Raw genomic sequence first — 71,273 nt, forward strand, 5'->3', positions numbered from 1 at the left:
TGTCATTGTGTGACAAATAGTTGGCTGGCTCTAATAGTCTTAGTCTTCTTAAGTGACTTGGTTCAATAAAGCAATAAACCTCATTTTCCATAAGTGGGATGTATAAATAGCTTGATTTGATGTTATTTTGCCCTTGACTAACCAGTCATGAGGGCATACAGTGATGATGCTGTGATGTGGCAATTTGTATTGATCAATTGATTTATTGAAGGCCCCAGGGAGGACGAGAACTAGAATAAGAGCCTTGCTAATCCAGCTTGGTTTAAGGCTGCTCCTGGCTAATGTCTGGTAGCAGGAAAAGGAAATGGACAAATGGGACACATGAAGTCAGAGACTGTTGTGCCCACAGAGACCTGTCTCCACCACTACTCTCGGATCAAGCTGTTGCACTCGACCGTGTTCCCAGCCAACGTGCAGGACTACAGCGGGACGAGGAGAGTTGGACTCGGTGTTTATAACATTGATGCAAACTTGATGGACAGTGTTTCCCTGATGTCAAACTTTTGATATGAAGATGTCGACCATGTCATCATCGCCATCATTTGGCTGCTGATTACAACTACCCAAAGGCAAAATCAAAAAAATTTAGTAAAAGTAGTGTTTAAGTATATTTGTATATGAATGACTGTATATATGTTCTGTAATGTATACAGCATGAAGGGGTTTATAAACTTCAATTTTGTTATGCAACCCTGTGTTGTATTAAATCACGATGAAATTACCTTGTTCCTTGATTATCATTACATTTCAATGTGTATTTAGGACATGCTGCTGATGCTGCTTTACACATTTTGCACTTGACAAGTAGCCTAAACATGAAGCACATTCCACTACATTAGATATGTTTTGCATTTCAAAATGTCACACATAATAAAAAGCAAGCAGGTACTTCTGGATTTGAAGATTTTTGCAGCCATAACACTTTTTAGATTGCAGTATTGTAACCAAACATTTGACTTCATGCTATAATGAAGATATAATCTAAACCATTTATGGTGAAATGATCACATACCACGTACACACTGCTGTATGGCTGGATTTAAAGGGAAATGAGCTGTAAATATATTGAATATACAGGGGGTCAAACACAATGGCTACACATACATAGACCGTCTGCTCTCAACCGCACGCACACAGGGTTGCACACACATACATATGCTTACCCCATGTGGAGCTATAAGGAGGTTTGTTGAATGGAAGTGTTGGGATTAACATGTCAACAATAGTGTGGAAAAGGACACACGCGCACACTCCCTGGCAGACGCACTGAAACCAATCTGTGTGTGTGTGTGCATGTGTGTGTTTTTTCAGTGGGAACAATGCAGTGGTCTTCTCATTTTCATGTAGATGATGAAAGAACCCCCATCACACACACACCCTCACACACACATTTGCAGCCCATTAATGCACAGCAAAGAGGAGAGTGTGATACTGTGTGTTAATTAAGGTCAAGTTCAGCATGTTTAAGTACTTGTTACTTGTGTTTCTCATTCATCCACACATGGTAAAATGCAATTAGGACTCAATAAATGTGCATTTGTATCCATTCAGTAATTCAATCCATGCAGAATTCTGTGTTTCTTTGCCTTCTGTGGCTGCATTCATACTCTGAACATGGATGTGTAATTGACTGGCCTCCTGCACGTGTCAGGCTCTCATCACAGTCGTCATCATTTTGAAGCATCTTCACACTTCACAACATGTACAGTAGAGGCATCTGTTTCTTGTCCCAGTGCAACTCATCTCTGGTCTAGGGAGGTTATTTCCTGTATTGATTTTAAGAGGAAACGTCCCAGCTGCAGCTCTCTCTTTGAAACTCTTCCTGAACAAGTCTCTGGGTTGTAGTAATGACATTACTGAGTGTGTTCTCACAGAATAGTGAACAAGGGAAGCCCTGCCTTTGGGCTGCGAGTGGTGCATCCTTCCTGTGTTTCTCTCTGTGTGTCCTCAAAGATGTTCTTTCAAACATAAATCACACTTCCAAGCGGTGATGAATTCTGAAGAGTTCCCATGATCAAGGTTATTGTCCTCGAGTGTGTTCTGCTGCCTCAGACTGCGTCGTTCTATAAGCTAAGCCCTCTCTTGCCTTGGAGACTTCGCTAAATTAAAGGCATGCTGGCATCTCTTTCAAGACCTCAGATCTCTGTGAGGAGCGCTGAGCAAACTTTCAGTGTCTGTACAGCTCTTCTGAATCTCAAATTTTTTCATGCTCCTGCACACACTGCCATACAGTCTGTAACTTTATGTTTGTCTTTGAAGATACTGTTGTCAGAGGGTTTCCAAATGCCAATCAGAACAATTGAATCTATGATTTGACTGATAGAAGATGTTGCATGTTGTACAGATTATGAAGCCCTTTGAGGCAAAATTTGTGATTTCCAGCCATATGAATAAAATTGACCTGACTCGACTTGAACTCATGAAGCTGATTGATTTATTTTCGGGCTTTACATTGGTCTGCTTTTAACTATGTAGTAACCATAGTTTACATCAAACAACCAAAACACTAACGTGGAATGGGAGATGTAATAAAGGGCTGCTGAGCAGTGCAGTCAAGGTTCAGAGTAAATTAAGCACATTTATTGTAGTTTGAAAAAAAGACAATTTAAACAGATTGTTTTTATCCTGGGATTCCTCCATGCGTGGCTCGTCTGAGCCGGCCAAAGCTGACCGAGTCTACTGCAAAACTTGTCCGTCATAGATCTGCTAAAGAAAGCTGCTGTGTGCCAATTAATTTGCCTACTATTTTAACAATGTTGGGCAAACAATTTTTGTTTCTCGCTGTGAAGTTCCAGTTTCAACAAATCAAACAAAAGGTTACAGGTGAACGGTCCTTCATGCAGAATGCAGATGTGTTGAGGTTGAGCACCTGTAGCACTCAACTGTCTTAAAAAGTGAGCAGTTAATTATAGTTCAGGAGGTTGATTTGGAGGTTTTGCTGAAGTAGACGGAGATATCTTTAGTTTTCTGAACATTTAACTTCAAGAAATAGTTTTCACTCCACTCTACGAAGTTTTCCGCAATCGGCTTTGTTAAGTTTAAGTTGTCTACCTGAATCCAAACCACCACAGACGTCACAGATCAAAAATCAGAAAAAAAAAGGAAGGCACTGACAAACCATATCGTCCTGTCAGTAGGGGCATAAGATTGGAAATCACTAAGAGACTAACAGAATTGGTCTTTCCAGGAAGTGCCTCAGGATCTGACAAACCCGCTGGTGCAAAGGAGGAAGTCAGTGTAGCAAGATGGTTGGTGTGAATGGAGGGTCCACAAAACAACTGGCTTAACACACGAGAAACAGCTGTTCTTTTCTGGTTATCAAACTGACAGTCAACATTTATTTTTTTAAGCATAACCACAATCATTTGCTAACTCAACTATGTGTTTATTATGGCGACCATGGTATCAGTGATGGATCTATGAAAACAACAATTTCAAGTTCATCAGCCAGATGCAGTCTGGCAAGTTTCCCCTCCAGTTTCTAGAGTTTAGATGTTCAGTGGTTAAAGATGCTTCAAGACTTTAAGTAATGTCACTGTGAACCAATCTTTGATATTCTAAATTAAATACAACTTATTTCTTACGCTGCTGACATTTGCCTCCCGTGATGACAGACACTTAAATCTACTGTATGTATTTACAGGACCTTTCAATTGGCAAGCTTCCACATCCTAATTGGACTCTTAATTAGTGCCTTAATAAAGGCAGGTGCACTGAAAAGGTCAACCAATTACTGGCTAGCATTAGTGACATGAAAATGTACAGTAGTGTGTTACCTGTTACAGGTGCCTAATTAGTGATCAAGATGTGGGCCATTGAAATTGAAAGTCACGCCTTTCTAAACCCTCTTATTCGTCTCTTTACAGATATTCTCTACTCCATAGCTTACATGAACACCTGCACTCTGAGCTACAAATATCATATGTTTTAATCTGTTTACTGAAAAGAGATGTGAGTCAATGGGTGAGCATCTCAAGTGGCTGAAAAACACATTTTCAGTTGCAACTGTAGTTGTTTAGTTGACTCACCATTACATATCTCTTCAAACGCACTAATGCATGCAATATTTGCATTACAAGGCAAACAGATTCAGTCTGTGGCAAATGTGCCACAGCTGTAGTAAAGTTCTTGTTCTTGCAGGAATAAATGTGAGATAAACTTAACACCAAGTGGTGTCAAATTAATTTGGTCTTTGGTACTGAAATTTCAATGCCATAAAATCAAGAGTACAGAGTGTAAAAATGAGAAAGTGATGTGGATAAAGGAGAAGAATAGATTTAACAAAAGCTGAGAGAGGAGACGAAAATCAAAGAGCATTAGCATAGCTGCTCTTTGTCCCCAGTCTGTCTCTGTGTCTAATGAGTAACCAATGGTCTGCCAGAGAGAGCTGAAGTGTGTGTGTGTGTGTGTATGTATGTCTCCCTGTGGACTTTAGTGTGACAGTTAGATGGATGTCGCCCGCAAACAGCAGCTGATTACTACACACGCAGTCAAAACATATGATGACTGAGCAGAGCTGAATCACCATGTGTCGTGTGGCACGAGGTGCAGATTCATTGTTATGTTTGCTGCCATGTAAACAAACAAACATCTAAAGATGATGACGATGCAGAGCTGTCTGCTTCGAACCTGGTCTGGTCTGACATTTGTCAAGGTCTACAAATCATTAAGATCTAGGGAACAGGGACATTTTTATTTCTAGAAAGCAGGAGACAGGCAGCTGGGGAACTGTATTTTTTGGACCATATCAGCACACTATTTCCTCTTCAAACGATGAGCTTTAAAGCTTCAGGAAATCCTGACTCACCCTCAGTACTGAAAACTCTGACCTTTCTGGACTGTTAGAGCAATGAAGAAATGAAGATTGGTGGAGAGGAAAAAGAAGGAAGGTGTATTCCTTTCAATGTAAAGGCAGAAATGAGGAGATTCTCACATTGAAGGTTGATGTCTGGACACAAAATATGTATCATAACAAAAACAAAAAATCAAAGTCTAAATGAGTCGATCCAGAGTCATCTATACATTTTGTCATGCAGGAAGATGTCACCTCACATGCCTTGCATTAGTTTTGAAAGTTTTTTTTTCCTTTTTCAAGTTATTGTGACGTCTAAATTTACCCGGTGATCGATCTGAACAGTTGGCCAGTTAGCTGTGAAAATCTGTGACTGATCTCGAGGTAAACAGTTTATCTAAAATCGACGACCTTTCATGTGGCAAAAGACTGGTTTCAAGGAAAAGACACAAGAGATTATGTCATGAACTGCCCCTTTACTGTTAGTCACTGAATGTTTTGAATGGACATATATCATAATTACGAAGAAGAAATCCTTCCTCTACATATGGTGTCTCCATCTGGAGAATTTGATATGTGAGACATCTAGTTATAGCTATCCAAACTCTACAGTTGCAACCTGACAAAGATTATACAGCAGTTCTCTTATATCACCATATACAGTGTGCATACCTCAACACTTTCAGTGCATATGTGTATCCTTCTGGAGACCTGTTAATGTAAATATTGTCACATCTTTTCACCATATGAATACTTACTCATTCTGCGTGTGTTACTATTGCAAAATATTTTTCTGCAAAACCACAGATAAGTTCAAACTAGTTATATTTCTTCATGTTGAAACTTTACATTTCCTAGGTTCAATTTTCAGTTTCTCTCATGTGCTAATGCTTTGGTTAGGGTAAGGAAACCATCATGTGTTGGCTTAAAATACCGGCTGGAGATGTCCAGAGGTCTTGTTAAAAAACTTCTGGTCTTGTTGCCAAAACACGCCTGCAGACGTCCGGTCAAAAATATAATTTTTGTTTTCACAAATAAGACTGGAAAGTGTCCTGAGGTGTCCTCAAAATTATCGAGTGGTTTGACATTTACAAATGTTAAAATGCTGACTCAGATTACTGTCACCAGCTTGGCAGCCTTCTCACCTGTAACTCTGCCGTCATCCCCTAACCCTAACCCTGACGTGATATGACATGTTTTGTGGAAATGCCAATACGAAGCCTTTCACATGTACAAATACAAACATAGCTGTGGTTTGCAGAAAATTTACCTGACAAGTGTATATATATATTTTCTGGTTGTTTTGTGCCTCAAAGCCACAATTATTCTAATCATAATCGTCTTTGATTATATTCTATTAATCATCTCAATATAATGACATTGTGTTTTATGGGTATTAAAACATTAAACATTACACTTTAAAGTTTTTTTTAAATTTCATCTCCCTGGCTGTGCTATCTACTGTAGATAAGAACCCTTTCTTCTTGGAGTCGCATGGCAGGAAGCCAGATGCAACAAAGATGACCTTTAAGTTAAACTTCAATGTAACTTTAAACTTTCGGCAATAATTGGTGTCATACTTGGTCACTTTGGACACCAACCTATTTATGGAAAGGCACCGATATCATATTTACAGCGATCAGCCACAACATTAAAAGGACTAACTGGTGAGGAGAATAACATCAACCATCTCCTTAAGATTTAATGTTCTGCTGTTGAACCACAGGTCCTGGTATTCATGTGGATGCCACTGGACATGCACCACCCACCCAAACACTGTAGCTTACCAAGGACTCCCTGATGGCAGTGACACAACCCCACAAAAACTACTCAGGAATAGCCCAGTTTACATGACTAAGGCCTCTTCTGGACCAAATCAGGAATTGCAACAAAAAGTTCGCCACACACAGTTTTCGTCACACAAACAGGGCATGGAAAGACACTCCCTCAATGCTGCACAGCCCTGCAGCTAATTACTGCAAGACCTTATTTGGTCTGAATGAGGCCTTAGTGTTCAAGGCGTCAACATGGCCTCCAAATTCCCCGGATCCCCACTTTGGGTCTGACTTGACTCCGCTGACATGTAGAGGCATGGACACAGGACCTCTGGTTGTGTCCTGTGGCACCAGGACTTTGGCGATAGATCATTTGAATCCTGTGGGTTGAGAGGTGTGGCCCAAACTGGAAAAGCCCCTGAAATATCTCAGAGTGCTGCACATACCAGTTTTCAAAGCTCTTCAAGTTCAGTTTTCAAGTCTCTTTTTCCATAATGACATACTGTAATTAGTTAAGGTGTTGACTCAAATGTTGTCTAATTCTGGAGTAAAATATTTTCAGATGTCTTGTACAAAGATGGTTGCCGCAATATGTGCAGTCTTTTTTCTTAAACAGGACTTGTGTGTGAAGATTAAATTCAAGCAAAACTCTACAGTAGTTCAGATTAATAGCCATGTGCCGCAGAGCAGGCGGCGCGGCTTTGAGCCAGCGGCCCCTTCTGCTCATACGGACAGGGCCAACAGCCAATTAATGCCCTTGTTCAGGTTTTGGGCCAATTAGAGCCACCGGTCAGAGCTGAACCAATATGAAGTATTGGTCGGTGCTTTTACCCAAAACTGGATTGAATGTGGTCAGTCTGCTTTGCGTCTCATATCCAGAACATTCATCTGCTTTGGCAGTTATTTACATGATGTCATACTGTATACTATAGAGTGACACAAGGTCAAATATGCTGAGTAAGTGACTGACAATTGAACTTTAAGAAAAATAAACATCACCAGCAAATTAGCTGCATATCACAGCAGTATCTGTACATGATGGTCACGTTGAGCTGCCCCTGTTGGCCCGTCCTGCTCTGTCCTGTTGTGGGTCGAGGCCCATGGCCAAGAGAGGAGAGGAGGGCCATCAGTCAGCAGCTTGAGCCAATAAGACCCTCTGCTCTGAGGTCGGAGCCAGACAGAGAGGTCAGGCCGGGGTCAGGTGGTCAAGACTGGGTTCAACAGTCTCCCTCAGTGACCAGCAGTAATATATTTCACACACACACACACACCCTCTAATGACTGGCAACCCTGTCCAACAGTGACCAGTGACTGTGACTGATTCTCTCAGCTGCCCAGACCTTCATTTATCACACGACCTGCGCCGATTTGAATGAGCTAGCGAGAAAAGCTGTTTGGAAAGAGCTCCGAACATCTCAATAATGCGCTCAGCACAGAGGTCTTTGCGAGTGTATAAACCCCGCAGTATGAGATCTATGTGCGATTACTCGCATGAACTAAGTACATGCTCCCAGAAATCAGAACAAGATAAAAAAAAATGATAAATGGCGATGTACCGTGAAGACGAGGGGAGAGGGTTTGGTTTGATGCTAATCTTTTTCTCCCTCCTCTCAGGTGGCCTCTCTCAATAACACATCACCGATTCAAGCAGCATAAAAGAGCAATCACAGAACAATTTAACCTCTCCTGCTTCTGTGCTCACACTCTCGGCGCGTGTGACGCCACAGTAGAAGTGGCAGTAACTGCCAATTCACAAAGCTCCCACTCGACGAATTCCTCGCAAATGATAACTTTCGGGCCCCCTAGCGATAAAGTAATTTCTCCATCTCTCCTGTCGGGGGCTTGGGGGACGGCAGAGGGCTGTGATAATCTCATAAACAGAAGCTGTGTAGATATGGGCCATCTATTATGGCCGGGAACAGTAGCGCAGATAGCAGCATTTATTATCTGAGACAGCAGACAATACATTCTCATTCTGTGATACTACTGCTGACAGACACAGAGTGATCCATCTTCACCGACCGAGCGCAGAGAGAGGAGGGAAGAGAGAGGGAGCGACAGATGGGGGGTGAGAGAGGTACAGAGAGAGTGAGAGGGGAAGGACAGCGAAGACACTGAGAGAGAGAGAGGCGGAAAGTTAGTGTGCATGGAGAGAGGGAGAGTACGTAGAGGAGAATTATTAATGCTCTACTCTGCCTCAGCTCTGCTTCTGTCCATTGTGGTTATTAACAATCAGACACACTATCTGTACGTATACTTACATACTGACACAGACACACACACACAACACAGGCCCTTTTCCACTGGTTGTTGTAGCTGCCAGGGCACCGGTTTGCTGTTGCCTGAGGCTACAGCTAAATAAATAAATAGGTAGATATAGTGGTTTTATTGCCAGAGAGTTATTTTACTGCTAATACTAATATTATAGTATAAACCAAGTGCCCACCCAGCCTCTGTCTGACATTCATTCCTACTGTGTTCCTCTACTGCAGCTGCTGTACTTGAAGTGGTACTCATAAAGCTCTACAGGGATCATAAGCACATTATGAACACATAATTATTATATATAATGTAATCAGAGTGTACTACAACAAACAGAACGTGTGAATGGAATAACTGAATACTTGCAGGGTGACCATACAACAAATCTTGTAGATTTCCAGCACTTTAACTTCACTTTTAAAGGTGTAATTTATAAGGAATGGCCAGATTTAAAAGGTATAGCTCCAAAACTATAGGGGGCAGCATAACTGCTGACCAGTGCTCACTTTACAGGACCTTCCACTCCTTGTTGGAGCGAGCTTTGGCTGTAGCGACTAGCTACTGTTAGCAAGTACCACAGTCAACTGTGGTGAGGAGTCACCGCGGGCAATGGGGCTCAACCGGCCTCCCAGTGAACACAGCTTGACACCAGACTGGGACTAATCACAGCCTCTGAGAATGAATGATGCCATGTTGAAACTAGCGGATACAGTAAGGAGGTGATTTACAGCAGCTCTGACCAGGACTATGACTCTGGATATCAGAAGACAAGGCAGGTTGGGACAGGAGAGAGTGAGAGAGTCAGGCCTCAGGTAAACACAGCGTGTAAAGCCAGAATATTTACACTTCTTTCTCTGTGAACTAAGGATTTATTTCAACAAAATAAGAGGTGATTGTGGAAAGACAAACCAAGACTGTTTTGGTGTTTATTTTGTTTATATCAAGTTTGAATGAAGTATGTTTTATGATGAGTTAACGATGCAATTAAGCTCATCTTAGTTCAGTAAAAGAGGGAAACTTGAAAGCAGCAGGTGAACGGTTGTATTTTCCTGTTTAGTAAGTAAAAGTGGCGAACTGTGTGCTTCCATGCTTTCATTCATGTTTATTTGCTTTGTTTCAAAGAGTTAGATGAGAGGATTTATATCACTCCCTTGTCTGCGCCGGGAGGTGATGAGCTTAGCTTAGCATAAAGACTGGAAACAGAGGGAAACAGCTAGCCTTGCTCTGTCCAGAGGTAACCAAATGCACCTAGCAGAACCTCTGAAGCTCGCTAATTATCGCATTGTATCTCCTGTTCAATCTGTCCACAAACAAATATGTAAAAACAAAAAAATTTGGATTGGCGGTTGGAGGAGTTACCTGCTTTAACAGTTAATCCATCCACTGAGAACTTCAATGCAGAGTCCAGGAAGTGACTGCACCCGGCTGTTCACTACAAAATAATAACAGCACCATAAACCACACGTCATAAACCACAAAGGGTTGTTTTTGCATCTCTGTTTGTGCACCTATTAAACAAAGGAGAACAACTGAGGTGCTGAGAGATGTATTTTTATACTTTGGCTAAGTGGCTCAAATTCCAGTCTTTAGGCTGAGCTAAGCTAATGGCCTTTAGTCCTCAGCTCTGTTCTTCCTACTCTCTAATAGAAAGCGAATAAGCACATTTCCAAAAATGTCAAAGTGTTATTTTAAAACAAATTGGACCAGGTTTTTTTTTTCTTTTCTTTTTTTTTAGCCCTGACACCCTGGCTACTAGTAAATAACACACTTTTAATTTATCTCTGCAGGTTTCTGGCATAAGTGCGTGGTGATGTTATGGAGGATAGGGATGTCTTGGCAGGAAACCTGCATCTTCAGAGAGAAGGAGCAGGAAGAAAGAAATAAGTAAACAAACAAACACGCATAAACAGAAAGATAATAATAGAGTAGTTGGCAAATAGATGATAAGGAGTGAGACAGAGTGGCGAAGATGGAACGAGTCCAGGTGATATTTTTATTTGTTTCTCAGATTCCTCCATTAACTCAGCGGTTAGAGCGCAGAGACGGTGGACTGGAAGAGAACAGGTATAAACACAGAGAAAGCTGTGGCTTATTATCAGTGTGTAATGACAGATGAGAGGAGATGCAATTAGAATGAGCCATATGGATGATCATATGGTCATTTTATAATTAGCACTATTTAAAATAGAACACAGACTCGCATGAAACAAGAGAGCGTGGTGGTTGATTTACAAATAACTTTTTCAAGAGAGTGATTTGATTCAATTAACAGACAATGCAGGAGAGGGATCTCTGTATAAATCTTCTTCTTGTCTAGGACTTGGTGCTAATCACTCATTATCATTCACAAAGTTCTCACACATCTTTTTAAATTGGTTCATTTGTCATGTTATGAGTAGTCCAACCCACCACCTAGTCCTGCATTTGTATTAAAGTGTGACTGACCTCATAGATCAGCCACCGTTTCATCACTTGCATCTAAATCACTTTTACTGAATTGAATTTCTTTAGTACACATTCCTACCAATGTATATTTATTGTATGTACTCCATTAACAACTACTGTTGAGTTTATGTTAATGGGGAAAAAGCTACATTAACCACCACTGAGACGGAGCTGTTTTATGTCTTTATTTAGTATTAAAATGTAATGAACATCTCAAGTATTATAGATTTTGCAATATGATACCAATTACGATCCCCATCGTTTGGGGTATGGTTAATAATTTCTTCCCGTTATTATCAAACGTTGCTCCGGCTGTCTGTTCCATAAATGACTAACAAGGAAGCTGGTCGTTCCAGTTTTGAGGGAAAGCTGTAAAGGAAGTTGTAAGGATAGTACAGAAGAAAGGAGATGGGGCACTCAAGATGGTGATGGTGGTGTAACATGCCTCTCAGTGATACTAAAATCTCCACCAACCTTCCAATGGAAAATGTAAAACAACCATTTACTGTATAAAATCTCGACTTAGCTTTAATTGCCAGCAGGAGGTGACTCCACTTGCTTCAAAAAGAACTTAGATTGTATTTAAGCTACTATGCTACTTTTCTCTTGATTTACTATGGTTGCATTTAGAGTAAAAGAGACGATAAAACAGGTTATCCTTTAGGGCCTGGCTACCTTATATGAGAAATTTTCTGCTGGATAACCTTTTGGAAAGGTTGGCCTTTAAGTGATAGTGTAGAGATGTTCACAGCAAATTGTGCTAGATGAACAGATTTTGCACAAGACATTTATTGTTTGCAGGTTTTAAAAAGAATATTTTTCAGTTTTCAGACAGTTCGGTTAGGTTGAGGCAATAAAACTTCTTGGTTAGGTTTCGTTCATAGTTTGGATTAAAATAATTAAAATGTAATGCTTCAAGTGATAGTCCACAAACGAATGGGTGATGTCACAGTGGTAACAACATGTGTACAATATAGTTTGCATTTTTCAACGCTTACACCTAAACAACATTTAACATTCAACAGTTTTGTTCCTTTGCCCAGTGGAGCTCTTGCATCCTTGTGATCCACAAAAGGTCACTGCCACACAAAATACACAATAGCGGCGACATTTTCACATAACACTCTGCAAACAGTGGGGGAAACCCTGGAGACAAACCTCACTGCCTGTGTACCAGAATTAGAAACATTCAAGTCCTCACTCAACACTCACCTTTACAGCTCACCTTCTTGTAGCTTTCCCCACCTCCTTTATGTAAATGTATTTTACGTTTTACCTTCACACATTTCCTGTCAGAAATTTTTCTTATATCAATCCCGAGGCTGTACACACTTTGTACGAACATATTTTATGTTTTTGTGTCGTGAAAATCAAATCTGAAATCAAGTTCAATATGGTGACACAGAGAGTTGTGGTGCCTCTGAGGGCTCATGCACAAGCTATTCTGTCTTTACTGTTTCATAAAGCAGAAACAACATGAACATAGTCTCAGAAAATGCGTATAAGGCCTAACGCTTATTCTAAAAAACACATTATATGAGCATAAAAAATATGATCATGTAATGGGTTCACTCAAAGGTCATTTCATTTCTTCATAACACAAGTGTGTTTGTAAACTGTTTGCCCTCTGGAGGCATATAAAGTTGATTTAGCAGTATTGACAGAAACATTATAACATTTGAACAGCAGAGTGTTAGAATAGTAATGTGTTGTCCTGCTGATGAAACATCAGGCGGCTGCTGATGCTGTAGCACCGCCTCAGGGATACATTCATACAAGACTGTGTGTGACTCTGAACATGAGTTTGTGTCCTGCATCGTGGTCGTGTACAGTATCTGTAATCGTGTGTGTGTGTGTGTGTGTGTGTGTGTGTGTGAACATGTGTGTATGAGTAACTGCGTGTCTGAGAGACGGATTAGACACAATAGTGGTGTGGATGGAATAAAAGAATGAAACCTCTGATAATATTGGAAACACTCGGCGAGAAGAGGAGGAGGAGGAAGGAGGGGAGGAAGAGCACCGAGCCTCTGAATCCACTCAGGAACAATGCTGGTTATATTTATATAAAAATATATCTGATCTGTGTTACCAACAGCGCTAAAGGCTGTGAATAGTTTATTGTTTAGAGCACTGAATGGAAGAAGTTTAACAATTTTTAACAAACAAATTGCAAGATTCATGTTTTTCAGTAGATCTTTGTTAGTTAAACATGCAATAACCAATTTTCTTTGCCACTAGGGGGCAGTGAAAACAGCCGGCGCTGCTCGGTTCAGCGTGAACAAACAAAGGCGGCGTAAGGGCGAGCCTTCGTTGTGGCAATAATGCAGAGTCTCTGTGTGAAAAGGGCTTGTGTTTATGCCCAATGTTTTGTTTAGCCATCCATCCATAAAGTGAATCCAAATAATGAAGTAGCGGGACAAAACAACAAGACCAAAACAATAAGCTGAAAGATGCTAAAAATACATAAGTGAACTTGAGAGTCAGGTGCTAATTCTCTCAGTACTCAAACCTCCCCCGATTTAATGTGAATTTATGGATGCAGCGCAAACTCAATCTTGCCTTGTCGTCATGTGATCCAGTCCTGGAACAAACAAAACCTGACAACATCAACCTGATGCTGCCGTGACTGCCTTTGTACTGTACGTTAATGCGGGCTAAATAAGTAATGTCAGTTTCAAAGCCAAAGCTTGCATTTGCAAACACTGCTGAGACCTTTTGTGTGAGTGTGTACAGATATTTAATTATTTGCTTGATATGCTTGATCTTGCCATTTAAAAGGTATACAGAGCGTCAGAATGGACAGAAAACAAAGAGAATATGAATTGAATTTTATGTCCTTTAAAAACTCATGGATAAAACAGAGTGTGTTCTGACCCTTCTCAACCGTTCGGCCTCCTAAATCACGGCTGAAATGTTCACTTTGCTGATAGTATTTCAATTTATCGTTTCTTCTGACTTTATCTCCCATCGTTCTGCTCTATGCTCCAGAATAACCGAATAAACGGCCCATTCTGTAACACAAATAAAAATGTTACCTGGATCGTTTCCACAACCCTTCCTGTGTCTCATCCCTTCTTTCATTTTCCCCACCTTCCTTCCGTCCCACCCCTTCCTCTCTCCGTGTTTCCGAAATATGTCTCTCTTTATCACATGCGACATAGCAGGATAGGCCTGTCTGAAGCAGGTAATGATTTTTTTGTTCTTATTTCTGCGTTGAGAGGGATCAGAGTAGTGCTGGTTATCAGGCCATTTATTACCCTGCCAACTCGCCACTCAGCTGTCTGGCTAAATGCAATCTCTCCTGATTCACACAATTACCCCAAGATAGAGAGGGGAAGAGAAATATCCCTCACAACGGCATTGTGGGTCAGAGAGAGTTTAGGGAAATACACAGGAAGGGAGAAAGGCCAATTCAGTGCTTTTGCAACCAGACGAGCAGTTTGTATGTGCACAAGGGTTGTTTGTTTGGATGGTGTGAATCTGTGTGATGTTCATGTCCTACGGGAGAAATGAACGCCAGGTGAATTCATCTTCTGTTGCAGACTGTGAATCTTCTGAAATGGATCCATCATGAGCATTATCCAACTGTTAGATATTCTTAACCACTTCCTGAGGAGCACATTAATCCAATATTTATTCCAGATTCATCTAACTAATGAAGCATTTCTTGGTTTTCTAGATCAAGCTGTAAAGACCAAACGCTGAGAAAGACAATATGTGTGTGTGTTACACTGTGAGTAATGCAGCGTGTTCTCTGGGTCAACCAATGACAGCTGGTATTACAAATTATACATGTTGTGGTTGACAGAATTACTGCTCGGTCAGGCTGTCTCCAAAGAGAGAAATGCTCTTTGTGGTGCTTTATATAAATAAATACGTAAGGTCACAATAATCATGACAACAATAATCAACATTACACCATCAAATTTGGTTGTATTCTCCTCTTGTACTCCTGATCTACCAACCTGTCCTGATCAGAAAATACCTGACCACATAGATTGAAAATGAAAGCAGCTCATTACGACACATTTTTATGATTGTTGTTAAGCGGAGACCTCTAGTGATCACAGCTTCAAAGGAGGAAGTGAGGAGGAGTAGCGTAAAGAGTCAGGGATGGGCGGTCAAGTTCAACAAGCACAGGACTTTTATTCAGGAAGCCAGTGTGAAAACCATCGGTGAGTTTCTTTCAACTTACTAACGTAGTGAAGTTATGTCACGTACATAATATGTTTGTACAGAAATAACATAGCGATTTGAACCAAAAACCATGATTTTTTCCTAAACCTAACCAAGTAGTTTAAGTGCCGCCAGGAAGAGCGCCAGGCTTGGAAGCCAACTTTCGTAGTGATAGTAGTCCCATAAGCTTACATTGTGAAATAAGTGGCTGTAAAACGCTGGATACATTTTTTTTTTAAGCGAAATGACTCATAACTTGAGCCATTCTGTCCACTATGATTTGAAAAACTCTAGAAGAGCTGCAAAACTAAACCATTTTATTGCTATTTAAGTTAGCCGGGCGCTTAACCTTAGCCAGCTGTGTGAATAATAAGTGGATATTAACAACTGTTCCTGAGGATCAGATATGTTTTACTCTTGAAAACATCTATGACACCTGATATTAAAATATAACATTTTCCTGCTGTTAATGAAGCTGCTGTTTTGTATCTCCTCTCCTCTCCTCTCCTCTCCTCTCCTCTCCTCTCCTCTCCTCTCCTCCTCTGTTTTGGGACACTCTATCCTGCGTAATGTACGCTGCATTCTGTTTCACCAGTACAGCGGGAGTCATCAAAAACTGCAAAGAAACAGGCCACATTTCTCCCCTAGCCCAGCACTTCTGTGTGTGTCTGCAAGTGTGCATGCGTGTATGTGTGTGTGTGTGTGTGTGCATGTGCCTTTGTGTGTATGTGTGTGTGCGTGCCTGATGAGAAGAGCTGCTCAGCAATATTTAGCGTTACTGCGACAGAACAGCTTTAGGACAGAACAGAACGAGGCTCACCTTCAGAAAAGACGAAATGAGAGGCAAAGAGAGAGAGGGGAAGAGACAGAAATATATTTTGACTTTTGATGCTCCTTGATGAAACATTTTGCTTTAAGTGAGAGGAAAAATGTCAACGTTACATCACTAAAACCTGTTTTTCACCCCTGAGAGAAAAAGATGGGTGGGAAAAAAACTGTAATGACATTTTGTAGCAGAAATAAACAGGCATAATCAAATTAATTACAACATTCACAACGATTTGTCACTTATTTGTATTACATGCAAACTGGGACCTCAGTTTGTGCAACATGGATTTTTCTCACTATATCATGCTGCAGTTAGTGAGTCCTTTAAGTCAGTGCATGTATAGACAATTAGATCCACCAGGCAGTGTGTGTGTTGGTTAGGGTCAGGGGTGATGCGTGATAATGACTCGTAACTCTAAAACCACTGTTATGCCAATGAACTGTTTTTGTGTGTGCATGTGTTCGTATTGAGGTACAAGGCAGCAGCTGCCTGCCTGTCACACGCACCGTGCACTATATACACACCCACATCCACCTACACACTCACAAGCACACAGACCAGCTGGGTAGCGGCTCCGTGTTCGGCGTAAAACACATGTGTCGGCCTTCAACGTGGCACAGCATCAATTAAACCAAACAGGACATCTATCACAGCTATCACACACACACACACACACACACACACACACACACACACACACACGTGCACAAAGAGGACATCAACATATCCTCCCAGAGTAAAACATAACATTCAACAATTTCACTTAAAAAAGAACAAAATTCCCAAGTTTGCCTCAAAGTAATTCATGATCTGCACAGCATACAACACGCTACTCTTAGACACTTAGGTTTAAGTATGTAAAAACTCTGAAAAAAACATTTTAATCTGAAAAAATATGAAAGTATCCTCAAGAAGAGCAACAGAGGAGGAATACCCTCTTCAAATATAAGCCATATCTCGTCATGTGCTTCAATCTTTAGTTGAATAAAAGCATAATTTTCAATAGTTATGTGATTTATTTTGCATTTTGTTCACTGAATCATGCTTTAAATATTTTCAAGCACTGTGAAACATTCTGAGTCCTTGCAGGAAGGTGTCATGTCCTCAGTTCAATGCAACTTCATTAATCGCTGAATGGGCAGTTCTAGACAGCAGCCTGCCACCCCAAAAGTCCATGTAGTTATCTATAGATTAAATGCATAATATATCTGGCAACAATTTTAACAATCTCATAAATCAGACGTTGAAAATCTTTAGTTTTTAGAGCTGAAAGTCATAGATATACAGTTGTAGAGTCCAACTATGAAGTGTAGCTCAAAGAGCTGAGTTTGATGATGATGGACAAAGCAGACTTTTTCTTTAATCTTTAAAATATGGAGTAAAATTATAAAATACATATACAGTATATAATTACATATTATTTTGGCATAAACAGTTGCAGCAAAAAAACTAAATATCTGTATCAGAATATTTTATATATGTTGCCCGTATTTTTCTAATCATACATTAAAAAACTGACCAGATTAAATAATACTGCACCCATGGCAAACCTTATTTGAGTATTTATTTTCGGGGTGAGATTTGCTCACATGGCCTTCTGACGAAATCAAAAATCTCCTGTTTGCCCCCAAAAATAAAGTGAGGTGATGTTAGCGAAGTGCGAGGATGACACCAACAAGAGAACACCCAGAGCTTTCCACTTTCGCCTGCAAGTCACACTCATGTGTGCTGCAGTGAAACATTGCCCCTTTCCATCTTTAGAAATCACCCTCACATCCTCAACCTGAGAGAGTGACTTGCTGGCACCTGTTCTCTGCTGGGTTAAAACAAAACTGACAACGATTAAGAAACATTTAAAGTTTAATCATAGTCAGAATGCAACACGAATAATGCATGGGTGGAGATCTGTGTGGAGTACTTTAAGTACTTACATGTTATCATGTTGAGTCAATGTTTATGAATTAAATAAACAGATGTGTGATGTATGACAGAAGACAGAATAACCGATTTGAAATGACTTCTATGTATAATACTTGAATAATAAACACTTGAACAGTGGCAATTCTAGAGTCTGTTGGGGCACAGGGCAAAAATTTCCAGGGGGCCCTTCCGACCTTTGGATGTTTTAAAGCAGATCTATCATGCTTTTTATTTTTTTCCCCCTTTCCTTCAGTGTTTTAAATAGGTTCTTGTACATGTAAAAGATCTTGAAAGTTAAAAAAAGCCCAAAGTCTGCACCAACGGGAGCTCCTCTCTCCCACAGAAAACACCTCTCCTGAAACACCTCGTCAGTAGTCCTGCCTCTAATCCCGTGACTTCTTGATATCACACTATGTCACCATGTCACACATTTGCCTAATTTATGCCTATATTCACGGGAATAACGTTAACTGAAAGCTGGAAACACGACAGAGCCGACTGGTGACGCAATGAACGGTGCTCAGTCGTGTGTGAGCTGACCAATCAGAGCAGACTGGGTATTCAGGAGGGAGGGCCTTAAAGAGACAGGAGCTAAAATGCAGCGTTTCAGACAGAGAGGGAATACAGAGCTGCAAAACTGGAATGAATGAGAGAACTGGTGTGTTTTTTGAACATAAAGCATATAAACTTAATTGTAGTAGTAACCCAAAATAAAATTATGAACCTGAAAATGAGCAGAATATGTCTCCTTTAAATAATCTCACACAATGAAAAATGTACAAAATCCAAACCTTTTTTTTAAATTTCCCGTGTTCATACATTGGTAGAAATTTCAAATAAAACTACAATGTTGGCACATTGCAAATAACCGACATTATAAGGCCAGTGATCATCATCACATTAATTTTAAGGCAGCAGTGGTGCACAGTATAGGGGCTTTAGAGTTGTTATTGCAAAATGTAATAATATGAGTGGCCATCAGGGGCCCGTTTTCCCCAAAATCTTTGAGGGACCTGAAACATTTGTGTGGTTTCCTCTCCTGAGGGTATGCCTCTCAACCTCAAGGACACAATATGTTTATATTGGAGTTTCCCCACTTTATATGTCATAATTAAATAAACATATAACGTTTACGTATTAGTCTGCATTAATTCAGTGCAATCAGAGTAAGCTATTTAATGTATTCACCTTGACTCGACATGATTGATTTAAATGTGACACTTTATTGAAGTTATGTAATAGAATTAGATGGAAGACTGACATGTAATTAAAGTATTTAAAGTCAGTTTTAACCAAATTATATTTATATACCTATATATGTCAGTGTAAGCCTGTATGTGTGTACTGAGACCTGTCTGTGTGTATGCTGATTGCGTCAAGTGTGTGTGTGCATGTTTGTTTCTGTGAGGACCGTGTGTGTGTGTGTTCACACAGCCTCTAATGATGATGAAATATGTTGCTAATGTTGTAGGTTATTTCATTCGACTGACAGTTGTTGTAGTCGGGTGGTGGTTGAATGATGTGCGTGCGTGTTAAGCCAGTTGTGCGCGAGTGCATGTGTGTGTTTAATTGGACCTCCCTGAGCCAGTCTCCAGGTGACGGAACTCATCTGCTCTTCCCCTGATTAAGGACAACAGATGGACTGGTATCAAAACACTACACCACACACACACACACACACACACACACACACACACACACACAGAAAATACTTCTAGAGTCATGAGTCATCATCAAACACGTTGAACACAAACACACTGTACAAGTCATGTAATCAATACTTGACACACAGACTGGAGATATATCTGGAGCTACAGCAGAGATCCATGCATCAAGCTCTAATGACCCCGAGGCCTCAGTCTTCATCATCACCAGCCTTCTCATCATCACTGTCAGCTACCAACTCCTGTATCCTTCTTCGTGCTGCCTCTCTTACGCAACATCTCTTCTGCCCGGAGATCACAAGTTCATTTATTTAACCAGCAAAACTTAATTAGATTTTTTGAAAAAGTCTCATTTTGTTAAGTCGTGACCAAAAACTAAATGTTTCTGGCACGGAAATTCCCTTTCCTGTTGCAGAATGAGTCATATTTGACAATGACGTAACTTTCTAAATATTCAACATACGTGATATTTAATTCATGAATACTTTTACTCGTGCTCGTTGACTCACAGGCAGACTCCAACACACGCTGACAATCTGAATAAAATATCTTTGAAGCACACAACCTTTAATGTGATATTACTGTAAGCACAGATTTTTATAGAAAGACAGAACGACAAAGAGAAAGAAGGAAGAAAGATCTTTTCTTTGTTAACACTTTATAATAACCATCGTAATAGTTAAGTTACAGTTAACCAATAATTACATGCTTCATAAACTGTTTATTAACCATTTCAAAAAGTTTATAAACGTCAGTTGCAACTTGATAATGTTTATAGATGAACTACACATTATTTATTAACCATGTATTAAGTATTTTAAACATCAGTTGCAACTTTACAATAAACAACTGTTTAAGAAAACAGCCCAGTCGCCCAGATGTAATGTTAGCAGTTAATGTTCTGCAAACCACAGACATGGCATATCACACATTACACTCTTATTAGCTTACATTCAGACTGGGAGCTGGAGGGGATATTCCCGCTATTATAAGCCACGAGGCTGCAAAATTAGTGTCCAAAGCTCGACTCTCCGTTTTTGTGGCGACCAAAACAGGAAGGCAATTTTAAGCCAGACCGTGATGTGTTCCTAACCCTAACCTAGTGGTTTTAGTGCCGAAACCTAAATGGAGCATGAGCACGCTGTTGTGACGAGAGAGAAAAAGAAAATTTAACTGAAAGAAACAACAAGTAGCAACATAAATAAAGTTTCAGTTTTAGCCGTGGTTTGCAGAAACATACTTAGCTGGCATGTATTCTGCTGATTGGGTTCACTCCTGTCAACCATCGCTTATAATTGAATACATTGTGATCTCGTTGATCTGCTCTGTACATGCGACATCTATTGCACGTCTGTCCGTCCTGGGAGAGGGATCCCTCCTCTGTGGCTCTCCCTGAGGTTTCTTCCGCATTTTTTTTCCCTGTTAAAAGGGCCTTTTTTTGGGGCAAGTTTTTCCTCACTCGAATCGAGGGTCGAAGGACAGAGGGTGTCGTCTCTGTACAGATTGTAAAGCCCTCTGAGGCAAACTGTGATTTGTGAATTTGGGCTATACAAATAAAATTTGATTTGATTTGATTTGATTTTGAAAGTGGTTTATACAGCATTTCATTGTTTGTTAAGAGTGAAATAACTATTTACAAGTCTAATTCATAGATATAGCATGTATGGTTATTACAAAGTGTTATCTTTCCTGTTTCTGTCCTTGATAGTTAATATTGATATATCACATGTACTTATATGGTAGTTAACATGACACCTTCGAACTGTAGTTATTTTAAAAATAAATATATTTATTTGCATTGAGATTTCTCTAACGTTGATTACGATGACGTTCACCTAAGTTACGTCCCCACATCGGCCAACCATCTATCAAAGATCCCGAGTCATTATCTAAGCCCAGGTCTTGATTATCGATTTAAAGGATTGAAGATCACCCAAAAATGACAAAACATTTCTGGAGCTTCACAACAGCAGTCTCATAAACAACTGAAGGAGATGGGGACGCGTGTAAAAACTTAAAACAGCTGGAAAAAAAGCTCCTTACAGCACATTCGGCATAATTTACGGAAGCCTGGAGATCCCAAATTGATTTGAAAAGATAAAGCTGAAACCTTCAACTGAAACTGCTGAAAGTCTGACATGGGTGTAAAGTTTTATAGACAACAAAACTCCCCTCTCTTTCCATGCACGTGGGGGTGAGTAGATAACCGCTGAATTTTCATTTTTAGATTGAACTAACAAGTCTGCAACAACAGACCCTATTAGCTCCAATAAACTCTCTAACATCAGCGCTGATACGACAGACTCTCCCATTACTGTAAATACTTGATCTTCACTGGGTTTATCTCTGAGTCATCCGCTGAACTTCCTCTAACCTTTGACAGATGTTCAGCAACTTTCAGCCCAGAAACACGAGTCAGTGTGTCCAACACCTGCCTCATTAAAGCACAGCAACGTTTTCTACATCTTGTGAAGACACATTCTCAGTAATCTACACACCCTGGGACTAATTAAATCATATTTATACACTGTCATTATGGGTCTCAGACTGATAAAGTGTGCTCCCTCAGATTATAAACCACTTAAAACTTGCCAGTATTAATTTTTTAAAGTCTCAGGCTGTAGTTTATGTAAATGTCAAACTTGACAACAAGCTTTTAGACGGTTTAAGCTTTAAATTAAATCACTGGAATACTTTAATCAAACGTGCCATTCTTTCTGAATTATGGCTTCTTTTTAACATTTTTTATTAAAGTGACATTATTAAACTTACGCTCAGGGACTGGAAGGGAAAGTGAGGCTACATGAACAGAGATGATTCATTAATCTCTCAAATTATCTTTGTTGTTGTTACATAATACGGACACAGAGCAGAGATGATCCTCGATCTTGCAGTAAAACTTGTCAATGAACCCAGTGTGACCCTGGAGCAGATATTAACTCTGCTCTCATATTAATCCTGCAGTCACTGTAAAACACTCCATTTGGTCTACATCCATTTGCCTTCAGGGCCACATTAATGATAATTACGAGGCTCTCAGCATGCTAGTTAATATTCCCACATATAATCCATGTCATTGCAGAAAAAATGCTTAGCAGATGATAAAGGAAGAGGAACACCCCCCAAAAAAGTAGCATGAGGACTCCCCAAAAAGACGCACGCACAATCGGACAATATTTAAAATTCATAGCTGAATCAAATCGATGAGTGCTTTAAAAAAAAAAAAAAAAACATAACAATTTCCATTCTTATCTCCCCAAAACATGGCGACACACACACATTACACACACATGCTCAAAAAATGAAGAGGAAGGGGGGGAGGAGGGAGAGGGAGAATGAAAGACAGAGAAAGAAAGAGAGAGGGGGGGTGATAACAGCTTCAATAAATCATCCGGGCCAGTCGCCGCTCCCCCGGGATGTGGGATGGATTAAATTAAGCACTCCCTCTACCCCTCTGTCTATCCATCCCTCCATCCCCTCTCTCTATGCCTCCCCCTCCCTCTCTTTCCCTATCTCTCTCTATCTCTCTCTCCCCCTCCTTCTGTCTCCCTTTCTCTATCTCTCTTCTCCTTACCTCTCTATCTCTGCCTCCCCCTCCCTCTCTTTCTCTCTCTCTCCTTCCTCTCTCTCCCTCCTCTCTCTCTCTCTCTCTCTGCCCCCCTCTCCTCTCTCTCTCCTTCCTCTCTCTCCCTCCTCTCTCTCTCCCCTCTCTCTCTCCTTCCTCTCTGGCTCCTCTCTCTCTCCTCTCTCTCCCTCCTCTCTCCTCTCTTTCTCTCTCTCTCTCTCTCTCTCTCTGCCCCCCCCCCCCTCACTGCGCCGTATAAATGCCAACAGCTGATCGCGAGACGGCACACTCACGGGAACAGCTCGCGGAAGCTGCAGAAAGAGAGACCGAGGGGGAGAGCGAGAGAAGAGAGAGGGACAGAGAGAGAGAGAGAGAGAGAGAGAGAGAGAGAGAGAGAGAGAGAAGGAGGGGACGCTGTTGATCCTTCCGGCCGCAGGCAGGAGTCTTACTGTGATTTCTTTTTTATAACCGACCCGAGTAAGTCGTCATCACCGGGAATTAAGGACTATTTCTGCGGCAGAGGGAAGGACGAGGTGTCCGACGCTTCTTCTTCTTCTTCTTCCAAAAGCTTCCAAAAATCCGTTTTTGTTCCCTTCTTATTTTCTTCGCATCCCTCCTCTTCCTCTTCCTCTTCCTCCTCCATCTCTTCCTCCTCTTCTTTAAAGAGGCCCGAGAGCCGCGGCGCGCTGCAGGGTGCCCGCCACCTCCTCTCCTCCTGGCTGTACGGACAGAGACCCCGAGGCTGCCCCCGCGGAGGGAGCTGTCCGGTGCTGAAGTTGCATTTCTCACCTTCCCCTTCTTCTTCCTTCTTCTTCTTCTTTTTTGTTTGCACGAGGACTAAAGCGGTCAGAGAAATAATCAATAAGTCAACTATTTCACCGGATCGATTCCCAGCAGCTCGCGCTTCCTTACTTCCTTCCGTCCGTCCGTCCTTCCTTCCTTCCTTCCTTTCCTCCAACACCTTGAAGACAATCTTCCTCCTGCTTCGCCCGGACGAGTCACCACGCTGGCCAGGCCGTCGGCGCTCGGCTGTGTTTGTGAGTGTGTGTCGTTGTGTTTGTGACAGTGTGTGTGTGTGTGTGTCTGTGTCGCACCACCATGCCGAGGTCTTTCTTGGTAAAAAAGGTGAAATTGGATGATTTCGCCAACGGGGCGGACCTGGAGACCGCCTACCGGCACAGGACGGACCTCAGCCTGCGGCTCCATGACAAAGGTAGGTCAGGCTGCCCACACAGTCACACACAGCCGGCGAGCATTAACAGGTGTCTCAGATACAAGTCGCTCTGACTGAGGAGGAGGAGGAGGAGGATGACAGGCAGGCTTCCAAAATCAGGCTACATGTGTGTGATGAAGAGGTGGATTTACCAGGTGTGTCCTGGAGGGATTCCCTCACTCTGTCTTTAAAATCCACCTGCAACAAAAGACAACTAAATATCCCATAATATTTCTATGGGTTGGGTACCTGTAAGGCTGATGTGGCTGTCCTCCAGGCGGATAAGAAGCCTACAATCATTGATTACAGTGATCACACAGTTATTACCTTCCTGATGGGGAATAAAAGCATCAGAGAGTCCTCTGCACCGGATGAGATGGACACGGTGAAACACTGATGAACTGCCAATCTCCAGTAGCCACTACACACCCAGCTCAGACCAGGCAATCCAACAGCTCATTCACCGGGAGCACGGGAGCCGAAGCAGGCAGGGTTTTTATTCAAAGCGTTAGGAGTTGAGTTGTTACAGGAGCGGAAAGGTCACTTGAGAAATCAACTAAATCCAGCGCGTCCCATGTTTCATCGATTCTGGCTCAGAGTCAGCGGGGACTTTTCCCCCCTAGGCAGGCTAAGTAGGGTTAAAAGAGATAAAGAGAGGACGGTGCTTATTAATATCTGGTCCACTTTCACTGGGCTTGGTGGATAACAAAGATAAAGATCAGTCTCAATCTTTAAAGGAGCACTATGTAGTTTTAATCAGGAGAGAAAGATCTTCATTGACTGATTGTTTTAACGCCTAAACAAACAAAATAAACAAACTTGACCGAATAAACTGACCTTAAAGGACAACACAATATCATACAGTTTTACTTTGTTTATATTTGGCGGACCCTGCCACCTTTTCTAGCTTCAGACACTGTTCTGGGGACATTATCTCCCTCTGAGAACAGCTTGTTTGTGTTATGACCTCATTAATATTGCACATTTTTATAATTCTGAGTTTGAATTTCTTCTCCCAAACTACGCAGTGCCCCTTTAAGTAGCACATATACTTGCTTTATATTAAAAAAAAGACATGGAAATTTAACTTCCTAAAATATGGGACCTTTAAAACATCTAATATGTGAAATTCTGAGTTAATGACACCTAAAGTTGCCTTTTTAATACTCTCTAATTCTCCTAGAGTTGCAGGACAAATAAGCAGTATGAAGGATGATCCTTTATATAACGAATGATCTGACCAAAAAGTGTCAAGCCACATATCTTACATTCTGCATGGTTTTCCTTGTTTTTTTTTTTTTTATCTGTGCTCCCTCTCCAGGTACGCCTGTGCTGTTTTTGCAGTGTTGGCAGATTTTTGCAGGATGAAACAAATGCGTTAGTGCTCTTTGTGTGGCTGCAACAGCTGCCACACGCCTTCTTTGTCACAATGTCACAAAAAACTCAAAACACTGACACGCCTGACTGCTCTTATCTCACTCTACAGGCACAGATGAACTGTTGAATATGAGTTAATGCAACAGATTCTGAATCAAAGTCACATTTCTGCACCTGGGGATTCAATATGTTGGACTGTGTTGGTGAAATTATTGAATATAGAGACTACTTTATAGCATTATTTCTAAATTCACTCTTCAGGCCTGACAGTGCTTTGTGAGGCCCTGTTGCAGCTATCCCGAGGACAGTGTGATTCATGTCTTTGTGCTCGTCTGAAGCTGTGAACTTCCTCACACCCTCTGACTGTGTGCGTCACATTTTACACGAAACAACCCAGAGATGCCATTGCCATGTAAATGAAGCCACTGCACTGCTTCTTCCTTCCACCCCATTGTCATTGACACGTTGTTGCACATCAACATGTGTATCCCGTGCGCTGTCTCGACTGCTTTTCTCCGCTCGTAAAGCAAAAAGCTGTCAGGGGTGTATTTATAATGTCGAGGTTAACAAGCCCTGCTCGGCTTGACACGCGATCTGCCGCCTCAGCAGCAACGTGCGACGCTGCCTGTCCCGGCAACCTTTTGTCTCCATCCCTAACATCTGATGGTAACTGCTTGATGCGGCTTCCACGTACAGTGCAGCACATGCTCTACCCACAACAACTCTCCGCTTTTGGAATAATTCATATCCCACCCATGTCCCGTGCGTTGCGTGTGATGGGAGTGTGCGTTCAGATGGGACGCAGCTGCAGATATGTAGTTGCTGTTATCGTGTGTAGGCAGATATGTGGTGTCACATAGAGCTTGTTGAAATCCTCTGAGAGACTGGGTGAATAACAACATGTAGAAAACAGTTAAATCCTACATTTTTCCCAAAAATGCACCTCCACACTACATTATGTTGCATATTTTGATGATGAAATGTCTTTAATTATGTCCAATTTCCCAATTATGAACTTAGTCAACTGACATACTTGAAAATATCCAAGAAAGAAATGATCTATATCTTGATATGTTGTAGAATAGCTCTTTTCCCTTGAGTATCTGTGGACAGTATGTTGTTTTTGGTTGGCTCAGTGTAGGTGTAACTTCGAAACAAGTTAAATGAGGGGAAGGCATTGGGTATGCATTGGGTGTATATGTTTAATATAGAGAAAAGGTGGAGAAAATAGCCTACTTTGCTACTATTGTGATTGGTGTTGTGTTTAAGGTTGCCTGGTGTGTTCAGGGACAGTTAAGTCTATTAACTTATCAACAAGTCATACTGGTGTAAAAGTAAAGATATCATGTTAAAAAGTCACCCATATGAATAGTACTTCAGTAAAAGTCTAAAGATATCTGATACTAAATTTATTTCAAAATAATTTTCTTGCAATAAAAGTAACAAGTGAATTATACATATATTTACATGTATCGGACCCGATATTCAGTATTTTTCCAATTTGGAATCAGTGTTTTGCTCTGTTTTGTATCCAATTGCCAAATTAAAGGTGCACTATGTAATTATGGGGAAGACATTTCAATAATTTTATGCCTAAACAAAATAAATAAACAAACTCTCTTTTGTTTTCATGACTGAATAAACTGAATAAACAAACTGACCTAAAAGGTCAACACAGTTTTTATAACGTTTAACTTTGTTTTTATGTGGCGGACCCTGCCACCTTTATAGTTTCACAGTGTTGTGGGGACCTTATTTTCCTCTGAGAACAGCTTGTTTATTCACTCATGGACGATACAAATATTTCTAAGTTTGTATTATGCATTAATTTTGTAAATATTCAAATTCTGAGCTCTAATTTATTCTCCAAAACTACATAGAGCCCCTTTAATTTAAAAATGTGCTTTGGCTCTAATGCAGCTGGCAATCTGCAATGTAACACACACGTGTAGTACAGTGAAAACATACAATATTGGCCTCCAAAATGTAGTACAGTGAAAGTATAAAGTAGCAGAAAATGGAGAAACTCAAGTAAAGTACAACTACCTAAAAAATATAGGCCTACTTAACTCAGTACTTGAGTAAATGCACTTAGTTACATTCCATCAATGCTCATCAATTGTGTTTAGTCAAACCATCGAATCAAACCTATCCTGTAACACTGATAATAGATTAAAAGACAGAAGGCCACAAAAAACTGACTGGTGTGTGTGTGTGTGTGTGTGTGTGTGTGTGTGTGCGTGTGTGTGTTGACACACTCACAAACCGTGTTTAGACTGACAGTTGAACCGAGGTGAACCAAATCTAAAGGTATTTCCTCGTGTGTGTGCTTCTAAATATGTGTTATCATGTATTTATGCACTGTGTTCATATGTTATTATGCAGCTCAATATCTAATTTGTTATTATGTTGACACAGTCACAGATTTACGATGCTGCTGAAAAACATACGTCAAACTGGAAAGAATCAGTATCTTTCCTTCTATCAAAAGGGAGTGTTGGCATCATCCAACCTGCCCATTTACTGTAAATCTATACTGTTTTAGAAAGAGTCTCAGTCACTGTATTTTGCCGTGCAAGCCTTCAACCCCCTGATCTGTGAAAACCTCCCCTCACTGTTGACTGCTCTGATTGAGCCTGCACAGCAGCCTCTCAGTCACTGTGCCAGCGACCTGCGCCGCACTGGATCTGTCCGTGGTGCTGATGCTCATTTTCACACTCTAAATCAGCTTTCTCAAGTTCAGGGTCAGCCTGTGTGCATTTATCTCTCCCAGAGGAAGTGTTTTAACTGCAACCTCTGAGAACTGGGAGGAATTATATTGCTGAATTATCTCTGGGCTAATACTGCAGGCTTTTTTTTCACACTCCGCTACCGGCGGCCACAGGTGTGCAGGAGGAGAGAGACAGATGTTATGTGTTACAAAAAGGGACTTTCACATATGTGAAAAGTTGTTAAGAGTAGTTACAGTTGGTTCTGCTTTCGTGATGGTGAATTGGGAATCATCCAGCATTTATGCAGGGTAAATGCCAGGTCTGGAACATAGTTGCTGCAGTATTAATACAGGGCAGAGACATATTGAAGGACTCTGGCTATCACTGTATTCTTTGTCCTTTTATACCTGACAGGTTGCAGCTTAGAAGCGTTTTTATCAGTGCATTTAGAGTGAGAGGAAGTGCTCCTCAAAACTGCATATTTCCACTGATGATCGTGACATTTTCTGTTTCTATATCTCTGTGTTGCCATCTTTGGGTTTTCTGCTCTGTCAGTTTCTCAGCACATACAGAACCGTGCCGCCTGTCATGTGAACATTTATGTCCAACCGCAGCACGTTAACAGTGTTTTCTACATACAACACGGTAACATGCTAGAAACATGTGAGCGGCTGAATGAACCGGCTGTTTGGAATATTTATGTCGACCCATCGTCTCTGTGTTTTGTATCATACTAAATGCACTCAAACAGGATGCAGAGGCAGAAAAACACCACACAGCTGTATACAATGAGCTGTATATCAGTGTGTAAACAACACTGTGTAAGCACTTATTTAATTACCCCAATCCAGACTGTGTAATGCTGGTCAGTTTACTGAATACTTGTCATTACTGTCTCTGTGAAGAAGGATAGGCTTGAGAAAAGAGGACTATCTGATTTCACTTCCTGTCCAGCTGTCTACTGCAGTCTAATGGCGTCAATCCAAAAACTTTTTTCTCTGTTGTCTCTCTTTTAGACAGACATGTGCAGTACTTTCTGTCATATAAAAACAACCCATGAGTCTCTCCTGTGATGTGATGTGTCCCTCTGTGCCTCTTAGGATGGTTTTAATATAGCTACTGCAGAAGCTACAATTTTTTGATAAAGGTCAAATGTGTGAGAAAACAGCATTATAATGAAGTCCTGTAGAGCTGCAGAGATGCCCTGTCCCACTAATGTCGTTCTTCAGATCTAAGAAAACATGTTTGTTGATACAGACCAAAAATGTCATATAATCATGATTTTAAAGGGGCACTATGTAATTTTGGAGATGAAACTTATTAATGAGGTAATATTAAAACGGAAATATTGACAGACAAAACAGACAGAAATATTTATTGTTTCCATAACTGAATAAACAAGAGGAAAATAAGGTCACCAGAACACTGTTTGAAGCTAGAAAGGTGGCAGGGTCCACCACATATAAACAAAGTAAATCAGTATGAAATTGTGTTGTCCTTTAAGTCAGCCAGTTTGTTTATTCAGTCATGAAAACAAAGAGAGTTTGTTTATTTAGTCAATGAAGATCTTTCTCTTCTGATTTAAATTACTTCCCCAAATCTTCAGAGTGCACCTTTAACAGATTTCAGAAAATGAAAAGTGTGATACAAAAATGATCATTCACACTAACTGTGAATCACACTGCACTCATAATATCCATAAAAAATAATTAGAATATGATTATTATTTTTTTTTTACTGTACTGTGCAGCCTTTGGTATGAGTATATATCTTGGCTACATGACAGTCTGAATCTCTCATTCCCATGCCAGGCTTCAGTGTAAACCCATTTTTATTATAACTTCTTTAACCTAACACTGTTTTCTTTCTTCCATGTCAGCTGGTTACATCAGTGACTACATCAGCCCCGTTGTGTACGACGCTGAAAGTGACAGCGGGATCAAGGTGCCCTCCCCTGACCCCCTCTACGATGGTATCCACAGTGACTACGGGGCACCTGACTCGGAGTCTCCCGACAGCCCTGGCTCAGAAATCACTGACGGTTACATCAACGGAGATGCTGCAGTGAGCGAGGGTTACACAGTCGATGCCTTCTTCATCACGGACGGCCGCTCGAGGAGGAAAGCTCTCAGCAGTCCCCGGACCATCCAGAGGCACACCTGCAACGAGTGCGGCAAAACCTACGCCACGTCTTCCAACCTGAGCCGGCACAAACAGACACACCGCTCGCTGGACAGCAAGCTGGCAAAGAAATGTCCGACCTGCGGGAAGGTGTACGTGTCCATGCCCGCCATGGCCATGCACCTGCTCACTCACGACCTCAAGCACAAGTGTGACGTGTGCGGGAAAGCGTTCAGTCGCCCTTGGCTTTTGCAGGGCCACATGCGCTCTCACACGGGCGAGAAGCCGTTCGGATGTGCCCACTGCGGCAAGGCCTTCGCCGACCGCTCGAACCTGCGCGCGCACATGCAGACCCACTCGGCCTTCAAACACTTCAAGTGTAAACGCTGCAACAAGACCTTCGCGCTCAAGAGTTACCTGAACAAGCACTACGAGTCCGCCTGCTTCAAAGGCCCCTTCTCTCCTCTAGGTCCCCTAGATGCATGACCCCCCTGCATAGACGAAACAACAGACACAACTGCAGACATAAATTACCATTATCCTTACAAAATGAACTGCAGACACAAACAATCTATTTTTGGTCAGAATATGACCTTGCTTTCCCTCCTCCCCCTCTCTCTCTCACTCCTCCCCCCACCTCGCTTTCCTTCGGAGCCTATTCACGACGATGAAGATGATGAAGATAGCACAATTTTTCTCTCCTTGAGATTTGCCCACTTAAGGATTTAACTGATCTACGCATGCACTTCCTCAAAATAACTCCTCTTCCTCTGTCTGTTCTGGATAGAGACAATAATACTAACATGGCTTCCCTCTGGCATCTAGATACAGTACAGCACCATATATTTTGGGACACTGATGGTGGTGATGATGACGACAAAGACAATTGTAAGCCTCTAGCTACTGAGTTCCTCCCTGCACTGAAAGGCAGTGAAAGAGTTTTTCCTTCTGATTTTGTTTTTTGGGGGAATAATAGTAATAATAATATTAATAATAATGATAATAATAACGTTCTGCTGCACCAAGTGACCATATTCTCTCCACTACTGAGGTAAAAATACTATTTATTTATTTATTTATTTATTTACTTATTTATTTGAGCATTTTTCCTTTTTTATTTATTGTGTGTTTATACTTGATTTGATAACGATGAGGTGATGCCGTTAACTTATTTGTTGCACTTTAATTTCTGTATATGTACGTAGGATATTTGCCAACCTCTTTCTATCACTACAGGCCAAAGCATATGTCACTTTTTTTAAGTACTATTTTTTCCTATTATGTTGTTTACCTTTTTACTTATTAACGTTTTTGCATGCAAAAAAAAAAAAAAAAAAAAAAATGAAATCTATGCCAACATCATAAAAAGCTTATGATTTTTTGCCAAAATCCTATAGATAGAACCTGAGGGCAATATTTTTTCTCTTGGAGCCTCCGTAGGACTCTTTAAAAGCAATAATCACCTAATGCATGGTATTTTATGATGAAGTTATGAAGTATTACCTACTACTGTATAGCAGTTTAAAAATCAGGTATGTTTTACTTCACCTATAGTCATAAACAGAAGAATACTAATATTACAGACATCAGGGAACATGCCAATGTAGTGTTAGAGTAACAAAAATAAAAGTCCTGTCTTTCCTCTCTTGTTATGCACTGCCTGCCTCTTAGTGAGTAGAACTAATGTAGGATGTAGGCTAGAGAGGCTGGGATCAGCTGCCTGCTGGGTGTGAGGCCTATTGTAGGATAGCTACAACCCCGACCGACCTGTGCTAGGCTAACTCTAGCATGAAATAAGACTGCTAAGATTTAGCAGGAGAGGCTATTTTGGATTAGGCCTCCAAACATTTTACTCAGATTGGATCATTGGCCATTCTTTGAAAGGTTCTGGGATGTTAAAGATGTGTTGAGGAGATCTTTCATACATCATGCAGCCAAATAATGTAACAACAGACCTTTTAATAAGCATAACAGACCTATCTTATTTTTGTACTACTGACAATAAGAGGTTAATACAGAAATCAGATTGGAAAATTGTGTGATGAGATGTGCATTGATCCAAAATGTTAGCTGGAACCCAACTCTCGGTATACTTTCAATAGTTTGGTGCATTGTTGAAGTTGGACCAAGGTCGGCTTTAAATGCGATGCATTATTCAACTACCCTTCCAGTGCACTTCCAAACCATAAAGCGTGCATTCTTAAACCACAGAAAAAGCATGCACTTTAGCTGGATGGTCCGACTGCAGCTTAACTTTCACAGTCCAGAAGACGCATTAGCCCAAGTCCTGATTATTCTGCAGTAGGCCCCATTTAACCCTCTTGGGCCGAGCATAGGCTAACTCTATGAGTGATATACCTACAAGGCAGGCTAACTCTAATCAACCCCGACCCGTCGATGGTTTACCCTTTGATTTCGGTCGCCAATACCAGTGTTGCTGAACCCAGTTCTCTGCAGCTCAGAAACCTTTTCTGCAGATTCACGGAGCTTCCTGAGAGACAGACTGAGGACACACAGATCTGCACAAAAACATGACGTGCTTATTTATATGCCATATGTATTCATTGTAACCTTGCATAGACACACTTGTGAGCACACAGTGCCTGCTGATGAGCTGATGGAGACACACAGATAATCTGAGTCTACAAGTCAAGTTTTCAACAATTGAAAAGAAATGTGTTTAATATTCAGATGTGAATCTCTGTCAAAGGAAATTTTGATAATTGCAGCTTCCTCAGGCACGAGATTACTCAAATAGAGATAGGGTTGGCTGATATCGAACATCATTTAGGGTTAAAGGGACAAAAGGAGAGTCTGATACATGAACCCATTACCTAATTTCATTCACATCTCAGAGATAAAGTTTGAGGACCTGAATGACGTCAAAGGCGGTCAAATCTGACAGCGTTCTGAAGTCAAAAAGTCAAAATGATGCAATGAAAGTCTTGGAGGAGATGATACAATCTTTAAGTCATTTACAGAGAAGCTTTTTTTTTCTTCCAGAAAATGTCGCTCACAAGTCAATAAGAAAGAGGCAGTTTTTGTTGTGAGTGGAGCAATCAGTATGTGAGTCAGCAAATTGCAGGTCTTATCTCTCTCCCTGATGTGTGAACTAGATTTGAGCTGCAATTATTTGAATCGTATTAGACGATTAGTCACAGAGCTTCAACTTGTTAGGGCTTAAATTTTTGCCTTTGTCTTTTTTATCTGCGATTTTTAAGCCTCAGCCAAAAAAACAGAGTGGATAAAAAAACGTTAAATTAAGTGCTTAAACACAAGGACTACACAAATACAAATTAAAAGCACAAGGAAGGCAGAGAGAGCATATATGCAAAGAAAAGAAAAGCATTACCTTCATGAAGTATTTCTCGATTCAGGTCGGAGACATCGATCCCTGGTAGAGGTATAAATAAGAATATGCTATTATCTCAATCACCGACTCTGAAGTCTTATTTCTCATTTCCATCTAAATGAGAGCGAAAACAGTAATAACACAGTCTGTACCGTAGCAACTGATCACAGTGTGACGGGTATAAAAGTTGCTGAAGAAAACCACTGAGAGGATCTCTGGCTGCGGTTGTTGTTTACGTATCACAAACTCTATCATTGTGTATGAAAACTCATTGCAACTTTGCACTGAAGACTGACTGTCTTCGGGGTATTTTGAAGTCGTTGTGTGGCTGTTTAGTGGTTTCGGAGGCAGAAAAGCTGAGTGTGTGCGACTGTGTGCGTCTGTCTCTGGGTGAGCTCCTGGTCTGTTCTCTCTAAGCACTTCCATCTAGTCATCTCCACCTTAAAGAAAGTAGCACAATGAAACTAACTAGAATTCAGGTAGAGAAGAATTAAAAACCTTGTACTAGCTTGACCTCTCTTCTTTTTTTGTATTTCCAAGTTAAAGAATGATGATAACCTAAATAATCATTTATTGCAAGAGGGTTTGTAAAGAATCCTTTGGATTGAGACATTTTTACTGCTGTATAGCGATATCTGACACACCTTATCTCAGGAGGTTTGGCTCTCTGCTGCAGAGAGAGGATCTCCTGGGGGTTTTTTTGAGCCAGAATTCAGACAATGTAAGCACAATGAACACAAAGCATTTTGTGGCACTTCATAATAAAGAATAATCTTAACCAATCAAGGCGGTTTGTTGTAGTTTTGTGTCTTGTCTTGTGTTAAAGATATAATATGTAGGAATTCTGCATTGAAATGTCTGAAAACTAATCAACCTTTGTTATATATTTTGTTGAGTCGTGTACTAACATTATCACAAATGTTTTCAACAATGTTCAAACCCAGAGAAATCCATAAGTTTAGTCAAGGTAATGGTGCTTTTCAGGTGGTCGCTACTTCCGGACTAGGGAAGTCAGTGAACGAAACTAAACTTAAACCACATAAAACTGTAAAATGTTACCTCATCTGTGAACATTTGTGCCTGAGTCAGGACACTGTCTGTCACTGAGAGTTTGACAGCAGGAACATTGGAGTTTATTTGCGTTACTCATCCAGTGTTTATCTGCCCCACATATTTTACTGTACATTAGCTGTAAGCTAACATTAGCACGACAACGAGGGTGTGTGTGTCTGCATGGTCTCTATTTTTTCCCCTCTCTTTTCTCTGTGATGTTACGTCAGTGAAGTAAAAACCATTTCCCCTCCAGCTCCACAGATTGCTGCTGCAGTCAGGTTGATAAACAGGAGTGAAGATAAATCCCAAAGGTTAAAAAGTAATCTCTGCGCTCTCCTCCCGTCGGTAAAGGGTTCTGGATCAGATCAGAATCGGAAGTGACTCCAGGTGTTTATCACTTCAGAGGGTCTGGCTCGAATCCACTCAAACTCTGTAGTCGGCTCTAAGCAGATGAGCAGTGGCTCTTTAACATGAGCCGGATTTTTCTGGGGTGTCACGATTTGAAAATGTTGGGAAACACTGTTTTAAGGTATAATAAAGTCTTCTGTTAATCTCATCAACGTAGGAAAGAGGAACAGTATTGGACTGTAGCTGCTCTGTACCTAAGTGGTGAGTAATAAAGGTTTTTTCATTCCTTTTTTAACTGTTATGACCCTGATAATTTCTTGTTTAAACATCTCTTAAAGTGTTACAGTACGTTTACCTTTAAGTCAGCGAGGTGTTGAGTTAATTTACATAGTGGAAGACTCTGCAGCCCAGACTTTGTATTAGCATTGTCAATATTGTATGTTTAAAGAGGAACTGGGCTAACACTGGTGCAAAGTGTGCTCATTAGCACTCTTTAGGAGGGAAACTATCTACCAGTAATGGGCTGACTGGATGGTTAAAGGCAGCAGTTGTTAATTCCATATTTGGACAGTTTGCAGTGGATAAGTAGGGTTTTACTTAAAGCCCCTGAAAACGGAAGTATTTCTCTTTAAACTCAATCATAAAACAATGCGTTTAAAAAAACAGTTTTTGATCAAACTTGTCCTGTTCAACATCACATTTTAGCAAGACAGAAATCTGTGAAACAACCCAAAGTGTTTTAACTTTGGCAGAACATTGTTTTATTTTGAGATCACATCACTCACACTTAGAAACCAATCGAGAAAAAAGATCTTCAGGGGGCTTAAAAAACATTCTGTTGTTGCAAATAAAGGCAATAACATATTTCTAAAATCTACGTATTCATGAGGCTTTTTGTTACAAATACAAAGAGGAACCCAGGCACAGCACTGTCACTGCTGATTCAACTGCTGCTTAATTCAAAGACACTTTAAAACACACACACACACACACACACACACACACACACACACACACATTATACACCACACACAATGTGCTGCATGAAGCCAAATATTGGAATTGGAAAGTTTTTTCTTCATTACTGCAATTTTGTGCAGGCACAAATCCAACCTCTCACCAGACAGAATTTTTAAGGGCTTGCTCTTTGCAAAAGTTGTCAAGTGTGAAGAACTGCAGGAACATAATGTAAAACTCCAGAAAGATGAAAATTGAAATACACTGAGGGAGAGAACTTTAACACTTGCTGGACTGAAAGTCAAACTTTATTTTTTCCTTTTTCAGTGACACAAATAAAGAAATGTACATAAAGGCCTGATGGAGTTTCTGTGTACTGGCAGAGGGTCACATTGTCGTTGTGATCCAGGACATACGTGGACTGAACAGTACTACAGGCACTTTACCAGGGTGCCGTCATGTGGGCTCCCGGTGACATTGGGAAACCAACCAGCTAACCTTTTACCTTGCAGTGACTTTGAATTAAAGGTGACCTGGCTAGGCATCGTTTCAGCTGGACCTCACCTCAAAGTAATAACTCTGAGCTGAGGTCCAGCCTCATTGCAGAAGCTCCCATGAAAGCAGTAAAATCAAATATCTGTGGGGGTCGTCAACACATTACCAAATACAACACAACACATAGATATCATAAAGTGAAAACTTTCTTCACATTCAATTACATTTTTTCACCAAAATTCTTACGTATTGCACCTTAAACTGTTTTAATGCCATGTAATGTGGTTGAGGGGTGTATTAATCAGGAGCCCGCAATAGGCAGTCGTGCAAAAACAGAGCCATCAGTTAGGAGGAAGAAAAGATGATTAAAATAGGAGACAAATGGTTAACATTTTTTAGAAAGCGCCCGCTGGGACCTGTAAGGGTAAACTTATATTTGATTAATCTGAAATGAGTTTGTATGATCACCTGTTACGTCATATCATGAAAGGGGCAGCCAATCCTTTGGTAAAGTTACAGTACAGTAGAAATCTATTGATGCTATGCCAACAAGTCACACGAGGTATCCAAGGCAATAAACTATCTACAGTATCTCGGGTAGTAAACCATCTGAGCTGCCTCAACAAAGACACAATTCAGCACTCTGCAGCTTTATGAAGTACAGTATATTTCCCGACCCTAACCAGAAAATTGGTTTCACAGCTGCTGCAAAAAGACAGAAAAGAGACTGCCCACGTCTATGAATCACCTCCTCCTGCCTGCCTCCTGTCTTCAAACTCTGCTCCTCATCTTTCTCTTCTCTCATCTTTTTTACCTCTGTTCTCCCTCCTCACATCTGGTTCTCCCTTCCACTCCCCTCCTGTCTCCTCTCATCTACCCTCTCTTCTCCATCACCTGCTCGCTCCTTCCTTCCATCTCTCTTCCTTCCTCCTTGCGTGCTCTCCTCCACCCCTCTTCCTCCAACCACCTCTTCTTTCTCTCTTCTGCCAAGTCAAACCAGGCCATCAGGCCTTTGAGGACCTGAAAGTCATTTAACTCCTGGTAGATAATAAGTCTTAGAATATAGCTCCTCTCAGATAATAAGCTTTATCACTTGATTGCTCTGCACGCTCCCTACTGTCTTTGGATTCATGTCCAGGGACCTACTCAAGCAAATCACACTATTTCCTTCCTGGCAAGTCAAATTAACACTGTGTGTGAACGTGTGTGTGTTTGTGTGTGTGTGTGTGTGTGTGTGTATCAACGACTGCTCATTACAGGGAATGAAGAATTGCTGAGTGTGCTAAATAAAATAAACAGCAAAGGTTAGTTTCTCATAGTGAAGTGTCTGATTGGTGAAAATAGTTCAACAGTTAAAGTTTAATTGCTCACAATCGTGACATTAACCTCTTTACTTAACCATCATGCTGACTTTCATTTTGATTAGCTTTGATAGTACCACAGGAACACCACCTGTCCCCCGTCCTCTCCTGCTCTTTTACTTTCACGTTGACCTCCTCTCTCCTCTGCTCCACCTGTGCTCCTCTCACATCTCCTCTTTTCCCTCTTCACCACTGAACCGCTATCTTAACTGAAACCACTGAATTTATACGCCATAATTATTAGCTTATACCTGAGGATACATCCTGCATTAGAAATTGGCTAAAGTAAATAGTCTAGAATCAAAATAAGAAGGGAAAGAAAGAAGAAGAGCTAAAATAAGTTGATAAAATTATGTCTCTACACTCAGTAAAAGAAAAGAACAAGATGAGATTTAAATAGCTCTTTTAAGGTGATTTTAAAGGTCCGGTGTGTACAAAAACATGATTTTTAATTTCAGGTAATTATACACTAATACTACTCTGTCTCTAAATCCTAAACACTTGACCTTTAATAAGAAGAATATGGCAACTCTGAAGTCATTTTATTAATTGTCAATATGTATTTAATTAATTGAGTTTAATTTCTGCAAATTTGGGGGATATGTCTGCAAATTGACCAGAAAAAATCCAGATGTTGGTGTCAAGACCGCAGGAGAGCGTGTGAGGATGATGTGACCAATGTATGCTGTTCTAAGTAAAATCTTGTTTCAGAGGTTGTGCTGACTCATGCAGGTGTAAAAATAATTATACTCAGATGGTATGAGTATACATGTCTCTATGATAAAACTGATAACATTTTGTATATTCTCTCACAAAGCAAAACTCAGCAGTTGTATGCTAAGCTGGATGTCCCCGGTGACACCAGCATTTCACATCATGTGTCAGAGATGTTTAAAAAATGACTTTTCATGATGTCATGGCTAATAATGACAACCTCAGATTTGTCTGTGATCAGCTGTGGGAAATGTTTTGCAGGTTGAGAAAGCAGAAATTATAATGATCACATCACTCATCCTCGCTCTCTTTCCCTCCATTCCCTCTCCTCTCGCTGTGTCTCCTCTCATTCACGTCACTCCCCCTCCACCCAACCTCTGTAATATTAGGCAGAGCAGTAATCAGCCCAGCTTCCTCTGGGTTCTGTGATGTCATCTGTCAAAGCAGGCATCGTTATGTGCTTTATGGACTAAGTCCTGCCATGCTGTGATGGGATAGCGCTTATCAATTAAGACATGCTTTGAAACTGAATTAGAGTGCAATTTTTGTCTTTATCTGCTCTGTGAATCACTTGTCCTGTGTTCTTGTTTGAGAGAAAGTCAAATACCAAAAGGGAGAATTTCGTATTTTATATTTTGGTTTCATGATGGTGCCCCCTCGTTTTGCAGAAGATAGAGATCTTACAAGAGACAGTCAATCAAATCTTGACATAAAGCACTTACATCATCATTCTAGCACAGGCAAAGCAGAGGGTCACACTAACTAACCAACACATCCTTATACCTAAACAACTTCTATCACTGTTCCTAAAACAACAGCGTAACAACGACAGGCGTACCCGACCTCCGTCGTATGCCTGCAGTTTGGTTGGGTTTAGGCAAGAAAACTACTTGATTAGGTTTAGGAAAACATTGTGATGTGGGTTAAAATAACTATGTTTCTTATATGAAGGCACTGTAACTTCACTTAATCATGTACGTGATGTTACTTTAGATAAAATCGTTCACAGCTGACTTTTGGTTTTCCATGGGACATGAACAATGGCCTCCTGGGTTAAAGTGTTTTTTTGACCCACACACCCCTCTCCGACCTCCTCCCTACGCTGGCTTTTTCACTTTTTATACTACTACCTGACTTCCTCCTTTTGCTGCTGTAATTATTACTATGGCCACAAGAGGTCGCCTCCTAACAAGAAACTTGAATATGGGTTGTAATAACCTGCTTTCACTGTCAACCTACTGTATATGGACATTTTTTGGATGAAGACAGGCTGGACTAACAGTCAGACAGCAGCTTGCCTGCACAGTACAAGAGCCACAGTCTTTGAAAAATAACAGATTAGCTTTCCTGCTAAAAACCTATTTCTTATCTTATTTACAAACGTGAACACACATCTTGTCCCGCACCTCAGTTTGTTGAACGAGCTGCAACAAAAGTGTTCAGGTAGGATGCACTGCTAACGTCAGTTCACAGGCTAGATAGCTAATTAGCTGCTCTACTGAAGCACATTAAACAGCATGTAAACATGCCTGCCACTTGGGTCAGCAAAGAGACTGTCCTTATTCTTCAATACTGTACCACCAACAACATACTGTCCACCCATGACCATAAGGTACAACGCAAGATTGTTCCCTTTGTCTGTCGTTCCCCTGCTTGGGCTCAGCCTGCCAGCTGCTGTCAGTCAAACACACAGACATATAAGTATTTACTAAAACTCAAACTAACTAAGGGATGTGATGCATGTGTATTTTTTAAAATATAAGTAGTTCAGACTTAACTGATATTTTAAGAATAACAAGGTGATGATGTTACAGGTGTCACTTGTAGCTATGAACCTACAGAGAGTCATAGCCTGGATATAGCTCCCCTCAGCTTTGCACAGTGTTATAATGATTTTCAGCTCATGTGTAGCTGTCTGCCACACAACTTTATGAGTTTGATTCACTCTGATATTTCTAATAAACAAACATTAATACATATGTTCTGTCTAGTTGCTCAAGCTTGATGTTTTAAAAGTGCTATATACTGCACATATCATTTTGAAATCTCCCAGAGCTACTATTATAATAAAGAAATGGGATGTTGCACAAGCTTGGCACAATCCCATGTGGGTAAGTAAACAGTATGTGCATCTACTGTACATATTAGACTTGCTTCCATCTTTATCTGCTGCCAAGCAGCGTGATGAAATATCTGTATCAGTGTAGCCGCAGCTTCAACTCCCACTCCAGACGTGTATGATGTTGAGAGCGAAGCGGTGTAGGACAGGGCTGTGAATGTTCTCACCACATCCCAGGCTATTTGTAGAGATGGCAGCTGTCATCAGAAACATCAACGGGCTGACGACAAGTGCTGTTCACAACTCTAGTAGGTGGAGGTGTGGAATGAAGAGAGATGATGTGGAGCTAGTGGATAAACCTTTAGATTTCTCATTAGTCTTTGTATCGCAAGAGGCTCGCCTTCTCAATTAACAATTCATCATTGTGTGAATAATGAAATGCAAAGCTACAAAATACATTTGTCTGGTACAACCTACTCAATATGCACTGTGCAATTATGCATGTACTACAAGAAATATTATTGATCTGTACAAGTAAGGACAAGTAAGATGGAAAATGGAGAACAAATAATTGCTGTCTTTGCTTCTCTTTCTTTTGTTCTTTCACTCTCTTTTTCTCATGCAAACAGATTTAATTTTTTTTCAGACAGCTAACTGGTAGATTATTGTCAGAAAATAATATTCATGCAGGAGAAAAAAAATCCAGCAGAATATTTGCAGGAGGAATTAGTATAGTTCCTGCGAAGAAACCAAACAGAGAGTCTTTTCTTCTGGATAAAAAAAATCATTAAAAAGATGTCATAGCTTTGTCTCACATTAAAAATAGAAGCCACATGTAGCATGTGTAGCAACAGGCCTTCTGGTTTCTACTCAATCTGTTACCAGTGATGGCTGCTGACAAGATGATAGGCGCTGCAACAAGATATACAGATGTGCCTGAGACCATGGGTAAGAATACCCTAATTGCATGAGCATGTGTGTGTGTGTGTGTGTGTGTGTGTGTTCAAATGTGTGTATGCTGCCTGCATCTGCCATGTGTGTTCATCACTGTTTTGGCTGAAGGCGATTTAGCTCACCTACAGCTGATGAGTCACTGTTTCAGGCAAGAGGACATAAACGCTTCGAGGCCAGCTGCAGGGTCAGGAAGTGCGAGCAGAGACCGCATCATCTGTCCTACAATGTGAAGCAAATGTGATGCTATTTTTTACATCCAAATGTGGTATACTGGAGACAGAAACATAGACAAGACTAAGACAAAAGAGAAAATCATAGCTTGTGTTATTTGTAGCCCCTAATTTGATACTTCTGCGGTGCGCTGCAGGCTGCAGATTTGAAGCGTCAGCAGCAGCGATACCTGCCCTTACAGTGACAGGAGATGTTGATATATATGTTTTATTTATTGTTTAGTGACTGGTTCTGAGGTTTCCTTTATTCACTCGCAGAAACCTATGACCGAATATTTTCAGAGCAGATGAATTAAAGAATTGTACCACATGATGTTACAGTACATGTGCACACTGAGCCACTGAAGACAGACACACTGAAAGAGCTCTTGTCTCATTGAGTTTGTAAGGCTGCTTCTCATTGATCGAAAAATGACAATAACAATCCAGGCTAGTTATTAGTAATTTCGGTTGAATTAATGCACAGAGTTCGTGGTGTCACCACGTGATACCAACTGTATTATACTATTGGGGTATGTGTCATACAACCACCATCTCTGGTGTTACAGACTTTTCTATTTGAAAAGTGTTTGTCTCCTCTTTTATAACATCTCTGTTAAAATCAGCCTTAAACGTGTTACTTCCTCTTCATGAAAATCATCATCAACACCACTAACACCACCAAGAAAAGACCTCCCAACATCATCGGTTTTAATTGGTATTTAGCTGTGCAACTTATGCCATTTTTCCATTACATCTGCCGGCCTGGCTCTACTAACTGGGATTTGCTTTTCCACCACATCTGGGCTGCCTGCTCGAAGGTGTGTCTTAAACCAATGACGCGCCTGATCCCCGCAGCACTATCGAAGAATCACCACTAACAAAGTGGCTCCGCTAATTCAGTCACAAACGCATTTCATTACCCATAACTTCTTCACAATAGAAGCCCCTCAGTTATTTAGGGATTTCAAAGCTTTTATCATGAAGCAACAACAGGAAACGTGTTCTCTCCAGCATTAACTACACATTACTTCTGAAGCAGCTGAAAGTGAACAAAATGAAACAGTAAAACATAGCAGATGTCTGAAAGTGCAAACATGGCAGGAGAAAATAAAGACATTCAGTTAGAAGTAAAAGTACTGAGAGCTGAAAACACTGACTTTTAGAAACTTCTTCCTCAGGTTTCCTGCACAGACATGAGTTGACTACCGACAACACACACTTGTTTGAGGGGGAGACGAGGGCTCGTTACGGGCGTGGCTCGGTTCAACTCAGCGCAGTAGAAAGTGCTGGTGGAAAAACACCAGTACAGTAAAACTGACGCTTGTTAAACCAGTAATGACCAATAATGTAACCTACCAGCAACAAGGAATTGATCACTTAAAGCAAACAGCAATAAAGTTAGATTTGCTGGAAGAAGCTCATCTCTGTGAGCGAGTTCTCAAAGAATTCAAGCAGCACCGAGGATTCTGCTGGAAGAGCTAATCCGCCTCGACAAACACATACATGAACATTAAATCTCAGTGCAGTCAACAATACCAAAAGCTTAGCACATAAGGAGGAGGTTGAGGCGGTGTAGCAGAGAACAGCGCTGGCATGCAGCAGAGAGATAATAGTGAGGACTGCACGACTGCCGTGTTCACCTGTTTGAATACAACTGCGTGTCACGAGTCAGCTGGTAGCCATGAATGAGCCACAGGTGTGAACGATGCCAATCAGCTGATGCCTGAACTAACAAAACGCTCCATTAGCAAAAGAGTGCCAACGACAACAACATAATGGTAACACTGAGTAGGTTTTGCTTGTGTCATGAAGGTGATTACTTTATGCACATGCGTGCGCACACACACACACACACACACAAAAATAACAGCAATTATTCATCATGTCTCTCAAAAATTTATAGGCATCTTTATTTGACTTGGACACTGGAGGAGAGCATGGGCCTGCCTCTGAGCGCTGTAGCTAAGCAAATACTCGCTCAAAGAGAGGGAGGGAGAGGGAGAGAAAGAAAGAGAGAAGGTGGGAGGAGAAAAGTGAAAGAAAAGGAAATGAGACATAGAGACAGAGAGAGAGAGAGCGAGCACTTAGGGAGTTGAGTAAAAAGAGAGAGACGGAGTGAGTGGGCAAGAGAGAGAGAGAGAGAGAGAGGAGGAGGAGGAGGAGAGGATGGAGGGATAGAGGTAGCTCAGGGAGGAGACGAGGGAGACTTGACCCAGATTGGGAGCCTAACGGCAGCAGCAGCAGCAGCAGCAGCAGCAGCTGAGTGAGCCGGTGAATGTTTAATAGCGCCAACCACTTGCACGCTGACACTAACATACACGCACACACACACACATCCATCCACCCCCACACACAGACACTGTTGACTGGGACTCTTGTTGCTGGAGTTTAGCTGAGGCCTGTTGAATTACTGTGGCGGTGATGTGATTATCTATGTAACCGGAATAAAAAGCACAGTCCGACCGTGCGCTGGATTCACTGACGATGTACAGTGAGTATGTCCACAGGAGAAGACCTCGCTCCATTCTGCCTCAGCACCACAGTGACGGTCAATGTGGAAATCCTCCATCCGGCATCTGTAGGATTTAAGTATGTCCTGCCCTGCAGCAGCACTTCACTGGATGCTGCTGGAGAACGGCATCAATACTGCATTAGTGTTGCAGCAGCCACTGCAACCTGGTCTGTCTCTGAGTGACTCCATTCAACAGGCAACCAGAAACTTAAGACTTTGCGCTGGTCATGGTAAACAGTGATCAGGATGAAAATAACAAAGCATCAACTGGAAATCATTTTTTCATTAAACATTCCATTATTACACGATGCTGTTCTGGAGGAAACATCTTTACATATGATCACGATCTTTTATCGCAGTATTTGTAATTTTGCAACAAAATATATATATAATGAGAAATTCAGTTAAGTGATTGATGAAATAGGCAGATGGTAATGTCTGTTTAGTCTGATCCTGTTACTAAAATGGGTGTGTAAGTTCACAACAGCTTTGAGAGATGCTTGTCAACATGTTGATGGTCTGACCGACGAGCCCTCAGGAGTCATTAATACATTATTACATGAGAGCTTGTGTAATGGGTCGCACCACACCCATCTCCCAACTTTGCCTTTATTTTGATCTCAACAACGAAGCTGTGGAGTTTCATGACTGCATCAAAAGGAGTTTGGGCCAGGGGCGTGACGTGGAGGTGGGGGGAATGGTAAACAGACAGACTGACAGGGCTTGTGGGCGAAGCCACCATGTTGACTAAGGCATTACTTCCTCTATAATATACACCAAAAACCATACTCTGTAGTAAGCAGTATATTGAGATGTCAGGCTCTAGTAAATCATCGTCATTGTGCCCAAAGTGTCCCAGTAAGCCATGACAGTGTGACAGTGAGCCAGCATACACAACACCAGGACTTAAACCATGGATATAACAAGAGAAAACTGGATACAGCGTCAGCGGTGGAGGCCTGTTTATTCCTATGAAAGCTGCTCAGTGGCATATGGAGCCAGAAAAGCTCAGCTTCCCGGTATAATATTACGCAGATCTTCCACGCTGTGATGTCCACAGACCATACACACTAGAGACTACCTCTGGCTAACTTCTACTTTAGCTCCCGGCTGACTTGAAGAGGAAGAAAATGTGCAGCTCTACGAGACTTTTCAAATGTTATTGGACTAAATTGTTTTCTGAGGGGTCGTGATGAAAATTTAATTAATTAAATTATCTACACATTATAGCCACTTCTCTCACAATGCCAGCTTATGGGAAGAAATCTTTTTGGGCATCATGTGATGTAACTACATGGTTTGGCCACTATTGGCTTCAAAGCCTGGTGCTCTTCCTGGGGGCTTGACTGAAACATCTAAATGGAGTTCAGCCATTATTCATATGGATTATTCACACCTGTAATTGTTCTACGTACAAATAACTGAATCAACAAATTTAAAAAATGCATCTGTAGTTATTAAGACGTGTCTGTGACACATTTAAGGAAGTCTCCCAATCTGAAATCTCAGCATATTTCTTAGGTCTTCATTATAAAACCATTTAACCATGTGACCATCCAAGAAAATATTTCTGTCTCACTGTATTTCACAATAAGAAGTAGCTAACTAAATCTTTATAAAGTTAAATCCACACATATAGAAAAAGGTAGCCTCGATATTAATCACGAGAGGATAAGAACCTGCTATCTCTGCGTATTGCCATACTGCTCAACGCTATATGATCCTGTTATATGCATTATAGTGGCCAGTTCAGGGCTGAGCCTCGACTCCTGATTCCTCTACAGCAAACAGGGCCATGGATTGGACGTGAAACTGGTGAGCTACGAGCGCCGTTCCTGCGGTAACAACCCAAACATTTTTATGATCATAAAGGTTGAATTTGTCCATTAACAGCACAGCTCAGTTAAGGAAAAAATTCAAGATTTGGTTCCAAGGTCATGAAAGTGTCTCTTAATGTTGCAACAAGGTCAAGTGAAAGGGAGCGGTGAGAGCAACAGTGCAGCATGACGAATATGGAAAACAGGAGGAGAGGATTAGCACACACATCTCCCACCTTCCCCTGTCTCATATACACACAAATGCAGGCGTACAGTACACTGCATTTTGAATGTAGCAATACTGAATTTCGCCGCTATGCACAACTAAGCAGAAATGAGTCTGAAGCGGAGGCTGCGCTGTGAGTCCCTTCTGTTCTCTCTTTCTGCGTGTCACCCTGCTTCTTCCTCTCTTTGGCGCTTTCTCTCCCGCTCCCGTTTGCCTTGTTTCAGAAGTCAGCATTCTTGTTCATGTTTTCAGCTCCAGTGAGTCACCCTTCTGTATCTGTGTGTGTGTGTGTGTGTGTGAGGCTGCTATTTCAGCACTTTCCAGCGCTATCGATTCAAACCAGCCTGCAGGGGAAAAACCAGGCCCCTTACAGCCACACACACACACACACACACATGCACACTCCTACAGTTCTACAATTTAAAAGAAAGACGGACACTCACTCACCCATAAAACACTCGTACGGTAGTTAATCGTGTGTTTGTATAGTTTCACAGAGCTCACACATGCTTGTGTGTGCATGTATATTGTGCCCATGTAGGTTTATATGTTTGTGTGACCTTCACTTACAGTACTACAGACCCAGCAGGGAAGGGAAGAGAGGAGTTACGCACAAACGGTCTGATGACTCAATGCTACACTAAAGCCTCTCCTCTGTGTAAGGGTGTGTGTGTGTGTGTGTCAGAGAGAGAGTATGTTAATGTGTGTCGATATGCAAGGTTAAACTATTTTTGTATTTCTGTTTACATGTGTGTGTGGTGAGGTGTGGAAGCACGTGTACAGTTATTTGCATGTGTGTGCATGTGTGTGTGTGTGTGTGCGTGTGTGTGTGTGTGTGTGGTCAGTTTACCGCACGCTATGTGTCCAAAACAGTTTGAGAGCAACTAGAGTATTTGTGTGTTTGCTAGTGTGGAAGAGAAAACAAAACACAAACAGATGTGTGTTTCCAGTGAGGCACGACTGTGTGTGTTTGTACTCCCAGTCAAGGTCACACACACACACACACACACAAACAAACACACTCAGTGGACACACTCTAATAGTTACCTGTTTGTATTTGGACACATGTGTTGCATATATGCATGTAGCCCTACACACACACACACACACACACACTAATACACTCACCCTCCAGTGCCTGAGTGAAGGATACGCAGCAGGTGTGGGTCAAACCAACAGAGCCACATCACACCTCTCAGCGTGGCGTACTCCTCCGCCGCTGACCTCAGCTGAAAATAGAACCAGGAAGTGGTTATTTCAGGAGCTCATTTCCACCCACAACGGGGGTAGACCACAATTAGCACAACATGTCTGACTGCCTCCTACTGACACTCCACTACGGACTTCACTGAAACTACATGGAATGTGGTGAATATGGTGTTTATGCTTGGAATTAATTTGGGATCATTGAAACGGCTACTGAAATGCAGTCTTTGCTTCTGAAGGAGATCCCAACTGAAACAAACATGATGTATGTATATGACAAAGAGCAGGGTTTATGTCCTGCGTCCCACCTCTTGTTATCAGTTGCTATCACGTGTCAGTATCCTTCAAACAAACAGCATCTGAGGAGGAGGAGGGTCGCACTAATGCCTAAAACGACAGCTGACAGCAGAGAGGAGAGCGGTTTTAAGTTTGACGGCAGGGACATGATTGGCTGACAGTGTTCGAGGCAGAATCTGGTTGGTTAAATGCAACGAAACGGCCATGTCAGGTGAATGGAGGGAGCAGGGAGAGAGGTGAATGAAAAGATAGTCTTCCTGATTGAGCTCACGCTGAGCTTCATATGGGTGTATTTTTTAAGGGACAAAGTAGTGTCATCATTTATTATAGCATGCTTCTTGTATGCTTTGGATTGCATCCACATGTTCGGCTGCACTTACTGTGAGTTGCTTTGGATCAGCCAAATACATGTAATGTAATATAATGTAAAAAAGGGAGGCAGCTTGTGATTGCTGTTGAAAAGCATTAAGGTGTTGATAGAAACTGTTGTAAGTGTCTAATACCACTGTGTGTAGCTCCTGATGTCACTCTCTGTTATCTTTTGTCTCTCTTTCACCTGCTTCAGGTTTTAGTTTCTATTTCCTCTCTATTATGTCCTCTCACTCATCCTCTCTCTCTATTCTCCACCCCATCCAGGTCTCTTTATACTGTTTTCCTGGATTTACCTCTCTGCCTTTGTCGCTACCTCTCGTTCCCTCTACTTGTGTTTTATCCAGCATTTTTGTCTTGTTTCTCATCCATTCTTTACCTTTCTCTGCCTGCCTGTTTTCTCAGCGCTTGGCAGGGGTTCTGTCTTTTCTGCCGTCTGTGTTTGTGAGCGTGTGCGAGTTTACAGTCTCTGTGTATCCACTCATCTGTGTGCTTATTTTTTTTGCGCATTCATGCATATATGAATGTGTGATAGCTGCAGTTAAACAAGCAGCGAACCCCCATCCTGCATTTGGCAGATCGGTCCTGAAAAGGGGAATATTTGATGATCATTGAGAAATGATTCTGTCAAGATATTAACCATTCATTAAAACACAGCCTTTGAATTTTACAAGGTCTGGGGAACATAAAGGTAGACACATATATATGTACATATTATATCTAGGATGTGGCACGCTGTGTTTAACATAGAATTACGTACAGGAGGGTTGGCACGGTTCGGTATACGCACAAAAAAGCATAATAACAACTAGCAAACCTACAAGTTCACAAACTCGGAAGTACCCACTGGCAAGAGCTGCGTCTCCACTTCTCTCTTCATCTCAGTGGCAGTGGACTAAAACTAAGCCATTAAAAACAGTATATTTGGCACGCAAAGCATATTTCTTTTTTTCCCCCTCATCAGACCAGAACACTACAGATAAATGCTCAGGCCTGTGGAAGTTGACCAATCAGATCGGACTGGGTTTTTGATGAGGGGGGCCTGAAAGACACAGGAACTAAAATGGAGCGTTCAGACAGAGGGTGAATAGAGGTGCTGCAACAACAGACGGCGTGAGAAAAATAACGTGTTTCTTGAACATTAAAGCGTGTAAACATTTTCTAGCAGACACCCAATGCACCAGTAACTTTGTGTGAAGCATACAGAGTTGGTGAAGATTTACCGTGTGAACTGTGTGTATCGTGAGTATCCGAAAACATGAAGTCAAGCAGTTTACTGTAGCCGAAGACTTCATTGGAGAGAAGATTGTGTTTTACTGTACATCTTTCCTTTTAGGTTTTCATTTGCCTGTTCATGAACACTTTCAGTATAATCCGTGCACATAATGGGATACTGTTTTTTGGGCGTCAGTTCAGCAGTCAGTATGGGAGTGACACTACAAGTCGCAGTCAGAAATCGCGGATTGAAAGATTGGATCAGAAATGAATGGCGGCCGGCTAATCTGTCTCTGAGTGTGTGTATAAACAGTCAAGTGTGTATTAATAATGTATAGCTGTGATAAAGCCGGTGTATGGCTGTTGTAAGATTGGATGACTGCGTCGATGGCCGCCTGCTAATCTTGCTGCTTTAGTTAGTCTCATCCTCTCACTGTGCCTGTATAAGGAAACAACTGCAGAGTAACTACAGTATCACACACACACATGCACACACGCTCACACACACGCTCACACAGTGTCTCCTATTCTGCATTAATCTTTAGAGAGAACATTTAGACTGCAGGAGGAAATAGTGTCACCGTCAGCCAGAGTTCCTCTATTGAACAACTTCTCACTGTAAACTGATGCATCACCATCTTGGAGACAGCGACATCACTGGAGACGTGCCTAATTGTTTTTCTTTTTTCCCTTTTATTTTGCTAATCGTGAAACAATTAAAATCCATTTCTCATTTCCTTGCTTGTGGAAAGCTGCAGAAAAAAATAGAAAGCGTAAATTCTGTTTTTGTTATTGGATTGAGTCACTTGCCAAACTGATTATGTCCCTGCGAGTGCGTTGTACAAAGCTCCAGATAAAACGCTGACGAGCTCTGACGAACGTTTCCATTTTTCTTCACGTTATGCTGATACACAGATTTTGTTTTGTAACGTATAATGCATCTATTGGTTAGCGTGGACTATGGTGAAATACAGGTATACAGTCATAAAAATACAACTGCATTCAAACTGTCAGTCTGTGTGTCCATCTCCCTTTTTCTTTCTCCGCATCTTTCACTGCAGGACAACACTCTGCTCTGCCAGCGATTAGCTCGCTTTGGTTTCCACCCACGATGAGAGTTGTATTTGTGAAGCCCATCAGGCCTGTTTCTCTCACTGAGCTGTAACCTCTTGTCTCCATTGACTCAGTTAACCTCTACACTGACACTGCATGAGGGCTGTCTAGCCTTCAAAAATGAGTGGATCCTTTAAAAGACGGTCAATAAAGCAGTTTTTAAAATGTGTCTCTGCAAAATGTCTCGCCACGAACCTTAAATGTTTATAATAATGTGTCCGGATTGCTCGAGACAAACTTTGCCAGTTGACAAAACAATCTCTACAGGCGGTTGATTCAGGCGCTGTTCTGGAGCATTTGATCATATCACATGATCTTCATCAGCAGAGGGACTTATTTTTCATTTCTTCCGAGCACTTTAAAGACTTCTCATTCATATTTTTGTCTTTGAAGTTGCGTTTCAAAGATCCCTCTTTACTTTGGAAACAGCAGACACTATCTGCCGATGAAAATCGTGTGATATGATCAAAAGCTCCAGAACAAGGACAGCGTGCTGTGAAATTGTTTTGTCAACTCCTGTTTTGAAGGTCATACATTTACTTGCTTTCTTGCCTAGAGTGAGATGAAAAGATCGATACCACTCTCATATCTGTCCATTAAATATGAAGCTGTAGCCAGCAGCCAATTAGCTTAGCTTAGCATAAAGACAGCTAGCCAGGCTCTGCCCAATGAGGAGAACATTTTAAAAAGTGTAAAAGTAACATGACAAGACTCCAGGAAGCCACAGTGGCCAGACAAGAATTTGTTTGGCACATAACCCTCCCGATAAAACTGCAAATTGTCTTCTTTACACGTTGGTTTTTGATTTAAACCAAGTTAATTAGTGAGTTTTAGAGGTGCTTATCGACAGATTTAGATACCTATGGGCAAACTATTAAAGCTGTTCTTGAGTTTCTATGCTACTCTGCCTCTGATTGGTTGCCTTCATGGTTTGGTTTGGTTGGGTCAGAGCCCTTGATTAGGGAGAGTCGTGTTATCTTCGTTTACTCCAATGGACCATTGTGGGTGAAGGCAACAGTTACTAGACAATCAGGGTAGAGTAGAGCAGATATTAGCAAAAAAAAAGTAGTAGGATCCATGATCAGGTGTGCCGCTAACTGATGATAGAGGTGTACTGATCTTCTCTTGTTGTCTGTTTTTACCAAAATGTTTTCCTTCAGAAAAGACAGATCACCATGCAGTTAAAACCAAAATATCCAACTTTTTTGCCTTCAGGCAGGAGACACTGTGTTGTGCCCAAACTCAGCGAGTCAAGTTCATGCCACAGCACCCGTCACTCAGTTTGAGTGATCGGCTCCAGCACAGTGAAACGACTGAAATCACACTGTCAGCCGTAGAAAAACTGTTGGAAGAGATGCAACACAGACATTTTCGGGGGGGTCACTTGTCTCTAAGAGGTGCTGTAACATACTGTAATAGCTAATGGCTGATAGCTGCTGTTACACGGTCAGTTATTAACGTCATGTACGTTCATGTGGGACTATTCAACCAACTATTATCCCTATTTTCATTATATATCAATCCCCAGAGCCCATGGTATCATACGTATTGATTTATTGCCACTCCCCATCCTTACTGGAAACAATACTTCCCATCACCATTTGCCTCAAAAGATTGGCCTCAAGACAAAACATGCAGACACAACTAGATACTAAAAGCTCTTGCATAGCCTCCAGGCTCCCTGCTCTGGTTGTCACGGTTTGTTTGTTACACTGTATGTTTGGATACTTAGCGTACTCTGAGATATCAGTTTGAGACGAGAAGGGGAAGTTCAACTCATACTGCATACATCTTCATCCCTGTATGTCTGTCTGTCACCCACCAGCTCCACGTCTTTCTCTTCCTCACCATTTTTCTGTATTTATCTCCTTCATATCTCTCTACCCACAGAAGTGTGGAGATCTCTCTTCCTCTTCCCCTCCACCTTTCTGTCTCTGCCTGTGTGTCTGCTTTAGGACAGATAATTAATCTCAGATGGAACTCGGAGCTGTTCTCCATGTTTACATCTCCTGTGTGTGTGTGTGTGTTTGTGCGCGCCTCCTAGGTGTCAGCGTGTGTGTGTGTGTATGCAAGTGCGTTTCACACTGTTTCTGCCTACATTTATATGCATGTTTGTGCGTGCGCATTTTTGTGTGTGTGTGACTTGCTAATTTGATTAACGGGTGTAAACAGTTAAGCTAACGGTAATGACTACCAAGCAGTCTGCTGCTGTAGCCAGTGGGCTCCATACTGATTACTATCATCATGAAGATAAACCCATGGAGCAGGGTGTGTGTGTGTGTGTGTGTGTGTTTGTGTGTACACAGTATGCTAGTAAGTAATGTCTGTTTGTGTGTGTGTGAGCATGTGTGTTTCCGTATTTGTGCGTGTCTATGTGTGTCAGGCCAGTGCTAAGGGCTTTACGTCTGTTCCTCTCTCTCTCTCTCTCTCTCTCTCTCTCTCTCTCTCTCTGTGTGTGTGTGTGTGTGTGTGTGTGTGTGTGTGTGCTGAAGCCAATCTCTCATCTATTATAGCTCAAAGAGAACTACAGCAGGCAAAGACAAACTGCCAAATTCCAACCATTAACACCACAGAGGCTTATAATGAAACAAACAGTGACAGTAAACATGTTGTCCATGGCCAATGACACAGACTCCCTTGAGACCCAAATATGCCACCATGCAGAGATGATGCTCATGATGCTAATGTGGTTCAAATGTAATCAGAGGTATAAGTGGAATCATACACAACACGGGGATGTATGGTGTTGCTGGCTGTTTCGTGATGTTCTTGGTTAAAGGGAAATTGTTGTATTTTTAAACCTGGGCCCTATATTTACATGTTTGGGTGTGTAAATGATTCACACTTCCAAATGTTTTGGAATCGGTCCAGTAGATCACCTCAGATGGCAGCTGCTAAAGGGCTGCAATGGCTCCAATGTAATCCTTTGGGGCAACTGCGACAGTCAACGTTGCATCCACTAAAAGTGCTTGTTTTGTCACTGACAGTTTGTTATTCAAACTGTTACAGGAAGACGACGGTGGAAACGTGAGTCATAGAGTTGGAGAGAGGAGTTTGAAGCTTACCTTGATGAACTGCAGCTAAAAATTTCCTACCAAAGACTTGGCTGAATATTAAACAAATTTTGACAATGAGGCAACCACTGTAACGGCTCACCTCACATGACCTCGCGGTTTTGAGTGTGTAGAATCGACAGCGGGTCGTCAGTGACTGGAAACACTTTGATTGGCTGTTCAGGTAAGCTGACCAGAGCACAAGAAGAGAAACGGATAAAGAAAGGGAAAGCCCCATGAGCATGTTGCTGTGGTATCCATGATTTCACCAGTTTAGCGCAGTTTTTACTTATTTTGTCTTCTCTGCCTCATACCCAACTTTTGATCACACATATTCTTGATTAAAAGTAACAATATCAGCTTAACCATGACATTGGTTTATGTATCGGCAGAATGTACAGGCTTGTTGACTGTTGGCTGTAGTCCCTGCGGTTCGTTCAAGTGCACCATTTTGGCCGAGACACAGGAGACGTGAGGTGACTCAACAGTCTCCGTCGAAGGTAGTTCTTTGATGTCAGTTTGGTGTGTCAGGGCCTTAAAGGAAGATTGTGGTCATGGTTAAAAGTGACAGCACGCAAACAGAAGTCTCAAACACTCTGTATGCACAACCACCCACCCGGTCCTCTTTCCTGAGAGGTTTTGCAGCATATTAACAACGTCACAGTGAATCTCCCTCGGCGTCTCACAGACAAAGGTCAGTATTTGCACAGCCGCAAGCGGTTACATGCCAGGAAAATGTAAACATAGGTTCAAGTGTTTAAAAAATGACTGAAGCTGATGAGTGTAGCGGGAGTGACAAGTTGACCTGTGGAGCTCCGGTTCAGAGGGAAAGGAATCCGAGGTGGGATAATTTGTTTCCAGTCGTAATGTAGAGTATCTGATGAGAAATGTGTGTATTTGACGTGGACTAACAAGTGGATGAATGTGTTAAATGCTCAGGATGTGACACTTTGTTCATTTGTAGATCTACATTTCCTGTTGGTAGTCAAAATCATTTTCAAATCTTCGGATTCTCCTTTTAAATCTCAAATTTTTCAATTCAATTCAATTTTATTCAATTCAATAATATGAAACTGAATTCTAACTGTTTGCGCAACAATTTGCATCAATAGCCTACTTATATAGTTTAATCTGCAGCGGAGTCGTATTCTGATGTGTTCCACAATATGCTCCTCTGCTCCCCTCACGGCTCTCTGCTCAGCATTTAGGTTCACACTACACACACACACACACACACACATTTGTACACGCCACATGCACAAACACAGGCATGAAAGCTCACAAGCAGAGACGCTAATAAACAGAGAACACACACACAAACACGCCAGCACTCGCACAGTGGCAGAATGCAACTGGGAGGCTGCTCCCTTGCCTTGCCTGGAGAGGGAGAAGCTTATTATGGAGCCTTATTGAAGGCTTCAAAGAGTTTAAATTAGGGTGGAGAGGAGGGATTAGGAGACGAGCGAGAGAAAGAGGAGGGGAGAGGCAGAGGAAGAGCGGGTAAGTGAGAAGAAAGGAGGTAGATAGAGAGAGGGAGGAAGTGGGAGAAGAAAAGAGGTACAAATAGAAAAGAGAGGATAAGATGAGAGAAAAGGGGACGAGGGGAAGTCGTGGAGAGGGGAGGGATGGAGAGGGCATGGGGGAGGAGAGAGACAAATGGGAGGAGGTGAGTCAAAGAGTTTGCTGGCTCATGCTGATCTTACAGTAGACGATGTTTGAAGTGATTTCAGAGTTTATTTCCAAGTGGGAGTCACAACACTCGCTCGGAGTGAAACTAAAAGTCACAGCGGTCTTAATACGGTCTTTTCTCATAATGACTGTTCTCACAAAAATCAAACACATGGCACTGTAGGAAATGTGTGGCTGCAGGTGCAGCGGATGAAACGGTCCATCCAGTGTGCTCAAATCGTGTACAAACACAACATGCGTAACCTTGACAGAAGGAACAAAAAGGGGCACACTGGAGCAGCCTTAGAAACTCCCGAGGAAGTGAGAATATCTATTTATCACTTGGCTGCAGGATGTTTTTCAGCTGGCTCGACTTTTGTTCCTGACCTGCACATTGCTGTTTATTCATAAACAGATCATCATGTTTATGCCGCTGTTAAACGTTAACCTCAAGAACTTCTAACACTGGAAATTATGTGATTAAAAGTTCTTTAATATATGACTCTGCGACATCAACCTGCAGGGTACACGGCTAACATTTGCTCAATACTGACACAATTCAGTGGCATTGTATTGAGTTTGAATCTGGCTGTGTAACACACTGACATAAATCACAGGTTGTGAAAAGGGAGAAACGGAGGACAGAGATGAAAGAGAGGAATGAGAGGAGAGAGACGAGGGGACAGAGAGCGAGTAGGGATGATTTTTGCTGGAGGGATGGAAAAAATCCTGTCAAGGTTGCTGAACATGGAGCAAAGAGGAAAGACCGGGACAAGAGCAAGAACAGAGAGGAGATCAGAGGAAAAGTAAAAAGGGAAAGAGGGGGAAAGAACAAAAAAAAAAAAGAAAGAGGCGGGTGAGAAAGATGGAGGAGGAGTAGCGCGACTCAGAGGGACAGAGAAAGGCTGTCAAGGTCGCTAAACAAGCGGCAGCGACGAGGACCTAAAGGGATTGGCTGCAGTGCCGAACAGCAGTGACCTGTTAGTCATGGTCACACACACAAGCACACAAACGAGGACGAGACGGTGAAATAAAACTGAATTTACTGGCAAAACAGAGATGACAAAGATATAAAGAATGGCTGAACACATTGATATGGAAAAGGAAGAGGAGAAAATAGATAAAACGCGGAGGATTTTGAATAAGGTTTGGTGGAATGATGAGCATTCCTACAACCTCTTAAACTGTCCACATGATTTTCTTTCTGAAACACTTAAAGATGCCACATTTGCAGGAGATAGGTACATGTTTTCCTTGAGATCTAGTCTACATCAACAGAAAAATGACTAAAATTAAATTTAATGAGCTTATCTTTTCTCTCCTCCAAGCTAAACCAATTTAGGTCAATTCAGTTTTGCCAGAGAAATCTTGTTGTTTTTCCTAAATGTGCCACCAAAATACACAACACCACTGGGACACATAGATGAGACGGAGACAGACAGATAATAGACTGTCAGCGTGATAACCTGTCTGTCTGTCAGTCTGTAAATGGGTAAAAGAGGGAAACATGGTGTGTGTGTGTCTGTATGTATCTGAATGTGTGACTGCTCTGTGATTGCCCTGAGGAGAACAGCATGGCATAAAGCAACAGTCACCTGTGTGTGTGTGTGTGTGTGTGTGTGTGTGTGTGTGTGTGTGTGCCTTAGGGCATACAAAGGAAACAGCGCAGCAACAAAATCAGACAGAGTTTGTAATAATGTAAAAATAAATTCAGATCTCAAAGTCACTTTATCTGACACATACCGACACACAGCAGCTGTAGACCTTTTAAGCAAACATACATGGCTCGTGTACACTACCTCTACAGGGAATATATGCTCCCGTCACCTGTAAAATTTACGGTGATTATTTCCATTTTATGTTTCATAACATGTAGCACAAACCAGGTGTTAGCTTTGATGTCGTCTCTGTTGTCTGGCAGCTGTGTAAGTGTGAAAAACTGATTTAATTAAGTTACATAAGTGCATCAGCCATGCGTGATTAAAGACACCAACCCTGTTCAACCAGCAACAACCTTAGCAACTTACTAAAGCCAGTAAGCAACACGTTCTCACTCTCAGCCACTCAGTCAGTGGCCCTAAGCTTCAAATTATGACGCTTGACCTTCCACTCTAGCATCAGCTTTGCACATGAAAGGCTTCACGGTCAAGTGAGTGGCAATGTGTAACATACAACATCTGGTAGGACTTTAAAAACACGAGTGTGCTGGTAAACATGTGGCAGATTATGACTTTCGGTTACTAACGTTGACAAATGGTCACGCTTTGGTTTGGTTTAGGCAAAAGAGACTAAGCGGTTAAGGTCAGGCAAAAAGAAAATGGTTAGGATAAGGAAAAGAACCATACATGACATGATATGTACGTGACATCAGTTATGTTATTTACGTACGTTCACTTACTTACATTACATGAAACACTTTTGATTCATGGTCACAAACCGGACAGAAAGTCCTGTAACGTATTCACCCAATCACCCTAGCCACCTCTTGACTCAAACTTTCTTATTGTTCAAACTGCACTAGAGGGGCAACTACAGCGTCAGACTCTGAAGTGTAGGGCCACTGACCAGGCTGCAGTATTTAATGCGTTGTCAGTGAGAACGTGGTGAATGACAAGTGTTTTTAAATGCTAATTAACTGCACACTGTCGTGGCTGATAAGAAGCACGGTAATAGACACAGTGCAAGTTACACTCGTGAAACTTCACAGGTGTGTATCATAGATTGATACGAAGGCCCAGGTGTGGTCCGAGCAAGGGCACAGGAAGTAGAGTGGTATAAAGTAGGAATGGAGCCATTTGTTCGGTCTAAGAAACTCTAAGAAATTAGGCAAAACTAGAGACCATCTCGCTTTGTGATCACACCAGCTGCGATGCCAAATAAGTGTGTTATGTGATGTTCTGTAGTTTACTAATTTGTTAATATTTATTTATAATGAGTAATGTATGGATGAGAGATGCATAGATGTTGCCTAAGGCTAGACTGAAGCGGCCTTGAAAACCATAAACTCCTTATTTGAATTTCAGTACACTATACATCTTTTTTCAGTACATTTTATTTTGTTTTTTTGTTTATCTATACTATACCTTTGGGCAGACAATATAAAAAGTAGGATTTAATATCGAGCAGTGATCTACGTGTCTGCTGTAAAAATGATGAAACAGTAAAATACAGCAGATTTCTGAAAATACAAACAGGGAGGGAAACTAAACTTCACACCACAGAGATCAGTCAGAAGCTACAAAAGTACTGACAGCTGAACACACAGAGACTTTCCCGCTGGTGTCCTGCACTGACATGAGTCTCGCAATCGTGGTACATGCTTGTTTGACTGGGAAAAGTGGTTCGTCACGAGTTGGCCACGGTTGCAAGACGTCACCGCAGCCCGCTTGGAGGCGGGGCAGGTGTGCTTTGGCCACACTCCAGAGAGTACATCTCGGCTCAACTCGCCATGTTCAAACTGGTGATGGAAAAACAAATCTGTGCGGTATGGTTTGACTCAGTGTGCCGAAAACTGCCAGTGGATAAGCCCAAATAGTGGCACATTTAGCAGCTACAGAGCCTGATATTTCTCTCAGGAGTTGGTGGAGACCAAAACAGAGTAAAAAGGAGAGAGAATATTGGATCTACGATTACAAAGTGAACAGAAACACAACTGCAAATAAATGCTAATATTGCTGCTGGATGTTTTAGCCATATCAACATTGCAAGGTGATAATATTCAGCGTCTTTACATCTTGTTCCTCTGCCCCCAAATGGCCAGAAAATAAATGAACAATGCTCAGAAAATAGTTGGGTGACATCCTAGACCATATGTCCACATATCCCGTCGGATTCACAGTGATAATATTCAATTAGACACATGCCTTCTGAAAACATGATGATAGTCACTACTTCCAGTCTGAATTTATGGAAATATAGTGTCCTTGTTTAGTTTTCTACACCTAAATGAGCTCCATTTTGTAACAGCACCAGCAGCTCTGAACCAGAAAATGGGCCCATGGCCTTGGAAAATGTGTTTTATTCCAGGCACTGTACATCTAATTGATTTATTTACACTAAAAAAGCAGTTGCCAATTTCTGCTGAATGTTTCATGTTGTGTCTTCTGTAGTCTGCTCTTTGAGGACTTGGCAGCACTATCAGCTTTCTTATCATTGTCCCTGTTGGCAGAATGAATCAAATTGTTATGAAACAGGATTTGGCGCACGGCTCAGGGATGGCCAGAAATAATAGTCTGACTCTGATTGTGGAAGTGAAAAAATATTTATAAAAATGGCGTTATATGGATATATTTATGACAAACACCCCAATAGTTTCTCCCTCAACCCCCATATTTCACACACACACACACAGATTTCAGAGTGACTATCGGAAGCGTTATCTCTGCATTGCAGACTATTAAACATTGATGTGTTGTTATTGTAACAGCAGCAATCTGGATCATCCAGGCTGAATGACCCAAAATAAAAACACTCTGGCTTGCGACAACACGGATTCTCTGATAAACAACTGTTTTGTCTGCAGCGAACAATTAGAGCAAGCTTTGCTGGGACCCATTTTGGTGCAAGATAATCTTTTTTGGGAAGCTATTGTTGTTTTTTTTACAACCTTTTTCGGAAACTGGTTTCCATTAGCAATAGCGAGTACAGTTAGATGCCAACAAAAAGCCGTAAAAAGGACCCAAGGTTGTAGGACCAAAGAATTAGTCGACTAGGCCTCCCGTTTCCCTGTGTCACTGTTTGATCAGAAGTCAGTGAAGTTCAATACATCACAGGATTTGTTGAATTAAGTTTTTCTTGGACCCACTTTCCTCCGTCTTCTTCCTGTTCCTACATTTCCCAAACTGCATTTGGCACTCTCCGGGGAATATCATGTATTATTTGCAAACCACGTGAACTGACCAAACTTTATAATTCTTCTGTTACAATAGTGATGCCTGTTTTTTCCTCACACATCTGCTTGCAATATTTCAGATCACCCAGACACAGGACAAGCAGTAATGTTTGCAAGTAACAGAAGTCTAACAAACACATACTGTAGAGATAATGGGGAGAGAAAAGAAATTGGAGAAAATAGAAGTGGCAGTCTAACAATTTAAACACATGAAGACCAGTTTATGCATCTGTGTCTGGGCTAAAAGAGAGCTTGGATGAATTTTATTAAGTGTAAAATGTCCGACAAAGCCACCTTGACACTTCCACCCGAAGAGAACTCAACTCCAATGATTCACTTTCAAGTTCTCAAAACTAGGAGTTTCCTCATCCACAAGAACAGTCAAGATATGGATTTTTTTTAACAACTTACGACAGAAGGCCTGAGTTACAAAGTGGGGGCATGGAGTTTGAAAGACACATATTTACTAGTCAGAGAGGGTACAACCTTAGCAGAGATTTCAGAGAAACAAAGCATATCTCTGCCTTTGCTGCATTGGTATGGGCCATCCTCTTAAAAAGGCCCTGTTAATTAAATAAGTTCCTGATCCTTGTGGAAAGCAGTGCATCATCTGTCATGCTGTACAAATGGGTGTAACTAAAAAGTCTATTTGAAAAAGTCTTCACAAACGCCTACTGCCTCCCTTCTGCCTGGGAAGATTGATCCCTCTCTGCTCTGTTTAAACAGCAAACATGAGAGGTCAGGTATCAGACATCAGAGGGTTAATCGACATGAAAGTCATTCAATCGAAGATGAAGGATTTCAGACATCTGCAGTCAAAAATGTAAAAAGTTGTGCTTTACTGATGGCCGGTTTCAGGAAGTTTCAGTTCCCTCTGTTCCCACGAGGAGGGAGGTTCTGACCAGCACTTATGTTCTAAGCGTACTGACTTCATAAGGAAGAGATAGCATTTAATGGGACCTTTAATCTGTCTCTTATACGTATCCCTTTAGTTTTTCTTCCACAGGTGTCCGGATGTCTCAGCCGGACCTCTGCGGAAATAAGAAACTCAAAAGATAAATTCAAGTTAAAACATTTGTGTGAATGTCTCTCCATAGTGGAATTAAGGAATTACTGGCTTGCAGGGTGACTAATAGACAGACAGAGAGGTTGGTTTAATTCAGATGAGACTCATGCCCTCTCTCTCTGTCTCCCTTTCTCTCTCTCCTCCTCTCAATGTGTGTGTGTCAGCAGCTCAGTCAAGCAGGATAATTCAGTTCTCACTGTGCGGATAAGGACTTCTATCCAGCTTTAGTCTGTCACAACATTTGTTCCACATTTAAATTAGACTGCTGCAGTGGGATGATTGCATATAGATTTGCCGGGGAGGGGAGACAAGGAGAGGTGAGAGGGGGGAGTAGAGGGGAAGGAGATGGGGCAAAAGAAGAGAGAAGACATGGGGGAGGAGAGGAGAGAGAAAGGGGGGACAAAGGAGGAGAGAGGGAAAAGAGGAGGGAAGAGAGAAGACACAAAGGAACAGGACTACTTTTACTCGCCAGAAACATTCACTACAATCAACTGTTGTTGTTTCACCATCAGTCTGGTCCCCATGACAACTGTCCTGGATTCTGATGCATGCGTCTCACACAACAACACACATCTATTATAAATAGGCTGGAAATCAGACAGAGCACGTGAGACTGCCTAAAATCACTGTAAAAATGTGCTCAGGAGTGCCACACAGAGCACACACCTGCTTCATATTCAACCAGTGGGCCACACTACATCGAATTGTCAAGCGAATATGAAGTGAACTTTTGAAATGTCCCAAAAAGTGTCAGGCTAAACAAAAAAGGGGACCCAAACGCTAGAAGTGGATCACAATGACACCACAAAATGTGCAAAAAATCAAAGCTTGGCATTTGACTACCTGTTCACATTTTGTTTACCTGTTGCCTACAACGACTGACAGCAGCCTCACAGTTAAATACTGTTACCTCTACTAAATACTATAACTTTTCATGCTTCTTGCATCCATGAGAGCAAACCTTACGCACAGCACGTGGATACACTGATGTTAAGCCCTAATAAGTGTAGATAAATGTATTCTTGTTTGAGGAAAAACAGAGTGGAAGCTTCCTGTTTTCACTGTTCAATGTATTCTCACTAAATACATTATAAAACCATTCACTGTTCATTCCAGAGCCAGAAGCAAAATGTGTGAGTGTGAGGAGGATAATGCATGTGGGTATTTCACTGTGTGTGTGAGTGTGTGTGTGGTACTGTATATGCAGTGGCATGGATCTGTGTGCTTTTAACTGTAAGTGTGAAACTGCATGTTTACAACAGCACACGAGTCTTTGCTCATGTGCGTGTGTGTCTATGTCCGCGTCTGTCATATCACGCCACAGAATCTTTTGCCAGAGCGTGATCTCCCCATCTCCGTGTCTCTGTCTCTCCCACACTTCCTCGGTGTCTCCCCCACTCTCCCTCCCTCTCTAACCGATGGTGACAGTTGTTCTTTTTAAAGCGGAGTGGATCAGAACGCAGGCGGAGCGGCTGTTAATTATGGATGGCCTGTTTATCCTCCCAGGAGCACCCAGGGAGGAAAAACATCCATTCTTACTTCGCCAGCTTACGCCTCAACTGTGCTAATATGATAGGAGTCCACATACTGAGTCTGCTAGCTAACACCTCAATGTAAAAGCCCTGCTAACCTCTTCTCAGCATACACGGACCAAACACAACACTAATTCATTGTCCATGCTCATATAATTAAAACCCAACAGAAATAATGTGGACTGTTATTATGAGTCATTAGTGTCGCTCTCTATTGGAAACTCATGTTGTAGCGTGCAGAACAAAGACTGCAGTCATTTGATTAGCTGTTCATTTGCTGATAGTTATTCTCCATCAGTCACATATTTCCAGAGCCCAAAGTGACATATTTTTAAATGACTTGCGTTGTCGCCCACTTTCCCCAAACCCAAAATATTCAGTGCAGCATCTTGGCCTTATTCAGACCAAACCCAGCTTGGGAGCAACAGCTCTTCCAGAGAGGCTCCCTGCATCCACAACAAGTTTGCAGAGTATTACACCTCCTCTGCTGGTGCAGTCTCCTGGAAGCGTGATATTGTTTGAGGCACCAAGCAAGAGAACAGAAACTCAGAGCAATTTGTTAGACTTTTTAATCTTTGTGTTTGTATCGTTTTATTGGTGCTCCATCTCGACACCGAAATATGAAAAACTTCCATCATAAGTATAAAAGTAGTATGTCCGCTTTTCTTCACGAAGTTAAGTCTTTACCTTCTTCCTTCCTTTGTTTCACATACAATTAAAGGTGCAATCACCAATTCCTGAGAAAGACAGTTGATCAGTAATCTAATTCCCAGGTCTTTAAATAACGATACTTTCCGTTGGTGCCTGACCCGACCCACCAACCGAAAAAGCGACCTGGGAATCAGACTAAAAAATCAGCACCAATGTGAGAACATACGTACTAAAACACTGACTCATGCTGGGTTTTTATCTAATATAGACTTGAGCTGAAACCATCGACCCGTAAAGCTGTGCTAATACTCTAAGATAGATGCTCACTGGTCAAAGACTGGCAGGTGCTTTCTTACCTGTCTTACTATCACATTTCATCTACAAAGGTCTCTCCCGCAAGAAACATCTGAGACAGCATAATGCGCCAAGAGTGGTAAATAAGAGCGAATGTGATACTTCATTGATCTCTGCAGGGAGGATCTCCACTGTAGTCGCTGTCTGCAGGCACTTTAGAGTGCAGGTCAGTTGTGTTAAAGCACCACTGGAGCTGGTGGAGATTCACCGTCTTTCTCAGCAGGGCAAATTCAGCAGGGTTCACTGCTTGAACCCTGAGCTTTCAGATGAGTGATGGTTCTCTCACACACACAAACAAGTAAAGAACTAAAGCTACAGTAGTTAAGAGCAGGCTGACAACACGGGTCATCTATAATTCAGTCATAGCATACTCCTGCCTCGTGTGTCTCTGTGTCTGTCTCGACTTCTCTTTCACCACAGCTCAGGTGAATATTCACCAAAATCCTTGCTACCATGTTCACTTGTTGTTTTAGTTTTTAAAAAAAATAAGAAATATAGTTGCATGTTGCCCACAGCAATGAAATCAACACACAGGCAAGGAGTGTCGAGTCGTTGGCCGATTAGCCACTTCCTGAGGCGTCACCATCGTTTTGTAGGGGGAGTCGCACACATGGACGCACAGGCATTCATTCTGGCTACATGAATATAGAGCTACACATGCACAAGAAGATGACTTGTTTAATAGAAAAAGAAACACCTGGGTGTCACAATAAGACAGAAGTATTCAAGACAAGTGATACCCAATGTAGATTTATGAATGGTGGAAATACATTCAGTATTCCGAGCCCCCAATGATGGTGGCGTAAATAATGGATGCGACTTCCTGTGCGTCCTGTCTGAACCAGCGTACAGGACGTTAAACCTCTTGCTGATTGGTACGGTGCATCATTCATTCATGAAGATCTAGCTTCGCGACTTTAACGTATAAATGCTCACGTTATAATTAATGCTTGGCGTACATACTGTAGCTAACACTACTAAAGCGTTGAAAGTGCAGCTGGTGCGTTAGATGTTATAGTACTATAATATTGTTACACTGGAAGTACCAGAATAATCACCCCTGTTTCACCTCTGATCCAAGAGGCTTCTTCTGTTCTAACTAACTGGAGGGGAGTTGCAGGCTTTCAGGTAACTATTAAATCTTTAGTGGCAGTCCAAATTTACTGCTGTCACACATACGAGCTGTCTAAGTGACGTGCTACAGGGATACCTTACACATTATGATGTCTAAAGACTTGCTAATCATATTTGGCAGACAGAAAACAAAACCTAAATCAACACATTGTATTTTACAGCTCAGCTCTGATGGTAACCTCTAAAGGGATACGCCTGTGAGCTGCAGCTATTTCTCAGAACACCTGCCGATCTTTTACATTTCATTGCTCTACAATTTAAACTGCGTACATTATATGGCATGCCTTGCTGAGTGAGAGTGAGAGTGATATCAGCAGGATTTGTATATTCATAAAAAGTTGTACGATTTTATTGGCAATTACATTTTTATTACATTATCTGCAAAAAAAAGATGCTCCCTGCTGGCAGAGTGTACGCAGCTAAGTTTCATCTGTGGATGAATGTGACAGTGAAAACACACAACTTTCCTGTGATGAAGATGCGACATCCCGAGGGGCGCAGACTGCAGAGAGCTAATGTCAGTGTTGTGAATGCAGACAAATTAGCAGTTACAGTCTGAGCTGTACGAGTCTTGCTGCGTCTGTATGGAGCTGAGATTGAGCCACGTCGATTTGAATGTCAGCCTGTGTAAGTAAACAAATGTTTTCAACATGTGGTGTCGAACTGAAAAGTCTTGCTGGGGTTTATTTTTTTATAGATGAATGTGTTTCTCTGAGAGCGCCTAGCTCACCCTCAAAGCCCCAAACCAATCAGTCAGCCCTCTGATGACTGAGGCTCATTTAGCTCATTCCTGATTGGCTCTGAAGCCAAGAAAAGAGCCGGGATTGCCCCAGTGGGAGGTTGGGAATTGGAGTTTTGAAGTTCTTTATGTGTTTCTTTTAATTTCCTCAAACTCTTTAATGTTTGTCTATATTTAATGTGTGTGTGTGTGTGTGTGCTTGCTAATTCTTCTGAGTGTGTATGTAGGCGACTGAGTAATGCAGTGTAATCAAGAGTGTTTGTATGAAAGCTCGTGTGTGTATATAGAGAAGATTTTAATTAGCTAATGCTGCAACACATTGTGGCAATATGTGGCAGAAAGAAAACCAGATGTTTATTGTTTTTAATAGTCTAACAGCGGCGATCTCTGCCAGTGCTGCATGGTGGAGAGTGTTGCCTACTGAGCCAGAGCCGGAGAAATGAAGCATTTAGTACCAACTTTTGCCCTCGACTGTAGAGATGAAGACATACAGGACTGATTGATGTCTTTATCATATGAAGTTGGAACTTTTCATAAAGGGCCCTATCACTCTTAAGCAGCATTCATTGTTAGACGTTTTGCCCCTCAACCCCAGATATGATTTCAAAATCTGTATTCTGATGTGCAAATTTTAACCTCACCATTCACCAGCCACTGCACATCATCACACTGTTTACTTTATTTATCCAACACTATTAAATGTTTGCGTCTGTGTCTCTAACGGCAAAAAGAAGCATGCCTCACTGTGGCAGACTCGTTGCAGGGGCGAAAAACAAATTTGTTCCCCATTTTCCCCAAAAAGCCAGGAAGAAAATACTGATACAAGTCAAACAATAAATGAACAAGACAATGATGTATTGGATATTTTGGGTGTGAACACCAGCATTTAGGTGAGTGGTGAGCTGCTTTGAGAATGTGTGTGGAGATGAAAATAGCGGCCATAGCACAGGAAGTCTCAACAACAGCAACAACGATCACAGTCTGGGATGAGAAACGAAACAGCAGTAAAGCAAACAAGCAGCAGGTTTGAAGGATTTCCTTCCTCGAGATGATATAATTCAGACTGCGCACCGCCGCTGCAAGTCAATGCATAAAGAAATGAAATGAAATATTAAAACCAACAGTCATACATCTCTACTATTAATTGTGTCAATGAATTAATTTACTAAAGTCACCATGGCAACATGAGAAGCTTGTCAGTGCTGCTGAGCAACATCCAGCGCAGACTGACTGAAGACACAGACAGAAGTGGGTCTGCAGGGAGTTGATTCATGGTTACACTGCAGACCACACATCTTTCAGGGCTTTAAAACATCCAAACATTTTACTATCGCACTTCCGTAAAGTCTGGGGACTTGTGAGAGACAGATTAAAAATGTATATTCAAAATCTATTCAACAGAGGCTGCTATATCCTGACTTAAATCTCTAATATGTGTCATACTCTTAAAACACTGGGGCTTACAATTCCCACAATAAACTCAGTAAAGTCTTTGATTAGACCCTCCTAGAGTGGCAAAAACCTGTCTTAACAAGCTCCACCACGGTATTTAACTGAGGCTTTCTGTTAAAGAATGTCTGTAAATAAGCCAAAACTGAGATAACTTGTTGTGATTTTTAAAAACATTTTTTTTCCCAAACCTGGGTCTTCAGACTACATCCAGAAGACATTAAACTTGTTTTAAAAAGTCTTAATCAATAACATTCTGAACTAGAATTACACGCGAGGTCCAACAGTCCCTTTTAATTAAATCAAGCCTAAACCAATATCAAACTTGATAGCCCTGTGTTACTCTAAATAAATGTAAAAAAAACACCAATAACTTCTTAATCTTAAAGAAAGCAAAGCAAATTCCTGGATCAGTCTATTTTTTTCAGATCTGCACCAAAAGTTGATGATTTCTATTCTGGGCCCATCCTCCATCCAAGAATCATGGATAATCATGGATATAGCAATTTTTTAGGTAATCCTGCCAACCAACCAACCAACCAATCAACCAACCAATCAACCAACCAACCAACCAACCAATCAACCAACCAACCAACCAACACAGAAGCCTCTGACAATGTAATGGTGGTTACTATTTTAATCTATTTTACTTTTTTCAAACTCAGCAGTGACTGTACAATGTTCGAATGCTGCTTGAAGAGAGATGGATGGAAATGTACGTCCAAAGCGCATCATAGCATAGATGAAAATTAGCCTGTTGTGTTTCCATCGTAGTCGCTCTGAAATCGCACCAATAAAAGGCAAAGTCCTGATGTGAGTGGGTGTTTTTTTGGTCCAGTGTGTTATGGGGTATTATTGAGTGCCCTTTTAATTGCCCAAGAACAAACTGTACATACAATTGGATTTATCAGACTTTCTGCATTGTGACAAATACAATGAATCCTTAAATAATGGTAGCAGGAGCAGTTTTAATGATAGTTAAGGGTGGATTAAGACAACTGCATTTTGTCACGGTGATGGAGAGTAAATGTGTTAACAGTACAGGTTTCACTGTCACTCTCACTCCTCTCTCTACATCTATCTGTCTGTCTCTCTCTCTCTCTCTCTCTCTCTCTCTCTCTCTCTCTCACAAATACATACACACACCTTTGGGGCAGGAAGAGACGAGGAAGTGCCCACAGGCTTCAGCCAATCAGAGTCCAGCACAGAGCAGGAAAATCCCCCTAGGCCTGCCCACCACAGCCTATTCGCACACACACACACACAGACACACACACACACACACACACACACTGGCTCATGTGTGTACGAGGACACATGCATGCACACAGACTCTCATATAGGTTGTGTTGCCATAGTGCCTAGGGAGTAACACCAGTATAGAGAGGACACTGGGAAGGACTGCAGACTTGCACACGCACACGCACACAGACACACACACACACACACACACACACACACACACACGTACACAGGGGAACAGGATAAAAATACTGTGCTGACAAGTCAATTAATCAGATGTGAAGGTGCTGAGCAGAACAATCCTTTACAAGGCTGGAGTTCAAAAACACTGTGTGTGTGTATGTGTGTGTATGTGTGTGTCTGTGTGTGTGTCTGTGTGTGTGTGTGTGTGTGTGTGTGATATTGAAGTTTTGGTGCCTAATAACCTGTGTCATAAGCTGTTGATCAGAACATTTGAAAGAAGGAGTTTAAACTGCTGAATTCCAGCTGTGAACGCTGCACTATTTTTGACTCCACGTTTCTCACTATTTTGGTCCCAGTTTATGTTTTGACATGAAAACATCGTTTCATTTTTCAACACAATAGGTGTGTAATGCAAAAATAGGGATTGAATGTGCGCACACACACACACACACACACACACACACGCACAAAACCCACACTTTGTCTGAAATACATGGGCTCAAGGGTGTGTGGGAATTTAACTATAAACACTCATAAGATGTAAAAAAAACAAAAAACAGTTGCCTGTCCTTTGAATATTTACAGCTTCTGTTCAATTAACAGTCTGATGATATTATGATGTAAATAAATAATGTAAAGATTCGACTCTCCCAAAGGCCTGCCAACTGCAAAACATGCACATGTTAAAATTAACAACATAAATAGATAAATTCTAAGTGCTGTATCGTAGGCAACTGGATGTGTTTCAGTTTCTTGAAGACGTTTCACCTCTCATCCAAGACGCTTCTTCAGTTCTAATACCCAGACTCAAACAGCCTTCAACGACCCACAAGTGGCTCTAATGACTCTGAAACTCAGAGCTCACACATGTCCTTAATGACTCTGTAAGGACACTCCCACACAGAGTTTAAAAGCCTGAAACTCCCCTCCAGTTAGTTCGAACTGAAGAAGCCTCTTGGATGAGACATATATACAGTTTTTTATATACAAATATGCATGAAGATGTAGTGAATCTTTTGAATCTGCGTCAGAGTGTATGTAAACAGTAGCAAAATGATGGTGATAATTAGGTGGTCGGCATCTTCACATCGAAAGTTTGACATCAGGGAAACAATGTCCATCCATTTTGACTGTGTGTGAGCACCTATTTTGTCCATTTCCTTTTCCTGCGACTGGACATCAGCCAGGAGCAGCCTTAAACCATGCTGGATTAGCCTGACTCTTATTCCGACTCTCTTCCTCCCCGGGGTGGTCGGGCTGGTCAGAATGGTCCAAATGATGGTCAAAGTCTGCTAATCTTAATCTAAAACATTAGCTTGCTTCTCCAATCAGCTGATGACAGTATATTTGCCATAGGCAGTACGCGTTTCAAAAATAAAGACGAAAAAAATATGAACAAATGACAAATGAGTGCAACAAATGAGTTAAAGCAATTCTGCGCTGACAACTGCTGAGAGAGAAATTGACACATGGATTCAAATAACTGGCATTTTTATAGTCTCATCTGGCATTTCTGGATGACTGGTGGAGCGTCGAATTGCTGACTAACTCTAGTAATGTTTCGCTTCCACCAAAGCAAAAGAATTATCGACTCTTTCTTGATGTGCAGACCCCATGGCACAGTTTGAAATCCTGATTCCACAGGTAGGTCAATAACTTTGCGCGTTAATAAAACGGACTTCATAAATCATCAATGGCTGGTCGGCACTGTCAGCACCACTCAAGTGTGTTGACTTTGGCTTGAAATCAACAGTGTGACTGACTGACTGACTGACATCTCTTGAGCGGTGCTGAAAGCAGTCAATCAGCAGTGGGCACTGCAGTAATGACAGGGATGTGTGCACTCCCTCAGGAAGAGCTGTCAGGTCAATGGATCACTGCCACTCTGACACACACACATACACAAGCACACACACAAAGTGAAACAATACATCGGCTAATAAAATATGCTGCCATTTTGCCTGTGCACACACAATAAAACTCTCAAACACGCAAACAGTTCAGTGTTGACAGACTCTCGTGCTGCTTCTGTCCTGTTGTTCATTATGGATTCTTCCCAGGGGATTGACATGCACACACAAATACAAACACATTTCAAGTACTCTCTTTGCATCCACTGAATTGGATTATAACCGACGCTGTGTTTAAATGACAGCAGTTGAAGGTTGAGGGTATCTGAGGATACAAAGAGCATCGTCCGT

General features: G+C 41.5%; 1 protein-coding gene across 1 annotated transcript; it reads left to right on the forward strand.

Moving 5' to 3' along the window:
- The first annotated feature begins 23,696 nt into the window (after positions 1-23,696).
- Positions 23,697-34,988, forward strand: LOC311260382 (transcriptional repressor scratch 1-like). Its single transcript, XM_084358137.1, has 2 exons — positions 23,697-24,641; positions 30,609-34,988. The coding sequence occupies exons 1-2, from the start codon at positions 24,527-24,529 to the stop codon at positions 31,334-31,336; spliced, it is 843 nt and encodes a 280-aa protein (XP_084214263.1). The 5' UTR covers positions 23,697-24,526; the 3' UTR covers positions 31,337-34,988.
- The last annotated feature ends 36,285 nt before the right edge of the window (positions 34,989-71,273 follow it).

Source organism: Pagrus pagrus (assembly GCF_965226575.1).
Source record: "Pagrus pagrus genome assembly, chromosome: 7".
NCBI lineage: Eukaryota > Metazoa > Chordata > Actinopteri > Spariformes > Sparidae > Pagrus > Pagrus pagrus.

Bases quoted from the DNA above. Each gene is read 5' to 3' on its own strand.
- LOC311260382 (XM_084358137.1), top strand. From the start codon at position 24,527: ATGCCGAGGTCTTTCTTGGTAAAAAAGGTGAAATTGGATGATTTCGCC. The intron at 24,642-30,608 runs GTAGGTCAGGCT...CTTCCATGTCAG, and splicing joins CCTGCGGCTCCATGACAAAG to CTGGTTACATCAGTGACTAC.